The 70,201-nt window shown below is 46.8% G+C and overlaps 2 protein-coding genes and 1 long non-coding RNA gene across 4 annotated transcripts in view; 2 read left to right on the plus strand and 1 right to left on the minus strand.

The window, feature by feature from the left end:
• LOC121346518 (pre-mRNA 3'-end-processing factor FIP1-like) overlaps positions 1–10,432 on the plus strand; it is a 21,175-nt gene extending 10,743 nt beyond the window's left edge. For both annotated transcript variants that reach the window (XM_041424387.1, XM_041424388.1), the window contains 8 exons: positions 484–589; positions 1,593–1,791; positions 2,676–2,702; positions 3,239–3,296; positions 3,775–3,830; positions 4,905–5,109; positions 6,608–6,766; positions 9,142–10,432. In XM_041424387.1, the coding sequence (XP_041280321.1) occupies positions 484–589; positions 1,593–1,791; positions 2,676–2,702; positions 3,239–3,296; positions 3,775–3,830; positions 4,905–5,109; positions 6,608–6,766; positions 9,142–9,274 (943 nt within the window). In that variant the 3' untranslated portion in view covers positions 9,275–10,432. The remainder of the gene's footprint in view (positions 1–483; positions 590–1,592; positions 1,792–2,675; positions 2,703–3,238; positions 3,297–3,774; positions 3,831–4,904; positions 5,110–6,607; positions 6,767–9,141) is intronic.
• A 1,793-nt stretch (positions 10,433–12,225) lies between these two features.
• On the minus strand, positions 12,226–41,307 carry LOC121346519 (ligand of Numb protein X 2-like). The gene is made up of 10 exons (XM_041424390.1): positions 41,066–41,307; positions 28,341–28,779; positions 25,694–25,920; positions 24,191–24,387; positions 22,616–22,981; positions 20,217–20,396; positions 19,025–19,199; positions 18,646–18,856; positions 14,797–14,955; positions 12,226–13,994 (listed from the first exon to the last, which is right to left on the minus strand). The coding sequence occupies exons 2-10, from the start codon at positions 28,727–28,729 to the stop codon at positions 13,859–13,861; spliced, it is 2,040 nt and encodes a 679-aa protein (XP_041280324.1). The 5' UTR covers positions 28,730–28,779; positions 41,066–41,307; the 3' UTR covers positions 12,226–13,858.
• On the plus strand, positions 23,808–28,329 carry LOC121346520. Its single transcript, XR_005954090.1, has 3 exons — positions 23,808–23,942; positions 26,502–26,610; positions 27,037–28,329. It is a non-coding gene; the product is annotated as an uncharacterized LOC121346520 (long non-coding RNA).
• Positions 41,308–70,201: the final 28,894 nt, after the last annotated feature.

A 70,201-nucleotide genomic window follows, 5' to 3' on the forward strand; every position in this document is an offset into this window, starting at 1 on the left:
TGGGGTTTTATCAAAAGCTTCAGAAGAGCACACCAGACGAGCCAGAGCTTTGGGCTCACGGTGTTTCTGTTGCTTCATTCACAAAACAGCTTTTGCACACCTGCCTTGCAGAAAGCAGCCCTGCATCCCAACTTTATTGTCTGGGAACCAGCTGTGTGCTTCAGGGATGAGCATTAAAGCTCTGCTCAGTCTGTTGGATTTGAGCATTTTGGGAGCATTTCTGTCCCGGTGTGTAATCCCTGTTTTTACACCTGTTTGTGGTGGTTCTTTGGATAACATTTGTGTGTTCAGAGAGCCCAAACCCACCCCTGCTCAGAGGGAAATTGTTCAGGAGTGCAAACGGGCTTCTCCTTGACTTCTCACCCCCATTTGAAAGATGTTTCCCTAGTGGGAAAGAAAGCATGAAAGAAATCTGCTGACAGCAGGGAAAATTGCTCCTTGTGGTGGTTCTGAGCCTAAAAAGATGCCTGTGCTTTGTACCAGGAAGCTGGGTGGGACCATTGATGTGATCGGGGGCCAGGCAGGCACAATCCGCAGGGTGGAAGGGAGACGCCGGGATAAACACGCCTCGGAGGAAAACCCCATCCAGGTAAAGCCTCTGCAAGGGGCTGCCTTGACAGATTGCTGATTTTATTGCACCTCTGGTGAATCCTGGGCAAACGTCTATGTGTCCTGACCTCCAGTGTCCCAGTTCATACCTGCAGAGCAGCAGGTAATGCCTTGACCCTGTTGAGGTGTGTGCATGGATCATTCCCTTCTGCAGGCTCAGTTAATTTCTGGGTTAAAAGCTTGGTCTTGCTAGGAGCCAGATTTGTCCTTTAAAGGACAGTCTTCTCTTTGGAATGGTAAGGCCTGAGTTCTTTCATCATCAGCCCTCCAAAGTTTTCCTAGGAGTGTGTAGCTGGGAATCTCTTCTGTGGATTATTCCCTTCCATTCCACTGTGGGGTTGGAATCTTCAAATCTGCAGTGAAGGGTTTGTACCTGGGGCTGGTGTTTCTCTGTACTTCAACATTTAGTCTCAAATCAGTTGGTGCAGCCCACACCTCAGACTGAGCCTGGGCCTGTGTTACTGGATCTTATCCCTTCTAAGAAATGAAAGCCTGTGTTTAAAGCTGGTCTCAGTTCTGGGCTTGCCTGCCCAGTGTGTGACCATAATGTTCTGGCTGGTTCCTAGGCAGGAAGCTGCAGGGTCTGAGGACCATCTGCCAGGCAAGCCCCCTTCTCTTAACCACCTTTCTCCTGCCAGCTCTGGTAACTTGCCAGAAAAACCTAAACATGGAACCTTTCCCTTCCTAGGCCCAATTCCTTGGGTTTTCTCCATGGTTTTGTGGTCCATTTATTTTTTTAGTAGTCAGTTTTCCAGATTTTGCCAACAAGAAGAGTTTGCCTAAGAGACAGAATTTGCTGGCAAAGGGTTGTTAGTTGTTCCTCCCCCTCACAAGCACTGCCAGCTGCACTTCAGGTCACTGTGGTGTCTCTGCATTTTGGTCACTCTCAGGCACAGCCACAGTCCTGTTGTGGTGATGATGAGGGCCCTGCTGCAGGAGCAGAGGGATTACAACACTCTCTTCTCATTCCTGTGCCCCCTAAGGTCCTGGGAGACCACGGCAGTAAGCCCCAGCCCCCCCAGCAGCCCCAGCAGCCCTCCCAGCCCCAGCAGCCTCCTCAGCAGCAGCCGTTCGCTCCACCAGCAGGGCCTCCGCCTCCCCCGCTGGCCGGGCCTCCTCCTCCGCACTTCCTGCACCCTCCTCCTCCAGTGACTTCTGTTCCACCTCCCCTGCATCCTCCAGGTACGTGTTCGCTCCGTGGAACCTGAGCTGGGATGTCCCAGGCTTGGAGCAAATCAAGAGGTTTAATGGTTCAGTGCCATGGGATGGGTGAGCACTCGGGGAACAGATCTTTACCCCTGGCCAGGCTTTGTTTAGTCTCCATCAGCCTATTTAATACTTGCCCTTAATACTTAAAAATGGCAGCTGGTCCTTGAAGAAAAAACCTCTGGGCTTTGTTTTCCTGAGGGAACCTTCCAGTGCTACTGATCCATTTGCTTTATTGATAAATGTCAGGAAGCAGGTTCCTGTTTCTCTGGAGGAAGTGGAGAACTGTTGCTTCTGGCTTAAATACATCAGGCTGAAGTGAGGGGGCCACACTGTGGGCTTCTCCTGGTCCTGGAGCAGCAGCCAGGCTCTGGAGAGGGCACCAGGAGCACTTCATGCAGTGACTCCTGCCTGAGGGGGATTTGCTGCAGCACTCAAGGGTTCTTTTCCCTAGTAACTTTTCTGTGGTAGCTTTTCCTGCTGCCTTAGATTAAAGTGCTTGGCAAAATCAAGTTGGACACCCTGGAGTGGAACCTGCAGCAGGTTCTCCTGTCCAGCTCCTTCAGTTGTTCTGAAGACCAATGGAATTGTTTGTGTGTTCACTCTCAGAAAAGGAGTTCCCCAGTGTAAGAGAACAGCAACATTTTAAATTATAAAGGTAAAGAAATCATTGCTTGGGAAAATTTTATAACTTATAGGCTGATTACTGCTTAGTAGCACCAATTTTTCTCCTGCTCTGTTTGCTCCAGTGTGAGATTTATTCAGAATTGTGCTTTGAGGTTTAGCTTGAGGTACAGAGAGTCCATGCAGTACAGAGAGGCCGTGTTGTCCTCAATTGTTTTCCCTGCTTATCTCCACAGGCCTGCCACCTCCGGGTCCAATTCCAGGTAGGTGTTACCTTGTTCTTAGTAACAGCAGCAATTTTGATCACACAGGTTCAGAGCATTTGGACTAAGTAACATGAAATAGGATGTCACCAGTTTAGAGCACAGCTAATTTAAGATCAATAAACTCCAACTGAGCATTGTACCTGAGCTGCTTATCTTCTATTCTGACACAAATCTGTAGGTCAGAATAACTTGATTGTTACATTCTGATCAGAATGCAACATGTCTGCATCCCAAGGACCACTTTTTCTCCCTAGGGCTGTAAGAGTTAATTGTTCTTCCTTGATGAATCTTCCGTTCAGTATTTATAAGCCAAAATATAAGGTAGCTTTTGCTTTGTTTTTCTTTCCATATCCCTACAAAACTAACAGAGCTTTAGGGTGTGAATTTGGGGAGAAGATCCTACCCTGAAGGAAAATTACTCCATTTTAAACAGGGCCTTGTTTAGAGTAAAAAGATGCTTTAGTGGTTTTTAACTGTGAACAGCACTCATGAAGCTGCAAGATCTTGGTGCTGATTTATCCTTCTGTGTCTAGGGCTGTTCCCACCACCTCTGGCACCACCACCAGCTCTCCTCATCCCAACCTTGGATGGGTAAGACCACACCTGGGTAAGATCATGCCATGGCAGCAGCTGCCCTGGAGGGAGGAGGGAAGGAGAAGAGATCCAAAATCAGTGCTGGGGATGCACGGTCTGGTCTTGAGTTGGGGTGGGGGAGAGCAGAGTCTGTCTGAATCCTCTGTGCATTCACCTGGATTTGTCATATTCAAGGCACAGGGAGGAGCCAGTAAAATCTAGGTAAAGCCTAGAGCAGTTCACAGCATGATTTCTTACTGCAGATGCTTTCTCCAAAGGTGCTCCAGATAGTTTGTGAGCAGTGGTGCTTTCCCAGGGCAAGCAGTGGGGTTATGGCAGGTTTGGAAGCTGTGGCAAAACCCACGAGCTTTTCTGGTAGTGGGATTCCCATAAGGATGCTCCACAGACCTCCAGGAGAAACAGGGTGAAGCTGCAGCACAGCCAGAGCTGTGGGGCTCCCTGATGTCAGTAACTCACCCCCTTTTCTCTCCCAAAGGCAGCCAGCCAGCTACAACAACAGGCAGCCACCTCCCTTTGGCTACAACTCTGCAGGTGAGCATGGGGCAGGACACATCCCACTGCTGCTCTCTCTCTTCCCTGGCTCTTGGCAGCCCAGGCTTTTCTGAGGCTGACACTCACCATGTCTGCTCCAGCTCCAGGCTCCTGCTGTGTCCCAGATGATCCCAGTCAGGAGCACAGGCTGGGTGTGCTGCTCTGAGTGTTGTGCAGGTGTGGTGATGCAGTTTTGTGGCGCAGTGCTGAGGCCCAGGTCACTGTTCAGGGCAGATGCCCAGCACAGAGAAGCTTCCCTGGTGCCTCAGCAGAGTGTTCTGCCTGTTTGCACACACACGTGCTCACCCTCTCTCACACTCTCCCTTTTCCCCACGCTCAGGGATTAGCACAAGCATCCACAACTACTGAGCTTGGCATCTCCTCCCCGAGCTTTTGAATCTCTCCCCCACTTCACCCTCTCCCTTGCCACAGGCACCATCTCCTGTGGTTTTTTAATGGGAGAGGCAGTGCCAGGATTTCAGCAGATCCCTTCCCTGGTGCAGCCCCAGTTCTCTCCCAGTCCTGTAGTGACCAGGAGTGGCTCCTGGCTGTGCTGAGCAGTGGAAGCACAGGCAGCCCTGCAGTGCCTCCCTGCAGGACAGGGCTGGAGGAGTGGCAGTGCCAGCCCTTCCCAAGGAGAGGAGCCTGCAGTGCTGCCAGATGTGGCACTGCTTTGGGATGTGACCTCACCAGTCCAGCTGGCCACCTCTGCCTGCGAAATGCTGGTGGCTCTGGGCTCCCCAGGTGACATCTTTCACTGGCACGTGGTGCCCCTGGCCCTCCCCAGGTGCCACCCTAGAGCAGAAGGTACCTGGTGGGAGGTGGGACCTTGTACAGGTGACCAAGAGCCCGGGGCTGACAGAGACTGTGCAGTGCTGCCTGCTCTTGGGCCTTCCCCAGGGAGGAGCTCCCTGTTCTTAGCAAACTGCTTGGAATGAAGGGGAGGCACAGCAGGGAGCTGGGCCATTGTCTCCTTGGATCCAGCTCTGCTGCCAGAGGGGATCTTTGGAAAGGGAGGGACAGAGGGGGTGCTGGGCATGCTCTGGCTGACAGAGGGTTCTGCTCTGGCTGCAGATTCAGGTTTCATCAGCTACCCCCCGATCTCCACGTCCCACACGCCCTGGGTGACCACGGTGGACAAGGGCACGAGCAGCTCCAGCAGCAGCCACTGGGAGTACTCGGGCTCCAGGCGGGACAGGGAGCGGGAGCGCGAGCGGGATCGGGACAGGGACCGCGACCGCGACCGGGACCGCACCCCGACCACCAGTGAATACAACAAGTGAGTGCTGCCTCCTGCTGCTCCCTGGGCAGCCCTGGGCCACCTCAGGGTGTCTGGCCAGCGGCTGGGTATAGAGGACACCAGCTGAATTCTCTGGAATGTCTGGGGAAGAGCTCCTTTGGGTCAGTAACTGCAGCACAGACCAGGAGCTGTGCCACTGGCTGATTTCCTGTCTCTGGGTCTGGGATTTTTGTTTAAATCCAGCAGAACCAGTTCATCTTGCTCTCCCATGGGGCCAGTCAATGAAATAGCCCCTCTGTGTTTACTCAGTGTTTCACAGCTCAGTGTGAAGCACTGGCTGGAGGAGCTGCTGCTTCTTGTCTTCTAAATGTTTGTCAGATCAAAGCACAAGCAAGCCCTGCTCTGCTCCGCTCTCCTGTGGGGCTGGGAGTGCCATTCCCTGGCAGTCAGCCAGGAAATGGGAGCAGGACTGGAGAGACCACCTTGGTGGGAGCTGATGTGGCCTCAGCTGACAGCAGTGCTGGGAGCACTTGGGAAAGAACAGGAGGCTTGGAGCCTCCCTGTGTTCATCTAAGGTGGAGGCTGGGCTGCAGAGACTTCCCAAACCCATCCTTTGGTGTTCAGTCAGCAGCAGCGTCGGAGTTTTGCAGACTCCAGGCTCAGAAATTCCAATAATCATTCAAAACATGATCAGAATGTGCATTCCTGGCACAGGGTGCTTCCTGCTGGGGAGCTTCCCAGCCCAGGGAGGGAGCTAACAGGGCAGCGTGCTCCTAATATTTTTTTTCCTTTATAAGCTTTTGGGTACTGTGGATGGGAGCGGGGGAAAGAGAACAGAAGACAAACTTGCTAAAATTGGGAAGATCTCAGACTCCCCCACTTCCTGGTCCGTGCTGGAGCCAAGGCCTGGGATCAGCACTCCTTGAGCACATTGCTGGCATTTCTGGGTGGTGTGGAGCACCCTGGTGCAGGTCAAAGCAGGGCAAGAGGCCGTGCAGTCCTTTGAAGCACGCCCAGCTGATTGATCCTGGACATTTATTTGTTTCCAGGAGTGTCAGAACAATGTCTCCGACATCCTGTCTCCCAAGCCTTGAGTATTGTTCCCACAGGGGGACCGTTAACCCTTCTGGTTTTGGCTTTCAGAAGTTGACCAGGGGCATGTAGAGGGGAGTGTGGGATGTGTCTCAGTTTGGGGTACACCCTGCCCACTCCTGGGGATTGAATGAGGTGCTTTGAGCAGGTAGAGGGGCACAGACAGAAAGCTGTGCTCACAGTTTGACGTTTTGAGCCCGTGGGGAAGAAAAGAGCCCCTTACAGCAAAGGATGGGAGGTTACCTGGGGTGTCACGACAGAGGGAAGCCAGCAGCAGGGAGGGAGCGCTGGAGGAGCGTGTGCGCTGTGCTCCTGCTGCAGGTGTTCCAGGAGCACCCGCTCAGTAGCAGGTGCCAGATGTTGCCGGTGAGGGCGGCTCAGCTCTGCCCGGTGGCTCAGGCCCGGGGGCCGTGTCCCTGTGCCCACGTGTCCCTTGTCCCCGCAGTGACGACGAGCGGTACCGCTACTACAGCCGCGAGCGCAGCTACGACTTCGAGCGCGATTACCGGCGCAGCCGCGACCGCAGCCGCGAGCGCGAGGAGCGGCACCGCGAGCGCCGCCACCGCGACAAGGACGACGGCAGCAAACACAAATCCTCCCGCAGGTCAGTGGGGAATTCCTGTTCTCGGGGTGGAATGGCAGCCTGGCTCATCCCAGCTCCCTCTGTGGGAGCTGTGGGTGGGAGGAACCCTCTGGGACAGGGAAAGGAGACCTTGGGGTTGAGTTGCCACTCAGTGGTGAAGGAGGGATTGAGCTGGGCTCAGCCTCCCAGCAGAGCTGCCATCTTAATGAAAGCACACACAAAGGAGGTGCAAGGCCACGACAGAAGCATCAGCTTTTGGTCCTGCTGTTCCTGTGCACCAGGGCAGAGCCCACAGAATCAATTAGGTTGGAAAAGACCTGTGAGATCGAGTCCAATCTGTGACCCAGCACCACCTTGTCACCCAGACCATGGCACTGAGTGCCACATCCAGCCTTTCCTTGAACATCTTCAGGGACAGTGACTCCATCACCTCCCTGGGCAGCCCATTCCAGTGCCCAGTCACTCCTTCTGTGAAGAACTTCCTTCTGCCTGCACTCAGAAATTGCTTCTTGAGCAGGAGCAGAGCTCTTGCCCAGAGCCTGATGGTGAGGGAAGTGATGATCTGCACCATGATAAAACTTCTGGGGCAGAGCAGCACATCCTGAAATCACAGCTATTCTGCAGAAAATGGGTTTGCAACAGATGATCTTCCTGGAAGAGCAGCCCCAGCAGAGCAGCAGCCCTGCTCTCTGTGCTGAGGCAGGTTCTGTGCTCAGGTCCTGTGTCACTTCACATCCCATTAATGACTTGTTCTTGCTCTTTTTCCTTGATGTGTCAGCTCCCTTCTTTTAGGGGAAACTCCTGTCAGCTCTGTAGGTAATTACCCTTCTTTTGAAACTGGTATCAGAAAAACTACTGTGCACTGACTGGAGGAAAAATTTTTTCCTTAAGGAGATGAGTAAGTTTTCAAGGAAGGACTGATTGCTAAAGGGTTGGAAGCAAAATGATAGGAAGAAAGACTAAGACCATAATAAAAACTTAATACAGACAACTGGAAGCTGAGCTGGTATCAGACAAACAAGCCATTGGCTTTAGGGTTATTTCTCAGCTTCCTCTACTCAGAATTGAAACCTTGGAGTAGATACCTCACTGTAAGAATCCCAGCCCATGGTCCCCTCCAACCCAAACCTTCTGGTATTCCCTGCTTGAGGCACACTGAGGTTTGAGCCTGTGTGAGGCACCTGCAGATGAAAGGGTTTCATTCCCAGCTTCCTGCAAACTGAGCAGTGTGCAGGAAATCACTGACGCTGGTTTCAGTATTAAAGGATAGTCACATTGTCCCAGCTAAACCACTGACACGGCGGCCACGAGGTGGCTGAAGGTGTTTTGTGGAGAGGCAGCAGCCTTTTATTTTTCCCTATTTTTCTTGCCTTTAATGGCTGTGAAACCATTTATTAAACCAGCCAGAAAATTACATGGTGAAGCCAGGAGCTTTTCCAGGTTCAGCCAGTTCAGTGTCTGCTGCTAAACTGGAATTCCAGCTGTGCTAGGAATTGGTCTGTACACCTGATGCTGTCCCTGCTCATGGAGCTGTGCCTGCACAGTCACAGTTTATCCTGGGATAAATTTATCTGCTTGTTCCTGTACTCTGGGCTGTGCTTTAACTGTGCCACCTTCACACCACAGTCAGCTCCTTAGAGCTCCTGTGGTTTGAACCTGTGAGAGAAGCAGCAGAAAATCTCCTTCTGGGGGAGCCAAACCAGCACTCTGCCCTTTTCCTGGTGGGAGGCAGAGCTGCTCCTGGGGCTGTGCTGGCTGCATGGAGCAGCTGGCAGGGCACAGGCTCAGGGCATGCACAGCCTGCTCAGGCCTCTTCTGCCTGGGATTGCTCCCACATCACAGAAATCCTGGGTAAACATTCCCAGTTATCACCCACATCTGGAAAACTGGGGGAGATAAAGGAGTTCCAAAGCACGAAGCCAGTGAAAAGCCAGCTCAGGTGTGAGTCAGCAGAAGCAGAAACAGGATCTGCCTCCCAGATGATGGGGAACCCACATTTCTCTCACTCCACTGATCCCTTTGCTGCCTCTACTCCAGGGATTTCCCCAAAACGTTCAGAGGAGCGAAAGTTTCAAACACGTCTCGGGTTTAGGACTCCTCCTCCTCTCAGCCTTGGTGCTGTGTCAGAATTGTTGGAGCTCGCTCAGGAGTGGAAGAACAGCAAGGTGTTGCCTGTGGGCACTGCCAGGAGTGGCTGGGCAGTGTGACAGTGGCAGCGTGTGAGTGTGACAGCGGCAGCGTGGCAGTGCTGATCCATCCCAAAAATCCCTACCGTGCCCTTGGCATTGCTGAGGTGGCTCCCTCAGGTGGGGATCAAAGCCCTGTGTCCATCACCGGGTCCCTGCTGTGGCAGAGCTGTGTCTGATGTCACTTTGTCCCCTCTGTTCCCTGCTCAGGAAGCAGCACGAGAGCGAGGAGGGCGAGAGCCACCGGCGCCACAAGCACAAAAAGAACAAGCGGAGCAAGGAGGAGAAGGAGGCCAGCGAGGACGGTGCCCAGGAGGGCGAGGAGCAGGACACCAAGGAGTGAGCCAGGCCCCCGTCAGCCCTCGGCAGGAACTCTCCTCTGGAACCAGCATGGAATTGGTGATGTTTTGTTTGGGGGGTGATTTTTTTTTATTATTATTTTTTACTTTTTTCCAAGGGAAGAGGCTGACTGGGCGAGCTGTGGCACAGCTGGAAGTGCTTCAGGAGCTGAGGCTGCACGTGCCCTTAAACTTCCTTTTTTTGTTTGTTTTTGATACAAGACAATACAGCAGTACTAGTTACAAAGCACTGAGCTACTCTACTCATCCACATCCCTAGGGAGAACTTTGGTGTATCAGATCCTATGGTTTCTGATGGAAGATGGCTTCAGCTGAAAACTAATGCAATTAGGTCATAGTTCTTTTTGTCTTCATCATTCCTTTTTGAGAACTAGGACAGTAAGTGCAACTTGAAATTTATTGTCCAAAGAAGAGCGTGACTTAGATCCCGGGAGCCAGCTTAGAGTCTGGTGTCCAGTAGTGAAAAGTCTCATCCCTGAATAAATTTCTTTATAGCTACAAAAACAGCTTCTGATTTCTGCGTGGCCAGCTGGGCGTGTCAGCAGGAGCTGCAGGATCTGCTCCAGGTGGGCACAGAGGCCTGCCTGGATGTGACAGCTTCCAGAAGCTGCTGAGGGCGTTCACACAGCGTGTGCAGAGACTCCAAATCTGGGTTTTTTTATCCATTGCAAAGGCAGTTCTGTCATGTTACACCCCTGTGTGGGGAATCAATGAAGATCCATAGCAAGAGCATGAATTTCTCTTTAATTCCTTTTGACTTAACTATTTTATTTCCTTTTTTTACTAAGAGTTGACTGAATAACCTAGAGTACAGTAGAGAACACCAAGTTCCAGTTAGCAATTTGCCCTCGTTGGGACTGGTGTTTCTGTTTGGATATCACCAACACTCCTGTCCGATGCATTCCTTTCCCTTAGATCCCAAAATAAATTTAGTCAAATTCCAAAGTTTCTTTGGATTTAGTATTGGTTGGGAAGGGGCAACAGAAATGTTTCTGGGTGGGAAGAACAGGGGAAATAATTTTGAGGGGTTTTTGTCTGTCTGGTCATTAGGATCCTGCCCTTCCGTTTGTGTGAGTCCACAAATGTCTCATTTTCCTTTGACTTGTTATTTAAAACTGTCTGAAATATTTGTCCTAAAATAATATGGTTCTGAAATGTTCTGTATTTTTTTGGTATTGTAATCTTGGAAGTCTTGAGTGTGCCGGGAAGTGCCCAGCCTGTGCCAGGAGAGCCCTTTGGTCTGGGTTCAGCATTGTGCCAGTGCAGTGACGGGTTTGTAGCTGCAGAGCCCAGGGGAGGAGGAGGAGAACTGGGACTTCTGCTGGTTTTGGTTTTCATGGAGGTTTTTTAATGTGCTTGAGCTCCTGGGAGATGTGTGTGCACTGAGCCAGGGTTAGCTGGGATCGGGCTGCAGGCTCTTCCTGCCTCTGCAGCCACGGTGGAGCCCAGATTTAGGAATATCACCCACTGCCCCCTGGGCAGCTCTGCGAGCTGCAGCACTCCCAGCTCCTGGCACTGGGTGTGCGAGGAACAAGGGAATCCTCCTGGCAGCTTCTGCTCAGGGCTGGGCTTCAGCTGGGAGTGCCCAACAGCTTTTAGGAGAATGGGATGAACTTATAGGAGAAATCCAAGCCAGAGTGGTGAGGAGGATTCAGGAGTGCTTGCTCTGTGCCCCCTGGCACTGCTCACGACAGAGGGGCCCCCTCCCCTGCAGAGCCCAGGGCAGTGCCAGGGGAGAGGGCCCAGAGCCCTGGCCAGCCTCCCTCGGGAGCCTGCAGTTGCTGAGGGTGAGACCTGCTGGCTTTCCAGCACAGGAGCTCTGACCTTGCTGGGGCAGCCAGTGCCAGTGGGGGCCTGGAAGTGCCCCCAGCCCCCTCTGAGCTGGCTTTCCCTGCCTGGATCAGGAACGGTGCTCCACTGGAATGCTGCACCAGGGGAGGAGGGGTTGGCCCCAAACAAGGACATTTCTCCCACCTTTGCATGCTCAGGTGTCCCTGGTGGCTCTCCAGGGGCGGCCAGGGCTGTTCCACAGCCACTCCCTGACCTCCTGCAGAGTTAATGGTGATCACATCCAGTCTGCACCCCGGGTGGTGCTGTGGGACCGGGAACAGGGAATCCAGCATGGATTCAGTCAGGGCTGCACCTCCTCCTGTGTTACTTGAAGGAGCTGCACCCAAGTCACAGAATATGCTGAGGTGGAGGGGACCTTCACGAACAGGGGCAGGCTTTTGGGGCCAGGAGCAGCTGTGAATTTGAGGTAAGTAGTTTTAAATTGGTTTCTTTTCATTAAATAGAAGTAAAATGTTTGCCTTTACTATCAGAAATGTAAAGGTGGAGTTGTTGGAAATAATCTGTACTTGGCAGCAGAAAGCTGCTGCAGGTTTAGTGGTGTTGGGATGTGGGGCTTACTGTTGTTGAGGGATTTTTCCCAGCCACAGTGTATTTCAGGAAAGTCCAGCTCCTTTCCTGGGAGAAGCAAAGACAATTACACTGTTTCCTGCCACAGGGTCACTTTTTGGAGCAGTCTTGCTGAGGTGACCTGTTCTGGGGGCATTAGTTACTACATGGAAAGAAAGGGTAAAAACCACACTTCTAATGCATATTTTTCAGCAATATTACAATAATTTATAAAGGCATCAAAACAAACTCAACATCTATTAACAAGCTGATTTTGGAAACAAAATTTAAATTATGAGGACAGTTTGGTGAAGTTGAAGGCACCTTGAAAGGAGATGGAGTCAAAATGGTTCTGCAGCCTCCTCTGTTCACTGCCAGCCCAGCAGAGGCACAGCTCTTCCCTCCTGCCCTTTCCCCACGTTTGGGGCAGGCACTGGGAATCACCCTCTCTCTGTCCACATCAGTATTTACTGTTCCAGGCACAGATTCTGCACATTGATTGGAAAGAGATAAAAAATTGCTTCATGTTTTTGTGTCGAGTTTTCTTTGTGGATTATTTTGCTCTCAGCATTGCCCAGTAGGACAAGAGGAAAGCAGCCCTGGAGCCCAGGTAGCCCCAGCTGTGCTGCCAGAGTCCCCAGAGGTGTTGCTGAGCCCAGCCAGGGCTGCTGGGAGGATGGAGCTGAGGTTCCTGCCGTGTCCTGGGCTCTGGGACAGGCCCTGCTGTCCCTGCTGCAGCTCCCAGCGCAGGAAGTGAAGTCACTGTGTGTAAACAAGGCCCAGGGACAGCACATGACAAATTGCCAGCCCAGGAGAAGCTTCAGCCAGGCCTGGGCTCTTTCCTGCAGGGCTGCTACAAGCAATTAAACATTCATTCTAGGCAGCATTGGCACAGGGGACAGACTCCTTGGATTCTTACAAAACTGGTCCTGCAAAAGGTGCAGCAGAGGCAGCACAGGAGGAAAGATCTCTCAGTGCAACCTGCTTTGAGAAAAACCCATCATCTCCACTGCTGCTAAAAAAGGGAATTGCTTCAGGTGGAGTTTGCAAGTAGGAACTTTCACAGTGTCAGAGGTCAAAGCACCCTGCCTGGGCTTCAGTTCTTTAACTGTGAATTTTAAGTGCACAGTGGGTTTGAACTGAAGCCAGGCTGGGCACAGTCTCCTTCTGGAGGTGACTCTTCCTGCAGCCAAGGATCCTTTGAGCTTCCCCTGATCCCATAAGTTGATATTTTGCTCCAGCTGCAAGAGGGACATGAAGAGAACTGCAGGAGAAATCTCACCTGCCTGAGAGTACAGGTGCTTCTGCCCCTGCCTGAACTCTGCCCTTCATCACTGGAAACATAAAAATAAGACAGGCATTGGGCTGGGCTAGGGGTGTCTGACACCAGCCCATTCCCTTCCTCACCTTCCTTCTGGGCAAAAAGCTGCTTTTATCAATCCTAAAACCAGGGAAACTGGTGTGCAAGTGAACCTTGCCCCTGACCTTTGGTAAAGTCACATTTTGTGTCATATTTCAATGAAACCCCTCTTGCTGCTGCCTTTGAGAGTGGTTCTTTGAGCTGTTGAAATTGTCCCTTTGCAATAAATCAGTGGAAGTGAGAGGATCCTAAACTGGGATTTGTGCCAGGACCCTCATACAGGTAACACAGCTCCACCAGGCTGCCCCAGCAGCTCTGAGTTTACCGTGGGCTTTTCATGTTTTAACACATCCCTTGGGTTACTGACACCTAAAAATGCTCCTGAAAATCCTGATAGACAGAAATGCCTAAATTGGGTCCCCATCCTTACAGATCTGGTAGCTGCTTCTAAAAGCCTCTGTTTTAACCTGTTCAAATACTCAGTGGAAAGCAGAGCCCTAAAATCAAGGCAAGCCTCAGCAGCCTCCAGGGCAGGTTGTGGAGAAACACTGGGAGGAACTTTCTGTGCACCGCCAATCCTAAGGAGCTTTAATGAGCCTGGGAAGCTCCAACAACTGTTGGATTAACCCTTACTTTGAATTCAACATCCAGATTTGTTGGTAAAATGTTTTCCATAAAAAGGAAGCAAGGAGTCTTCCATGGCAATGCACGGGAGCAGGAGTGGAGCAGTCCCTGTTTTCCTGTCAGGTGTGGCTGGGTGGTGCCCAGCTGCTGTTGGATACCTGGAAGTGCTGGGGCTTTGTTGGAGCTGTCACACCAGGCTCCCTGGCCAGGACACCACGGTCAGGGTGACTTTGTTCCTCTGCTCCTTCAGCATTGGGATTAATTCCGAGTTGCTCATTCCTATTGCTGGCACTCCGTTCACTGCCACGATTTCATCTCCACACCTGCCCAAAGACAGGATCCAGTCAGGACTGGCTTCATTATTAACCCTGCACCAAACCATCAACTCCTCCTTGAAAGACTTTCTCCCTTGAGTCAGAGGGCAGGGAAGAGGAGAACACTGCTGGCCCAGGTCACTGCCACCAGCAGAGCTGTGGGAGGGACCTGCCCCTCTGGCACCCCCAGCCCCTTCTGGGGCTGCAAGGGGCTGAGCCCCCACAGCCCCATGCCAGCACTCCAACAGGAGCCCAGCTGAGCCCAGTGCTCCCACTGCAGCTCTGGGAGCAAAGCCCAGCTCCCTGCACCCAGCTGTGTCCCAGCCCTTGGTGCCCAAGAGCCAGCCCAGCCTCCCAGAGAAGCCTGTGGGGTCCTGCAGCCCCGTGCTGCTCCTCTCACTGGGATCTCTCACCAACAACCACCTCAGCCAAGCTCGAGTTAAAGTTCCTGCACAGGAGGGCTTTTGTTGCTCGTGTTGGGATACTTTTCCTAATCCAAGAGGTTTTATAGTCTGGAACCTCCAAGATTCATCTCAAACATCCCCCTTCTACTTTTACCAATGCCTCAATTAAACCCTTCACAGTTAGGTTTTAAAGGGCTGTAAATTTCTTTTCCTCGCACCTTTATGGAGAAACCAAAACACTGCTTAACGCAGGCCTTAGTTTGTTACAAGTCTGGCAACAGTATTAACTTTCAAACGAGTGCAAGACCGAGTCATTAACTCGGAGCTGAGCTCCTTCCAAAGGTCAAGGTGTGGGAAATCCCCCAGCCCTGGTGGTGGTGATGGTTCCCCGGGTACCTCACACCTACTTGAGTTTCCTGTCGCGGAATGCAGGAGTCCCGGGCACGATGGTTTTGATGAAGAAGGGTTGGTTTCCTTTGCTTTCCTCAAAGCCTCCCACGATGCTGAAGCCCCAACTTTCCAGGTTTCCTTTACTAAGGACAATATCTTGACAGAAGTGAAGGTAGCTGTGTCAAAAACAGAGAAGTTATGAGGAAAATTGAGCAGGAATTTATGTTTTCCCTCATGGAAAGCACAGCTATGAACAGCCTAATTTTCTGGTTTTTAGGATTTGAGACACTCCTTTGCAAGGCGTGTCAGAGGGTTAATTCTCCAATGGGATGATGCCAGTCCTTTAGAATTTTTTTTTTAGTATTAGTTTAAGAGGTAAGAGGAAATCACCTGGCTCTAAAGGGGTTTGGGATCTTCAAGATCCCAACTTCATGTTGGGAGTAACGTCATGAATTCTGCTAATGAACACCCCCAGCACCAGAGACAAACCCAAATTACCAGCGAGCAGCAGCTACACCCATGCAGGCGATGAGAGCAGAGGGGTTTTATCCCCTCTGTGCACTGCACTGGCACAAGGGAGGATTTCAGCATCACTGGCAGCAAATGTGAGGTGCAGCAGCTGCCAGATCAGAGCAGGGAACGGCTTTCCTGTAGGATCCAGGATGTCCAGTTCCAACACTGGGCTCCTTGGAGAGAGCTCCCTGCTTCTGGATGGCAGCCAGTGCAGTCTGTGTCCTCAGGGAGCCTGGGCACTGAGCTGGCAGTGCCAGCAGCGCTGCCCGAGCTGGTGGCACACAGCCCCTCCAGGTGACACGGAGGGTGTGGCAGGAGCTCTCCTGTGCCCTGGCTCCAGGCTGGCTCCAGCTCAGGTTGTATCCTGGCACCGGAGCTGTGAAACTGCTGCTCATCACCACCCGCTGAGCTCTTCCAGCAGCTAAACTTTTCCTAATAAACGTTTTTGCCTCAAGGGCTTTGCTTGAGCAGTTTGCCGAGCAGTTTCAGATTTCAAAAGCCTTCCCAGTTAACTTCTCACCAGGAGAAAGATCCAATTATCTACTTTCAAACTGTAATTTACTTTTGTAGGAGTTTTTCACACATTAACACCAGGAGACCCAGCTCAGCGCACTGATTCCTCCATGGTTTCCTTCCCCCGGTACCACACAAGTGCAAAAACACAGCTCTGAGCCATGGCTGTGGCAGCTTCTGCAAATGAATAGCCCCAAGAGCAACAGTGGCTACGTCAGCACAGAACATAAATAAAAACATCAGGCACCCTCTCCAGGAGCTGGAAAGGGCTGTTCGCTAGGAATCCGTTTTCCATATTAAAAAGGGGTTCTAGGAAGAGAAACTTTAATTTACCACAATCAAAAATGACTGTGGGAAAAGAATTGGGGAGTTTAGGGAAGGTCGAGGTGCAGGTTTTATGGTGCCAAGCACGCTGCTGAGCTGGCAGTTCCTGGTCCCTGCTGGAGCTGCAGGGGCCGGGACTGGGAGCTCCACATGGTTCTTGTGGGAAGAGTCAGACTGGAGTCAGATAAACCCCAGGGAAGAGGGAGGCAGGAAAACTGCTTTTCCACCCCTAAGACTTCTCCATGACCCACACGGTGCACTGTTTTCAAGAAACAAAGGTTTTGGAGAAAAAAGATAATCAATCTAAACTTTTGTTTCTAGTACCTTTGGGATCCAGGGTGTGTTGTATTAGAACACGGGCCCAGTCCAAACCAGCTTTTGAGATGGTATTTTATACTGTCAGTGGTGTGGATTTAACACAATGCTAGGAAGAAATCACAGTTTCTGTTTGACAGAAACAGAAATCACAGGCACAAGAATCAAGGCCCCAATGAAACACTGGGGGCTTAAGTGTTGCAAGGATCAAATTCACTTCCCTAGCCCTGAGCACTCGTTTCAACTCAGACCTTTCAGCATCAAATCTGAGTTCAAACTACAAATACCTTTCTCTAAAAGGATATTTCTGCTGGAGCAGAGGAATAACTGGGAAAAAAAAAAAAAAAGAGGGAAAAGAGCTGAACAAAAAAGAGGGGGGAAAAAAGATAACAAACCCAAAACTGCACACGGAATTAGCTTTGAGCTTTCATGCTGCAGGACATATCCACACAGTGCGGCCAGGGCAGCCACAAGGAGCAGATCCCAGTGGAACAGCTGGTGCTGGGTCCAGCTTGGGCCCATTTCTGGGGTTTTCTGTGCCAGTGTGGTGCACACGGGGTCTGTCAGGGCCACAGTGCAATGGACACTCCCCCGCAGCACTGGGGGTTTGGGCCTGTGCAAAGGAAACCAGTTTGGGTGGGTCAGGAGCTCCCTGCAGTGGGATCCACACCACAGCAGGTGATGGCACTGGGATGTCACTGCAGCTGCACCTCCCTGAGCCAGCCTGAACGCGGCCAGGTGACAAACACGGGTTCTGTGCGTGACCAGCCAGCGGCCACCAAATCTCACTGGGAGCAGGTGGGAAAAGCAGGGATGAAGCACAGGAATTACAGCCCCTTTCAGTGCTGGAAACAGGAGGAAGGTTCTGCCAGATCCCAAAGTGGAATAACCTTGCTGTGTGCCTCCTACCAACCCTCACAGCCAGAACTGCAGACACATTCCAAGGCCTGAATTCAGGCTGGAGTAAAAAGAATCTGGAATCACTTCTTGCTTCAGGAGTCAAAAGAAGGGGGAGCATCAATACCAGCAGCAAAGGAATTTCCAGCAATGCATTAAATGCAGGTGATGTCAGGACACTGCTGAAATGAAGGCAGGAGATCCAGGAGCAGAGAAGACTCCAGTCCCTGCAGCAGAGCTTGGGGAAGCTGCAAGTCACCTGTCAGCCAGAAAAATTGGGAAAGGAAGAAAAGAAGCTTTGCCTTGCTGTGGTTCACTGCAGCAGCACTCAGGGAACAACACCGGGCAGCATCTGAGGCTTTGTGCCCTAGTTTGGGCTCTCCAGGTGCAGCTCAGGGCCAGCTCACACCAGACCTGCCTGGAGCAGCCCGGCCAGTGCCTGGGGAGCAGAGGGAGATGGGAGGAGGTGCTGAGCACAGGCCAAGTACAGGAGACACAAAAGCTGCCTTTCCTTGTGCTGGTTTGTTGAGCATTTATTTACAGGCTGCTAAGTAACACAACAGAGGCTTTGTGAGTGGTTCTTCTTAGGTGTTTTGATGAACAAGGCTGTAAATGATCCAAGCTTCCCACAGCAGGTTTGGCTTTATGTCCCACCTGCAGATGCTCCTGCAGTCAGCTGGGATGGCAACTGACTCTGCTTTTCACAGTGTTTTGGTGTAACTCCTAAAGGGAGAGAGCCAAAGATTCACCTCTCCAGGAAGGAGAGGGAAATTCAAGCTTCTCTTGGAACTTACCAGGTTAAAACCTGTGCTGTAAAGCTTGGCAGCAGGAAAACTCAACTGTGAAGAATCATTTCTGTTTCATGCTGAAGGTGACACAGTTCCAACAGCCAAGAAGAGTTAGACTGAAAGAATGTCTGCCCCTAAGTGAGATGATCAGATTAGAAACTCCCAGACAGGCCAGGTGTCTCTTGGCTTGTGTTAGGGGATGCAGAAAGAGCCACAGAGGGATTTCAGTCAGTGTATCTAACACTGACTATTTCTCTTTGAAAAAGGGGGTTCCATGGCCTCCAAAGCATGGTTACTGTCCAACAGGAGTGTGGGAATGATGGGTCACTCCATAAAAACAGTGGAATTTCCTTATGTATTCTATGATCTCATTGGCAAATGAGGCTTTCCACTGCCTTTCAGCTAAACGGGAATACCAGGAATGCTTCCAAGTTCATCAACAAAGCAATTAATTTCTAGTGTTTGAGTGAAAGTCAACCCTGAAATTAACAGCTCTCCAGTCCCTGACAAACATACCTGGGCAATCCAAGCCACGTGATCCAGAGGGGAGACCAGCTGAATCCCTGCTCCCTGATGTCCAGGGGTGGCTCTGGGGAGTTCAGGGAGACGATTTCCAAGGCTTTCAGTGTGACTGAGTGGGAAGCTGCATTGGATTTCAGAGCTGAGACAGCTTCATAGTAGTTCAGATGAGTCAAATCGATGCCATTTATGCTCAGAAGTACATCCCCTGTTGATGAAATAAAATGGGATTATTACAGACCTTGGGCTGTGGAGCCCATTTCAGCCTCAGGGGTCATGGGAACCCTGTTCCCAGCCTCTCTCAGTGTCCAAGTCCAGCTTCCATTGAAAATACCCACAGTTCCTAAAGGATAAAGGGTCTGAGAGCCTCCCTTACCTCTCTTGATTCTGCCATCCCTGAAGAGGCATCCAATGGGCTGCACACTTGTCACATAGATAGGGAGTTTGTTTTTGTTATCCCTTCCACCTCCAATTGTGATTCCCAAAGATTCCTTTGGCTCCTTTTTTATTGCAACTGTCTTCTCATGACTTACATATCCCTGAGGCAAATCCTACAAAGCAATGGCAGCACAAAATGCAGCTTCATTAATGCATTTAACAGGAGAAGCCCAGTCCTGGAAGACAACAACATTTGTCTCCTCCATCCAGAGCATTCCAGCAATGTTGCTGGAGGGCAAAGTCAGCTTCCCATGTCCTTGCTGTGGGTGGGAATACAGAGCAGCATTTCTAAAGTGAACGTCAGTGCTGTCCTCATGATCCCAAATCCATTTGCTGCAGGGAGATGCTCCCTCCAAGGAGGGCCATTTTGCACTGAGGAACAAGCTATGAGCTCATCTCAAGGCTGCTCATGCCAAGCAGTGAAACCCTCCCTGACTGAACGTTTAGGTTGCAGTGAAGGCACACATTAGAGCACAGGCTGTACAACAGGGTGTAAATGCTCCTCAGGGATTTAAATGCAGGAACCACAGGCCAGCCAGGCAGGACAGCAACTCCCTGAGCTCCAGGGACAGTGAAACACACCACTGAGCAGCTGCAGCAGGTCTGTCACTCAGCTGGAAGTGCTGCACACAGATTATCTCTCTGGGTTCAGCACTCTGGGGTTGTCCTCTTGCCCCTGCTGTTTGTTGTGCTCCACACTGACACTGCAGTCACAGCAGCACCACGGGGCCACCTGGGGATTCTTCTCCTGGACCATAAAGGGCTCTGGCTCCACACCAGCTCAGCTGGGTGCCACTGCAACACCCTCAGTGTGCGGGGCTTGATGGGTGTCAAGAAGCAAATCCCAAAATGTCTCATGGATGGCAAATTTCTTATTGCCCTTTCCAGACACCAAATGATTAAACACCAGCTCTGCATCTACGCTGAAGAAATTTTGTCATCTTTTTCCCTTAAAATTATGTTTCCCTATAGATGACAAAGTGCTTCTTCAGTACCAAAAGCCCCAAACTTGCCCAAGCAGAAATGGAGCTGCTGATCAGCCTTCTGTGATAAAACACCAACCCAGAACAACACAATGCATTTGCTAAACGAGGAAGAAGCAGCACCTTGGCCTCATTTCCCAGCCCCACCTTCTGGTAGTTGGATTTTCTCCTGTAGTGGTTCTGGTCTGGTCGTCTCCGATGGTGCACTGGGCTGCCCCCATTGCTGCTGCTGCTGCTGCTGTTGGAGGTGCTGCCATCCTCCCCTGGCTCCCCCAGCTGTAGCCCAGACTGCCTCAGGATCACAAAGTTCACTCTGGATTCCGTGGTCTGCCCACAGAAACAAGGAGTGGAAATTAAAAAGACAAGAGAAATGGGTTAGTGTCACTCTAGGACATGAACTAGAAAGACGTGGACACTGGATTCTCCAAGGTGAAAAAGAGGGCAGTTTAATTCTGACTCCAACATTTACAGATTTCCAAAAGTGACAGTGGATTGGAGGGTGAAAGTGCCACCTCTCCAATGACACTGGACAAACCAACAGTCCATCAAATTTCTCCTCCTCCAGAAAAGAATGCAAAACAATTAACTATTTACATAAAGTCTGTGAGAAAGTTCGTTACAAGAATGTAAACATCAGAAGGCTTAGAAAAACTCAAAAGAACAGGTGACAGGTTAGAAATGAGGGACAGCCCTCATTGCCTTGGGGAGAGAGAAGGGCTGGCATCAGTTCCTACAGAGGTTCTCCAACAGGTCCTCATGTGATGCAAAGTCTTTTGTGATGAGCCAGAGAATGTGATTGGAAAAAGAAAAAGGGAATTAGCAAACATGAGTCAGAAGGAACAGGAGCAGAGGCAGGCTTCACTCGTGCCTCCCTCCCCCACAAATGCCAAACAAAAGAAGGTGGAAAGGGATGATTAATTCTTGCACTTGGGTACAAACAACCAAAATAGCATCTTGTGTTGTGCCACAGAGTGAAGAGAGCCTGAACCCTGGCTGGTCCACACACAGTGACCACGACAAGCACTGGATGCTTTTATTGCACAGGAAGTTGTTAAAGCTCTTTCCCTCCCAGCTTTGTTCATCTATTGTTCACCATCTCCCATCCATTTTTTCCCCAGGGTACCTCTGGTTAAACACTTCACCAGCTGCTTGTCTGGCCTTGGCAGGGCTGCAGGGGAAGTGCTCCCATTGTTCCTGCTGCCCTCACTGGGTTTGTTCCTTCAGATCACCTGACAGAGCCTTCTTGTGAGGGACTCACTGGGGGAAGGCCCACGTGCTCACTCGGGGTGTTTCCTGCCCTGCATGGCAGAAATGCAGTTTCTGCTCTCACTCCTTGCCACAGGACCCTGCTTCCCTGGTGCCAGAGTGAATTCCCTGGCCTTGGAAGAGGGATTTTTAAAGTTACATTTAAGCAAGGATTTCAATTAGCCCTCAGAGGAAGGGAAAACTGTCACAGTTTTACACAAATGTCACTTCCAAAGAGATTCAACCCCCAAACTTCACGGAGCCGGTTCTGAGACTTTGGTTGCTGGTTCCATTCAAAAGATCAAAAGAGTTCCTCATAGGGGAGTTGTGTGTGCACATTGCAACAGGAATGCAGCAGCACTTGTGGGATGCAAACAGATTCCAAGAGGCCACAGAACGGAAGCACAACATGAAAAAGGACCTCAGTGCTGGAACTCTGCTCTTTCTCCCATGGCACTGCACTCCTCTGATAACTGTGAAGAGAATTGGCTCTCCCTCCCGCTGACCTCACATCCTTTCTAGGATATAAACAGAATGGGATGAGGTGCATTGTGTCAGGATCTGTAGATAAAAACACAAACTGGAGGCACTCGCCTGGGGAGATAAAGAATTTCAACTGATCTGTGTGATGTCTGCTGCACATGCAGCAATCCTTAATCCTTTAACTAAAATTCCTTGCCCACTCCTTCCACCAAAACGTCTGGCATGCTGCAACAGGAGCACATTCCACAGGGAAAGACCACCCCTCTTCTACCCATTCAGTACATTGGAATGCTTTTAGCCTGCAGTGCTCCATGTTTTCCAGTCTCTACACAAATACAGGTGAAATGGGGAGAAAGGGCTTCAAATCAGCCCAAAGGGATCTGTTCCGTGCTGCCAGCCCATCCCATCTCCCAGCCAGCACCTTCAGTGTGACTGTTGGAAGCACAAGAGGCTGCCCTGATCCCTCCCTGTCTGCTGCATGAATCCACACAGTGCATCCCAACATTCCCTGTGCAAGGCTGAGAGGCTGCAAACACCAGACAGGAGCTGCAATCTCCTCAGATGAACTCCTGTGCCATGAGCCACTGCTTCCCCTCAGACCTGTCAGGGCTGACTCACCACAGACTCCCACTCCTGGTGTTTATCTTCGTTTGGAAGTGGTGCTTCCCACACATCCAGAGGGGAGTCACTTTCCATGACAGAGATTTGGGGGAATGCAGTTTGTCCTGGTGTGTTCTGTTAGCCCTGGCTCAGAACAGGGGCCCTGCCACCAGCCACTCACAGCCATTTCCACACAGCCTCTCCATGTCTGAACTCACCTGGATTATCTGGGCAGCAGCCTCAGGAGTTCCTTGCCTCAAATCCTGACCATTTATTGAAAGGACTCTGTCATTCCGGCTCAGCTTCCCATTCTTGGCTGCCAAGCCCCCCTCTAAGAGATCCAGGATGAAAATCCCTGCCTCGTCAGTCTTCCTGATCAGTTTGATTCCCAGCGGTTCCGATCGGTCTCTCTTCACCAAGGTGACGTGGATCACCTCCCGGGCTGTGGAAGGGGAATCCTGCTGTGCAGTCCTGTTGGAAAAGCCCTTCTCCTGCAGGACCATGAGGTGGAGAACAGGGCCTGGGTGGCGCAGGAAGGAGACAGCCTGGCAGTGAGTCACGCTGCTGATGTTGACGCCATTCACCTACAAAGACAAACAAAGCACTCACTAATCAGAGCCCACATTAATTAGGCACTGTCCACAGTGTGGGGCATGGCCAGGCTGGAGCAGGATGGAAAACTCCCTGTGCAATCTCTGACTCTGATGCACATCAGGGAGCAAAGTTTTTTAAAAAAGAATGAAGAAAGCTGATGGAATTAGACTGTAAATGGTGAATAACTGAGGACAGGGACAAGACAGGACAACCCACACAGCTAACAAGCTTAAAATGTTCAGTCATCCCTTCCATGCCGTGTAAATGCAGATCTGCTTTTCCTTAATTTCCAGCACTCAGTACAGCCGTGGAGAAGACCCAAACCTCCACTTTTGAGTGGTCCATAGTCTACAAGTTTCTGGAATCATCCACTTAATTATGCTTTTACCAGGGTGACTGAGAAGGCAATGTTTTGCTTTGCTTGTTGTCACATAAGATTGTGTGCAGTCTTTTAGGATGTCAGTAGAGCTCCTAAGTGTGGGACCTGCCCTGCTTGCTGAGACTGAGACATGGACAATCCAGCTGGGTAAAACAGGAGTCACTCCATTGGTCTGCCTGAGAAACCAAACTCAGAGATCTCATCAGCCACTAGTGTGGGGAATGCCAGCCCTTCCTGATGCCCAATCCCATGGGACAAGGAGGATTTATGGCTTGGCAGATGATTGGGCAGCCATGGCTGGAGGTGCTAACAGCTGCCACCATGTGTACAAGGTGTCACCTCAGTCACCCAGGGCCACACAGCCCTGCCGGTGTGGGCAGTGCCCTGGCTGTGGGTCAGGCAGGAGCTCTGCTTTTACTCACATTTTGGAGCTGATACTCACTGCCAGTCAGCAGCTCTCACCCTGGACCTGCCCATGGAGAATATGCAGCTTAAGCAACACAGTGGAGCAAGCAATTATGAGACTTCCTAACTGGAGCAGAGAAATGGGGCTGCTGTGTGAAATTTATCAGGTAGGAATCTTTTACTTTATCCAAAACAGCCTACATTTCAAAAAGCTGTCAAATATGCAAGAGAAATATGAGTCTGACTGGAAGGAATGCCAAAAGGGTTCCTGAGCCCCAGCAGACACACAATGCTGCTGACACAGAGGTCTGAGCAGTGCTCTAAAACCCTCAGCTGCAGAGATTTCCCAGTTTTTCCAGGCACTCTCCTCCCCCAGTCAAGGGAAGCAATGGGGCTACCAGGGGGGTTTCCCTACCTCAAGGATGTGGTCTCCAGGAGCAATTCTTCCATCAGCAGCAACCACAGAGTCCCGCAGCACTTCCTGAACAACGATGTTCCCTAGGGGGGTGTCCTTACCCCCAACTATCCTCATCCCCAGCTCTTCCTCTGGATCTTCCCGGTGGATTTCGATGGTGGTAGTTTCAGCCACAAGACTGGTTCTCTGAGGAAGGTCTGGTTGTGGAAATTGAAGAGAAAAAACAACACATTAACAGTATTTTCCTTTACACAGCTCCCCAAGATTCAAGCCCTGGCAGGTTGTTTTCAATATAGCATCTGGAGGGAAAACACCTATCAGGAGACCTAAGGTCACATAAAAAGTTTAAAACCCCTCTGTTTCCTCAGAGTTTCTCCAGAATTTTTCCCATTTTCTCCTAGCTTTTGGTGAATTCAGACTCTTTATTGTTGTTGCTTGGGGTTTATTAAAAGGCATTCAGAATGCTTGGGCTATATTTAGGGATTTGTTTTTCTCCTGTGATAGCTGGCCTGCTAGAAGCACGCACATAGCAAATTCCAGTTTCCATGATGCCCATGAGGGAAAGGGACTACCCAGCTATAATTACTGCTCTGCAACTTCCTTCCTCTAATTTCCTTTGCTCCCCTTTTCCCATCCCCCCTGTAAAACAGGAGGAATGTTTGGCTGTTTCACAGCATACTGGAGATGAAGCAATGCTGCACTTTGAAGATGAAAGTTGCTGTTAGCAAGTGGGCTGAGATCTCCCAGCACGGGGACACTCAGGCAGGCCCAGCAGTGCCTGGCAGGGTGAAGGGCAGGTGTCACACCAGGGATGCAAAACCTGCTCCAGGTGTGCTTTGGGAAAAAGCCAACAGGGAACTGAACTGACCTGTGAGTTACCTCTGTCCCAGGCACAGGGGCTGCCAGTTGAGCCTAACTTTGAGACAAGGCACTGAGGTTTCCATGCTGCTGCCTCCTACCAAGCTGAGACAAGTGCTGCTACACTGAAGTGGAGATGGTGATTTGATCTGCAAGGCTTCCAGAGCTGCCTGTTAATCAAAACCTAACTTATGCTAGAAAAACACCAGGAGGGAGGTACTGACCACTCCAGGAAACTGACTGTATATTTAACTTTCTTAACAAGATTAACAAGAACCTGGAACACTTCCTAGTTACTAATTATCTGGCTTCTGCAAAGGCTTTAAGTGCTCCACGTTCACATTGACAGGGACTGCCTTTGTTTCTCCACAGAATACTGCAAATGCTCACTGCAGTCTCCCAGAGTTTCTCCAAATGGTTTTGTACAATTTGGTGCCTGTGAGCAGACTCTGCCACCCCTGATGCACATGAATGCATCCCCCTTCTGAAGGAAGGGATGCCTCTGATGACTACTAATGGCTGGGTAGCATTAAGGATGTCTGACAGTGCTGGGGACACTTAAAAATTGAATTTTCTGAGATAATTGCCTCATTTGTATATCATAAAAGATAAATACATAGTTCCACTTCTGTGCCAAACTCTCACCTTCTTCAGTCTCCTCAAAAGCTGGATTAACCAGTCCAGGCTCTGCAGTCCCCAGTGACACCACAGCAGCTCCAGAGCTTTCTGCCACAAGTGAGGAGCCTCCACTTGAGAGCTCTGGATCCTTGGGCGTGTTCGTGTCCCCCTTGGCAGGAGGCTCTTCCTTCCCTTTGGAAATGGGATTCCTCTTCCGCTGAAGTTCAGATTTGTATTTCTTAAACCCAGGACACCTGGAGAGAGATTGGCAGGGACTGTCAGTGACTGTCTCTGCCTGGGCAGGTGACCCAGCACAGGAAAGCTCTGACAAACCTGTGGGAAGAAGCTGGTTCCAGATCTCACCAGTGCAGTCCTGGTTTCTCAGATGATAAACCTGATTCTCATTTGACCTTCAGCTTCTACTTATACAAGTATCAGCTTAAGTGCAGGCTTGTTATTTCACCACTTTTGAAATTATTAAGCAAATTATTTGAAAAATAAGAATGTAATAGAAACAGGAGTCTCCTTTGCTAAATATTCACCTGGCAAACAATCCATAAAGAAAACAATCCTTAAATATAAGCAAATACTGAGCTCTGACGTTGTAGAGATCACTATGAACTGTACCTTGATACAAAGAAAGTGGCTCAAGTTTCAAGCTCAGCTTTGAATTAGGCTTTGTTTTAACACACAAGAGCAGCAAGGGAGGATTGGGCATTTTCTGTTGTGGAATGAGAGCTGTCCCTGGACCTGGTGCACTCCCAGGCCATGCAGGTGATGGCTCTACCTGAATGGGAGTAGTTGAATTCCTAATCCTAGTGACTGCTCCCCACAGGTCCCAGAACTGGGATATAACTGTACACACAAAATGTGCCCTGGATGCAGATACATCCCCAGCCTGTCTCAGCACTAATGGGTGAGGAAGAACAGCTCTTTTATCACAGGTATTTATTAAAAAAGGTGAGGAGGTGATATATGCAAAAACACCACTTTCAGAGACATGAGTAGTATTGGGTGTTTATCAGAGTCACTTTTCAAATTAAACTGAACTATTTACACTCTGGCTAAAGAAGCCCCATCCCAGTATTACTTCCTCTGGTTTAACCCTATTCATTTATTCTCCAAGCAGTAAAATAACCCTGAACTTAATGACAGAAGCTGAATGATGCACTTGTGCACATGTCCCTCTTAAGATATCAAAACACAAATTCAATTTGCAAAAGGCAGGGAAATCCCCCAAGAAAATAAGTTACTATGTGCTTCTTATTTCCTTAAATCTTCTCCTATCAGTTAATCTCACTTAAAACAAAAAGCACCCAAATCCCAGTACTATTTTCTTATCTGTTTTTTTTTTCCTTCCTATTTTTCAGTCTGATGATCCACTTGCACCCACAGCCCAGGCGAAAGAGCCTCGAATCTTAGAATAGTCTGTCCCCAAGAAAGATACAAACAACTGTGGAATATAGAAGAGAATGATACAGTTTCCAGGCAGGTCTCTAATGTAAACATTTGAGGTGGCTCCCTCCCTCCCTCCCCTATGTGTAACTCCTGTGCTAGAGCGATTACAGAGTGACAGGAGTTTACTGATAGCCAGGCAGATTTGCAGAGCAGAGGAAGGCCCAGCCCTGGTGTGAGCTGTGGCCCCAGCCCGAGCAGCCAGGACAAAGGGCTGCTTCAAGAAAAAGGAGATTATAAACTTTCACTGAATGGAAAAGGGGCACCCAAGCACCTTCCATCCTTTCCCCTGGCTCTAACACGAGCTCTCAGCTCATGGGGACTGAAGACAATGAAAATCACAAGGGTACATAGTTGGCTGGAGCTGCAAAGATATCCAAAGTGTACCTGTTCCCTGGTTGGCTTATTTTTAAAATATGTCATTGCCACAACAAACTACAACACAGCTGAATGAAACAAGCCTGTGGCATTTCCCATTGCTGACAAATACACCCTACCAAGCAAGGTCTGTTCCACCTGCAGCAGGGCTTGCACTTAGCTCCCCTCCCTGCAAATCATTAACCAGGTAGGAACAAGGGTTCTCCAAGCACCATGGCAAGATCTCTGTCACCTGCGCTCCTTTTAAAGTGACAATGTCCTGCCTGCCAACAGCTCAACCAGCAGGGAAGCACCAAAAAGTCTCCCTTCCTCTACACAAGTGGGACAGAAAAAACACAGCAATTTTAATTTGCTTCTCCTTCTCAGCAAAAGAATGAGAGAAGATAATGGAATTATAAGTGGGTGTTTCAGCAAGTGCATAATGTGCAGCTTGGAGGGACTTGTACTATTTGAATCAAAGACAGACGTATTGCATATCTTAATTGGACCAATTAAACAGCACTGCACAATCCCTTGCTTTCAGAGCCTTGACTTTGTGCCTTTCTTCTCTGCACAAGGGAAACAAGAATAAGCTTGTTTGCAACAACTCCAGAGCTGGTGGCCCAGTTCAGGACCCACAGATGTCTGGGTGTTTGACAGGTTTAGCATCTGCAGACAGGCTGAAGGTGAGCAGCTCAGAGCACACACACAATTACACTGTCCTCACCCACCCACCTCTGCAGCCTCACCCTGGCTTCTCTAGTGTCCCACCTTGCCCCAGTTTAGGAAGCTGCTCTGAGAACGGATGGCTCTGATAAGAGCACAGCAGCCCTGGAATAACAGGATGGAAAGGGGAATGCACCTGTTCTGCAGGTGAGCCTCCAGCTCACAGCGCTGCATGGTCTGCTGGCACTCAGCCTTGAAAGGACACAGCACAACCAGCTTATCCAGCAGGTTCCTCACCAGCAGGCTGGACTTGTGGCACTGCTGGAAGGAGAGCTTCTTGCGATCCATGGGACAGAAGTTATACTCCTGCATGAAGTTCTCAAGGCACTTGAAACAGTACGTGTGCCCACAGGGCGTGTCCATGGGCTGCAGCAGGGGCTGCAGGCAGATGTGGCAGATGAGCTCATCGTCCACCTCGTCCTGGAAGTTGTACAGGTGATTGTCCAGCAAGGGGTGGGCCTGGCCACACTCACAGCACAGCTCGGGGACTTGGGACACACTTTCCTCAGCGACGGGGTCAGCCATGGCAGCCAGCACCAGGGAGGAGATTGTCCCACAGCAGCTCTTGCACAGACCTTCAGGGAAAGGCAGAGAGAGAGATTTCCAGCCAACTGCCGGCTTTAAATGCAGCCCATTAAAAATTAAGCTGTGTTCCTGCCTTGAGCTTCCTCCCCCTGAATCTGCACCCCCACCCGACCCCCACAGGGCTCTTCCTCCCAGAGCCACCCTGGGAATGAACAGCCCAGGGACCAGAGGACGCAAGGACCTCATTCAGCACAGGGCTTAAGCACGTGGATAAACTGAGGCTTAAACTTTACACACACACACCAGAGGCAGACTAAATAAACCCTGCCCAACACAGGGACTAGAAAAGCTGAGACAAAAACTGCATGTTCTTGAGGGAGAACAACCCAGAGAGGGAAGGGAAGGGAAAGGAAGGATACACAAGACAGTGATTTTTAAACTTCTTCTAGCTTTCCAGATTATACCAAATCTTTTAAAGATGTGCGTGGTGAAAAGCCAATTTGGAGACTTCTGGTTGTTAGAATTTTTGTTTTGCATTTTGGGGGGTGGGGAGGATGAGGCAAAAGAAGAGGAATAAATTTCAAAAGAAACTTAAATCTAAACCACATTTCCTTCCTTTCAAGCCCACTCCCTTCAAAAAAATTTGTTTTAACAAACAATGCATTGTTCCCCACTCATCCATGCCTAAGTTCCCCCATGGAAACAAATTTCCTATAAAAAGACTAAAGCTTCCTAAGTGGAAAAAATGTAAAGAATAGTCCACATCATTTGTTGCAAGGTTAGAGAGAGGATTGAGCCTCAGCTCCTTTCAGCCAGGGAGAGCAGGATAAGGGACAAACTGAGTCCTTGTAGCTGCTGCTCTGATTTTAACAGAAATGTCTTCAGTCACATCCATTTTGAATCTTGCCTGTTGTAATTAAATATAAAAATCACTTGAGTTTCCTAGCAGATTACAGGCACAGAGATGACTGCAGGGAGGATTTTTTAAACCTGGCAGTTATTTTAATGAAGTAGGAAATGTGGTATTAAAGGAAGCAAACTACATTACACAGTGGGGGGGGTTGTGGTGATGTTTTGATGAGTTTGTGATTGGTGGGGTTTTTTTAAGTAAAGAATCCCAGACTCTGAAAACAAAAAAATTGCAAAACTGTGATGAAATGGAAAATTTCTGAAAGATGATGTGGAAAATGCCTGAAAACAATGACTTTATCTGGAACAGGTAAGCAAGAGGGAACACTGGTCTGCACCAGTGCCTGGAGGACACAGCTGGCACGCAGCAGAACTTGGGAGGAGGGGAGACAAGAACAATAAGATAGCAGGAACGGCAAGAAAAAATTAGTCATGGGTTTCTAATAAAAATCATACATCACTCCAATTAATTGTCAAGGTAAGTCAGCTATTTAATTAAAGGAAGAACGTATCACCAACAGAATCAGCCATTTCACAGGCGAATTCTTACCCAGCCATAGGAACTTGTTCACTTCAGAAGATTAAAACATCACTGTCACGGTTCCAGGTGGGTACAACAGGAGTTATTTGCTCCTCTCTCCCTCGCTGCAGAGCCAAGAAAGCATCTTCCCCTTGAGGGAAGCACTCAGGCTGGGTGAACATCCCTGACTCTTCTGTTTGCATTCCCCCCTTAACCCCTGCATGGCTGACTCGGTGCTCCCAAAACAAAGCACAGCTCTCAGACAGCTCCCATGGAAATGAAAGCTGATGTGCCCACGGCTCCTCTCAGAAATCCTCCTGCTGTTTGGTGCTTGCCCCCACCTGAAACAGGCAGCCCTTCTGTTTGCCTTATTGGCCTTCAGCTGATCTTGAATGATCTTACAGGTGCAAAAGGAACATTTCAACATCAGACCATCATTTAACATCTCCTCAACTCTAATCAATCAGCTCAGCACCACCAGCTAATGAAACAAGGAGCTTCCAAGGCAAACACCACCAATCAGAAATACTTGTGCTTCGGGTTGGACTATTTGCATAAAACTTTGGCAGGTGATGAAACAAGTCCACTTTCTTAGCAAAAACAAACCTCACAGTAATTTTGCTGATAAATTACTTTTATTGGGGTTTTTTTTTCAGATTATTTATCAAATTCATTCTCTGCTCTGTGTTTAAAGGTTATATAAGATGAATCCCATTAATGAGTAATTTCTGAGTAATAACTTGTGGAAGATAAAAGTCACCAAAATTTTGCTGCTCCAAGCTGATCTGTTGTCTCATTTCCAGATCCTTGAAAACAAGGGGGTAAGATTTCATTTAAAGGTGCCCAGGTGAATTTTACTTTTACACCATTGTCCCTTCAGCACGGAGGATACTCCAGGGAACACCAGGGAACCCAAGGCTGACACCTCTGTGATGAAACCCAGCTCAGAGCCTTGGGCAAGGCAGGGCTGAGTGAGCAGCACGGGGAGGGCAGCAGGCTCAAACAAGCCTCCCTTGCTCAGGGACTCAGGCACTAAGCAGGGCTTCTGCAAGGGAAGAATTGCTAAAACCTCATCCAGCACAGACGGTGCTGCAGCCCAACAAGGCACAGTTGAAGTCTGTAGAAAATCACTGTTTCATCATAACAGGCCTGGCTCCCCTCAGCTTCAATGAGCCACTCTCAGAAGTCAGTCCAGAGAGCCCACAGGATTCCAGCTTTGGAGGGGAGTTTGATACAAATTCAATCCTTTGCAATCCAATCTCAGCTCCTTGTTCTAACCTCCAAAGGCCAGACCAACCCAACTGACCCCTCCATCCTTGTGCTGCTTTTTTTGTTCCATCATTCCCCACTCTCCAGCTTCCTTCCAGCAAAGGTTCCTTCCTTTGCTGGAAGGAGGGTAGAGAGTGGGGAATGATGGAACATGTTTCCTGCTGCTGCCTTTCCCCACAGTACTGGAATCTCCCCGTGCCTTTTCACCCGCATCACAAGGGAATCACAACATCAGGATGCAGCTTGGTCCCCAGTTGCCACACACTGACTGCATGGAATTGTTAAAGCCTGACACGTACACGTGTTCTCTAATGGACTCTGCTGCTCTAAAAGGGTAAGACAAGAAATGCCTCTGGAGCCAGAATTATTTGGAGAGATGCACACTCCACCCTTATGCCTAACAAAAAAGACCAGCAGAAATCTCTTCATATTTCCTAATTTCTTATCCCATAAGGATTTCTTTGGGATCACCTTTATATTTACTGTATTAAAAAAAAAAAAAAAAAAAATCAGTGTTGGCTTTTTTATTTTTTTTAAGTAGGATTCCTGGTACTGTAACACTGACTCAAAGACTAGACATTTTTTTTTTTAAGATGACTTATCAGGTAGTCTAATCTGTATTCCTGCCAAAGCAAGACTATTCCTGACAATATTAGCACATTGCCTATTCTTGTTTTAGCTCTGCCAGGGCGCAGAGCCTCAGACCTGCCCCCCCTGCACAACTACAACACTGTTAACAGCTCTGGGAGGGGTCTGCCAAGAACCACACCAGCACTGACAACCTCGGCACCGTTCCTGGTGGGCAAACTGCTCATTCCCTGCTCAGCAGCCCAGACTTGGAAATAGAACTGATGATTCACAGCTTGGGAAAAAAAAAAAAAAAAAAAAAAAAGTCTTTTGAAAAAAGTGTGATTATCTAAGAAATCTTCCCAACCCGTGCCTCCACTTGTGCTGTGACTGAGCAGGAGCTGTGCCTGTGGTACCTGGCTACACAAGAGCAGCATTCCCAGCTTATCACCAGCATTCCCAAGACAGCTCTGGCTCCTGCTTTCAAGACATTTCACCGTGCCACTGTTTGTGTGGAGCACAAATTAAAGTTCTGTTCCACCCAGGTCTGTCTGCTCACATAACTCCAGCCTTTGGTACAAGTGAATTTTGGCCATAACGTATCTACCTGAATTTCATTTCTCTGAGGGGTAACACTGCTGCTATTCCCATTTAAAAACCGAGAAATTACATCACCAGAAGCTAAGGCAGACCCACAGAGGCAGCAGCCCCTGGGAATTGAACATAACTTTGTTATGGCTCTGAAGAGGATCTCGAGGGACCTACCTAAGGCCACAGAGGAAACTCCCAGGGAAGAACAACCCAAACAAAAAAGAATAAAGTCAAGCCTGTTTGTATTAACTAACTGATTTCTAAAACCACAAATATGGTGAGTAAGCAGATCACATTCCACATTGCAAAACACAGAACCATGCAGCCAGTCTGCAGCAAGGACACAAAACAGAAGTGTAAAATTCTTCCTGAAGGATATGGGTGACTAGAGAATGTCTCAAACAGCTGAAGTTAAGAAATAATTTTTTTAAAAATCATCAAATGATTGGTTCTCAATATGAAAAAGAGAGTTGTGTCGTGGGAAATATTTTAGAAATGCCATGGCTTGTGCTTTGGGGCAGCTGTAGGTTAGCACTGACATAGTGATAAAGAAATATTGGGCTGAAAAACCAAATAAAAGGTGGTTTGGGGACTGTGGGGCATGTGCCCCACATCTCCTGCTTTGTAACAATTCACTGCAATAATTACGTCAGTTATTATATTTATAACAACATTTCCCTGGGAGACTGGAATTGCAACATTCCAACTAAAGGCTAAACAATTAATTAATTTTTTTGGGGGTGGACAAAACAAGCCAGCACAATCTGGATGAAGAAGGCTGAGGGCACACACCAGCAGGGCACTGACCAAACCTAAAGGCAAGTTCCAGATGGATTCTGATGGAGCAAACCCAATCCTCTAGAAATAAAACATCAGAAAAAGGGGCAGAGCTTTTCCTCAACTTTCTTCAAACAGTTTTCACTCAGACAAGAAGTTCTGTGTTTCACAGAATGGCATTTTTTTTTCATTCCAGAGACTAAACATGTGTTCTGTAACAGGGGGGCTTTTGCTGAATTTCCTCACTGCTGTGAAGAAGGGTTCATGGAATGGGACAGGTTTTATAGGACAGGCACTCCAGTGTTCCTGACTGAACACTTCCATGTGTCACCACAGCATTTCACAACCATCACCGAGCTGCCCTTAGTTTACAACAGTGGCACAGAAAAGTGTTGAAATAGCAGAGGATTTTTATAAACAATGTTGAAGGAGGTCAATTTTACAAAAAAACACAACACCAAACCCACAAATGGTTTCAGGTGTTGATGCAATTTCCTACTATCTTTATTATTTTCTGATGTGGCTGAAGATCAGGCCGCTGAATGTAAAAATCTTCTGGGAATGCTGCACTTACACAGCTAAATAAGAAGCAACCCTTTCAGTGACTGAGCTTGCCTTGATGCCACAGGATTTTTAATGAGCCACCTCCAAGAGTCACTGCCCAGCACTTGTGTGAACATTTTGACTCAGAAACTCTAAATCAAAGCTGCTTTACCGTAATCAATACAATGAAAAATGGAAATTTCAATTTCCATTGTCCCTACCATTTTTTATACCCATTCTTTAATCACAAATGTGAAAATAAGTTGTATTTAAACTCCCTGGTGTTTCTGTGCTCATTAAACAATTTGGTATTTTATCTGCCTCAGCTTCTGGGCAAGTATCTGTTTTCTCCACCAGAAAACAGAAAGCCAATTGTATTTCCATTAAATATAATCAGAATCATTATCCTGTTAGACCAGGATAACAACCTACCCCAGGAAACCCTATCCTGAGAGATGAGCTGAAAGGCTTGAGCAGAGCAGGACAATCCCAAGGAGTTTTCTGCTGAGCAACTTGTGCAGGATCAGCCCTGCAGCATTGATGGGTTTCCATTTTTAACATAACTCACTTCCAGACAGATTTTTTTTAAAAATCTAAATTTTATAAAAATCTTCCAGACTTTTATAAAAAACCTGTCTGGTTAGTATATCTGAAAGTTCAACACAAGGAAAGGTTTGTAATACTCAGTTTTAAAATCTTGCTAGCAATCAACAGTTTAAATAGTGAGCATTTTTAATTTGAGCAGAATGAGAAGCTGCCATGAAAACTTAAGAAGTTGGTACTTACACTTTCTTTCTCTCACTACCAAATGCTCAGAACGTTAGCTTCTCTCTGTTACTGATTGCACAGAACAGTAACTGTCTCACAGGACCCAGAGTGTTAAAGTAGCAGGGCTAAACAAGTGTAATCTCAAAAATTAATCCCAGTTCTTTCTGCAGAGCAGGAGGTTCTGGTGTTACCATTCTGTTAATATCATCAGGGTAACAAGAGCCAATAAATTTCCTCTTTCCCCCCTTCTTTAGGAATTAAGCTTTCCACCTACACTCTTCTTCCAAAGGGGATCCAACAGTGACTATTTTAACATAGTGCTCAGAAAAAAAAATGGATACATTAAATGCCATCAGATTGAAGACAAGTGCTGCAGAAAAAGCTGTTTTATTGATGTATTTCTCCCTGCTTTCTCACCCTTGCAAGATGCTTCCACTATATCCCCCCCTCCTTTCTACAGCACATTCCACACAAACATGCATGTTGCTCATTTCGTGCTCACAGGAATTCTTCAATCACTTAAATCAATGTGCTTCTTTGCAGAATTTGATCCAAATATTCCTATGGAAGTTTTACCACTACAGCAGTGGATTGTCTTTTTTTTCCCCCCTATTGTATCTATCATCACCTCTCTCCAGGAAATTAAATACTCCCACCTCCACCCTCACCTACATTTTCAATTTGGCAGCTATCTTCAACTCTATCCCTAAAAATCAGTTTGATGTTTGTGGGAGAAGCCTTCTGCAAAGAAAGAAGAAACCCAGTGCTATTATTTAAGGATTTAATCAGTAATTAATAACCAAAGCTTCTCCAGCAACTCAAACAAGCAGCCCAAAACCAAACAAAGAGGGATTAGGAGATGTGATGTTAAGATTTGGGTTCATCTGAATATCTGGGAGCACGCTCACTTTCCTAAGAGCTGTGTTTGCTCCTGGGAACATGAGGTAAAAATCGAGTGTCTAATGGCTACAAATGAGTATCAGATGCTGTTAGCTCATCCCTGTCTGTGTCTACCTCCAAATTCCCTCTTTTAGAGAGAGAGATGAAAGCAGACCTGCACACCACTGTCCACCTGTGATCTCTATTTGTCACACAGGTCAGGAACAGGCAATGCTTTCTCAGCACAGCACTTCCAAAGGACACAGGGGAAGAAGCAGACTGTGCACGGTATTTAATTTAACTGAATGTTGTTAAAGCCCCTGTGTGAATAATCTCACCAGGGTGGTCACATCAGAGATATTTAAATGTAATGTGAGAAGGGAGGAGGCGGGAAGAGAGAGAGACTTGCTTTTGGGAGACAAAAGGTATTTCTGTAGCTCTAAGCTTTGCTGTCTTGTGAGAAACTCCTACAGAGCTTTAATCTTTATCACATTTTATCAAAGTGCTACTTTAAAATTAATTTCAGTTAAAAGAAATTAATCTTGGCTACTCTCAGCCTTAAGCACAAAATAACTCATTTTCTAAGTTTGTTAAAACACAAACAAGGAACTCTTGTTTTCTACAAAACTTTACCACAAGCAATCCAGCAGCATGAAAGCAGTTTTGCACCTGGAGATGAAGTATTTCCTATCAACAGTCACAGTTTTTAACATCAGAAGCACCAGATTAGGGCTTTGCTGCAGGATAAAGTAGCACAGAACTCCTCATTACCTGGTCCAAGTCCCAGTTTCAGTAGCATTATTTTTTTTAAAGATGTTCTGTTTAAAGCGTTGGGCACTTGAAATCTCAGCTCCACAAAATAAACCCAAGGCAGGATGGCTGAGAGCCATTGCAGAGGGTCCAGCACATTTCCCCTGCTGGCTCTTCTTTCCCAACAGCTCCTGTGCCCGATGCCATGGGTGACAGCAGGACACCTTACCCTGCTCAGACTTCCTTTCGTGGGGTAAGAGGGCTTTTTATGCAAAGTACTTTCCAGCCCAAGCTTGTTCACACTAACTAAAAAAGCTGAATTAAGAGCTAATTAAGTCTGTAATTCCCCTTTACATTCCATCTCACCCTCAGATCGTGGTAAAGGGAAAAGAAAGAGAGAAAACAAGTTACCTTCATTTAAACAAAACGAAACCTTCTCAAACTCTGGCTCCCCAGGGCAGCTGCAGCTGAGTTTGAAGTGAACTTAAACTCTGCCAGTGCCTCTGGGTAGGCAGAGCTGCTGCAACCAGTAGTGTTATGCCCTTCACCACAGGTGACAGCTCCTAAGTAAACAATGAACTAGCAGAAGTCAAAAATATAAAAAATAAAGGTCTCTGGATTAAGAATACCTTACCCTAGAGACAGACAGAACAGTATTATATCTCATTTTTAGAAGACTGGAGACATGTTCTGCTGTTTAAGACCTCTGTGTTAATGGTTCATGAGCTTACACAGTTGCACATGGAATTGAAGGTGCCTTTTCCTCCAATTTCATACAGTTTCTCCGGGTGTATCTTACTGACTTCAAACCCTCACAGCTGCGGGAAGCAAAACTGCAAGAGGCATTTTGGGATGTATTTCTTTCTTTTCAAATCTTATCCTAATTTAAGGCCGTGTCCAAGCTGGTAGCAGCAGCAGGACTTTAAAACCCATTGTTATCTTGCCGTATGGGCACATATTTGCAATATGCGTGAATCGACAATTATATTTTCTCTTGTTCTAAAAATAAATTTAAAATGGGAGTGGCTGCCCCATCAGCTAAGAGAGCTGAAGCAACAGAGCAAAGTCCTTGAGCTGCTCCCAAATCAGCGCAGCAGCCACATTCCTCGTGAGCCAGCCGTGAAGGAGCTGCGCTGCGGCTGTGGCAGGGAAGGGGGAGGAATCGCCTTTCTCCGCTCGGTTTTCACCCCCCGGAGATTCGGGCTAAAGTAGCCCCAGGTGTTGCTCTCACTGGGAATTGGGTTTTAGCCTAAGGACTAAAAGGCCCAAGAGAGCCATTATGTTTATTTTTATGTATCCTCCTCGAAATAATCACGCGGCAATTTTTGTTCCAGTTCAGTTGTGACCGTGTTCAAGAGGAAATCCTCAGCTCTCAGTTCCCAGGGCAGGGACTGCTGCCGTTATTTATTTGCTGTGCAGGGATCTGCAATAGCATTTATTAGGTGAGAAGAATTTCTCTGTTATCAACCCCCCATCCCCAGATAAGTCTGGGAACTTTACAAATAGGGCTGCTTATGATTTACTGGGCTTTCAGCAACGGCCACACGGATGCCACAGGTAAATCCCTTGAACCCTCAGGGGAACAGGGCAAGTTTTATCTCAACTCCTTTTTAACTGTCAGAAAATCAGCTTTTAAAGAGGCTCTGCTGCAGCTGTTTACAAAACTTGCATGATTTAAGGTACAGGCAAAAAGTAGTATTTAAGGTACAGGCAAAGTTAGACAACATATTTAAAAAACACATAATCCCTTCTAGTGCTTCCCTTGGAGAATATTCAGAAAAGGAACACTGCAGTCTCCAAACAAAATTTGCACAGGGACCCTCTAAACTTAGGGGATCACTACATATATGAAAAAATTTTTAAAGCCTTTGGCTGTAAGCTGCTGATTGTCTCTCCAAATTAATCCAGCTTTATTCCATTTCCCTCCTTCCAGCCTTAAGTGCTTTTTCCTGGACCAGCACAGTGATTCTTACTGCTCATTCATCTAAATCCCCTCTAACCCTTTAGATGGCTTGTGAGATACTGACTCATGGGCAATTTCTTATCTGAAATATCAGAAAAACTGCCAGATATTTTCCTGTTTTCAAACTCCATTGGTGTCAAGAAATTTCTGAGCCAAGAGCAACGTTTTATGTGCTATAAATCAGGGACCATAAACCGATGAGGGACTGTCAAATGCAATTCCTAACAACTGTACCAGCAGCACCACTAAAGTAAACTGAGAAGGAAAAGCCAAACAAGAGGGTTTTGTATCAAACCAGCAAAACACATTCAGGCCTGTGAGTAAGGCAACAGCTGCAACTCCTCTGGGGAGATCCACACGAGCAGAATGAAATGATGCAGCTTCATTTTCAAAGTGAAATCAATAGAGCTGTTGCAGCAGGAAGTTTTTATTTTAATGCAGAAAATAAGATATATATGGCAGTGCAAGGAGAAGAGAAAATACAGCAGGGATGTTTCATGAGCTACAGGGACTTTATTATGCAGTGACATTTATTCTTTTAGGTATGGAAGTCTAAGACTCTACAATCCATAAATGAGTAAATTCTTTTATTAACCGCATTTGGGGAAGTACCGCACTACCATAGTTTACAAACCCTTTAATTAAAATTTCTAGGAGTTACTGGAATTGCCATTCAGGGAGCACTAAGTTTATCCAGAACCAATCTCAACCTATTTAATCAGCTATCTTCAAACCTCAGGGGGTTTTTTAGAGGTCACGTAGCTGCCAGGTCCCTTCTGGAGCTGCTTCTTCCACTTTTAGAGCCCTCATTCCCCAGGCCATATGGCTGGGTTGGTTTCTTAACTCTTGCTCACCTCCCTCAGTAATGATTTGGTTAAAAACCTGACATTTGTCATTCAACAGATGGTCCCTTTTGCTGCACACCACAGGTCCTCCTCTCCCGTTCATCCCCTGGGGTTTATGGCAGTGAATCCCCGTTATTTAAATGAATCCCATCTGCACCCAGCTTGCATGATAACACTTAGACAGGGAGAGTGAAGGTGTGGATTTCCAGCACGGCTGAGTTTTCCAGCTGGGGAGTCCCCAGAGAAGGCTGGCCTCCTGTTTATCATTTCCCTGCTCCATCCCCAGCCGTATGACCCCTTTGTTTTGCCCCGCACAAGCACTGGTGCTGTTCTGACTTCATAAGCTGGTCCAGGGAGCAAATCCCTTTGGGGGAGGGAATAAATATTCCCACTGCCTTAGGCCCTTTCAGCAGCAGACACACTACATCTGCTCAGGGAAATTGTGAAAGACGACTTGGAGTGTGCAACTTCAGAGAAAGAAGTTTTGTTTTGAAGGAGCCATGTGTGCAATCTGCTCTCCCTTGGCTGGAGAGCTGCCAAAAGAGCTCCGGCATCAAGGACAAACGTCAGCGCTGTCCCTCAAAGGCACAGCACACAACCGGCGCGGCTGCAGGAGAGCTCCAGCTCTCTACACCACCCAAACCTTGGGCTGCTGGAGCCCCCAGGGGCTTAAGGATTACACAGGACAACTCTGGGGTTCTGTGACAGGGACAGAAACTTCTCTGGGCTGCCAATTATCTCCACTGTGCCCCTGCTGCGACACACTCTGCAACAGCAGAGACCTCCCCTACCACTCACATCTGCACCTGAGCTGTAATAGTTTTTCCTATAGAAACTTTATGTTCTGGTCCTTTCACCTTGGCTAAAAAATTGGAGCAGAAGTTTAAACATGACACTTTTTCAGCTTGGTAAGCAGCAGGGAAGCACTTAATTTGTGTTTCTTACTTTCCGGAGGTAAAGCAGGTACCAAAAGTCGCTCAAGGAGTTGAAAGTGCCGTTTCAAGCGGGGCTTAAAGCAAACTAAGCCTGCAGTGCCACCGAAAGGGGCAGTCCCGCTGTCCCTGCCACCTCCCGCGCTGGCATCAGCTGGGTGCTGCCTGGTCTGCTCCTTCTCCATCAGATCTCTCTCGTTCTGACATTATCCTCGAGATAACAAGTGCACCCAGCCGAGCAGAGCAGAACCAGCCCTTCAGCAGCACACAGTCCCACCCCGCTTTACACCCCTAATAAAAAACCCTTCTTAAATAAAAATCCTTACAGATAGATGGTTAGCCTTTGGGTTAAACTAAGCCTTATCATCAGCTGTACTTCTTACCTTTAAGGTATTTCCAAAAGGTCCACAATTGCTGTGTTTTGCTTATCTCAATTTCTATTTACAGGCATTTTTCTCCCTGCATTAATTACCAGCAAACTCGCCGACTTTGCCGCTCTCCGTCTCCTAGCAAAGACATTTTTGCCCCGCTGCCTCCCTGCGAGCCCCACAAGCAGAAAACCGCCGGGTTTGGTGGGTCCTGCCCAGGCACCAGCTGCGAAGAGTTAAACCCTGGCGCCGGCAGCCTTCACCTGCGCTGCCCGTGTCACTGATAAGGGACATTGGCCGCGGTCACGGCCGAGCCCTCCGCTGGGAGAACGGGAGCTTCGGGGACCCGCCATCCCCGACCTCAGCCCGGCGGGACCCTCAGGGAACCTCGCATCCCCTCAGCCCCGGTGGGACCCCCTCCGAGGGAACCCCGCATCCCCTCAGCCCCGGTGGGACCCCCCGAGCCCCTCAAGGGACTCCGCATCCCCTCAGCCCCGGTGGGAGCCTCCGAACCCCTCCAGGGACTCCCGCGCTCAGCCGGCCGGGACCCCCCGAGTCCCTCAGGGAAGCTCAGCCCGGTGGGAGCCTCGTGCCTCCTCAGGGACTCCCACGTTCCTCAGTCCCGGCGGGACCTCCTCACACCGTCCCCGCTCACCTGGTGCCGGCGGAGCGGGAAAGGGCTCGCTCACCCCCGGGATGGGGAGGGAAGAGGCGCTGCAAACCCAGCGCCAAGCCGGCCTGCGACGGCGGCGAGCGCGGCTCCTCCACCAAGTTTCCGGGCGGGGAAGAAAGTCGAAACCTACGTGAGAGGAGGAGGAGGCAGCGCAGCCGCCCAGGTGTCACTCGCCCGCCCGCCCGGCACGGCTCAACCCAGCCCGGCCCTCCCCTCACCGCCTCCGCCTCCTCCGCCGCCGCCACCGCCTCCCCGGGCCGCGCACACCCGGCGGCCTGGGCCCGCCCCGCCACAGGAGCCGCGGCGCGTCCCGGGCCTCGACCGCCCGCCGCCCTCAGGGCATCCCCGCTGCCCTCGGGGCACGTCCCGGGCCTCGGCTTCCAGCTCCCCTCAGGGCATCCTCGGGGCACGTCCCGGGCCTCGGCTTCCAGCTCCCCTCAGGGCATCCCCGCTGCCCTCGGGGCACGTCCCGGGCCTCGGCTTCCAGCTCCCCTCAGGGCATCCCCGCTGCCCTCGGGGCACGTCCCGGGCCTTGACCGCCCGCTCCCTTCAGGGCATCCCTCCTGCCCTCAGCGCAGTTCCCCCTCGAGGTAGTCCCACTCCCCTCAGAGCATTCCTCCTTCCCTCAGGGCATCCCGGCTCCCTTTGGGGCATCCCTGCTGCCCTCAAGGCAATCCCCAACCCCTGGGGTATCCCTGCTTCCCTCAGGTCAATTTCCCTTCACTTCCAGCAATTTCCACGGCCCTCAGCACAATCCCTGCTCCCCTCGGGGCATCCCTGCTCCCCTCAAAGCATCCTGCTCCCCTCAGGGACAATTCGTGCTCCCGTCAGAGGAAAAGATGGCACTGGATACCAGGGAGTGCTGATTTATCTGTCATTATCTGTCATTTCTATAAACTCCAAGTAGTTCCAGGTTCCAGTGTTCCTATTGAGGCAACTCCCTGGAACTTTCCTGCTTCAAACCAGCAAAATGACAAACCACGCACATGGGGTTTAAAAGTTTCCAAGCTGTTTTAGCCCTATGTCCAAGCTTGGAATTCCTCCCAGAAGAAGAGACCAACCCCACAAGACACAGCCCATCATAGTCTCTGGGTTATAATTTCTTTCTCTTGTTCACCACACAGCCTTGGAATTGCTCTTTCTGCAGACAAGAGGGTCATGAAGTAATAAACAAGATGACTTTGTGACAATAAAGAAAAGAAAATAGAACTTTGAACCAGCGGTTTAGAGGAGTATTTATCAGAAAGGGAACTTTTGTACACCGAGAGGTAATGTAATGTAGATGGAACTAGCACACGCCTGTCTGCATTTGATCATTTAGGATGTGAGAGTTGCTGATACAGACCTAAATGGAGGCAGGAGAAAGTCCTTTCCATGTCCTGAAAACACCTTCCCTGCTTTAATAGGGCTGGGGATCTGTGTTATTCATTCATATTCAATAAATGAGAGAAGAGACCATCTTTTATTTGGAGACTGGAACTAAATGATATTTAAGGACCTTTCCAAGCCGAGACATTCTATGATTTTATATCAGTTTTTAAATTCAGTTTGTCCCTTTTGTGTCAGATTTTCTATGGAGTTTTTCTGGTTCATCGCTACCTCATTAATTCGTTCTGTTCTCTGTTTTTGTCTGTTGAAGTCTTACAATGAGGGACTGTGAGCTGTGCTTGGGAGTGAGTGAGGGCTCTTTGTGTTGCACAGGTGAGGCTGTAGGAGGTACACCATGTACTGAAAAAGCAGCAAGGTGCTTTCATTATTTTATTTACATAATTCTTGGAAATCTAATGGAATTGAGGCACACCAACAATCCATCTTTGCCCACATGAGATCCATGTTTCCACAGGACATGAAGTGTAAGGTGATTTTGTAGGGCTCAGCTGAGAATTATGATCCAGCTTTGCAAACCCATCGATTTTGGTTAGGATAAATTAAATGTCAGATAGGATTTCCTCTGAAGCACCAAGGCTTAGGAGGCTGGGTAGCATCCATCCGATCATTGTGAACAAAAAATATTTTAGGAATAAACCTGGAAGTGCATTGCCACCTCAGACATGAGCACCAGAACCTGGTGCAGAGACATCAGGCTGGGTGTGCACCCCAACCTCACACCTGAGCCTGAACTCATTAATCCAGAGCTCATGTCTACTGAACAGCCTGGCCTGTAAATAGGCAAAGCTTAAACTGAGCTCTGTAGGGCTGGAGAACTCCCAAGGGCAGAGGTTTAAACCTTAGCACAGAACCATTCCCTCTTCCGTGCAGCTCCAGGGTGAGGACAGGAAATGTGTGGGTGAACTTGGGGTACTGGGGAGACAAACCCCAGGGAAATCTCAAGTGGATGCAAATCTTCAGAATGAGGAATTGTGTCAAGTTAGCACTCGCTGGAGATTTTTATCAGGTCTTTCTGAGTGGACAGTGTGACCATACATAATTAAGATCTGGTGAAAGTTTATTGTATAAGCGTGCTGGAATTCTGGTTTGGTTTTGTAATAAAGGAATCCCACTGAGTCATAGCTGCTGAATGGACTCATAGAGGACACAGGTCTCTTCTGCAGAGCTAACACAAATGTAAGGAACTGAAATTAATTTATTTTTTAGCCCAGGCAAAAGCAGCCACATCTTAAATAAGGCTTGCCTTAATGACACAAAGAATTTGCTGTATTACTGGTTCCTACCTGCTCCTGTTCCTGCCCTGGCAACAAGGCACACCAATACTCAGCTCTGCACTGTGAGCCAGAGCAGGACACTGACCCAGCTGAAAAACAAACCAGGTGAAAATCTCTATAAATATATTTTACGTTAAATATATACACACATTTAAAATAGATGGATATATTTCTAAAGCCAAATGGAGTTCCCCAATCTAGTTTATAATTCAGAGGTAGAATGGATAGATGGGATTCTTCCCTAGAAATGCTAAAGAAGTAGCCAGAAGGGTGAAATGGTGAAATATGAAACTGATCCTGGTGAAAAAGGATCCCAAACCACAGCTGAATATTCAGTTTGCAAAGTGTAAATTAATTGCTCCACTGGATTGTTGTGCTGGCAGTTAATGTGTTGTGTAAACCTGAAGAGGAGGCTCAGATGTAAGTGTTTTGCATGGAAAGCATCTCAATATTTGGGAGAGAAATAGTTTCTGGGATAACACTCAAATGTTGGCTTTGGTTAAATTGGTGTTGGTGAGAATCTCAGTCAGCTGTGCCTTCTCTGGCACCTCTCACAAACCCCACACTCTGGTCTATTGATTTTGAAATGCCAAAGTTCTGCACAACTCAAGGAGTTTTTATTTACTAGCATTTCTGCTGAATTACTCGTGTAGCTTTTGAGAGCTGCAAAGACTCTCTATCACAAAACCCAGCAATCTCAGGTTGAGTTTTATCTCCTTGCACTGCTGATAATTTCCTGTGTGTGATTTGTACGGTAACCACTGTGTGGGAAAGATTAATGTCCACAATCCTGTGCAGTGCATGTGTCAGGATTAAAATGCAGCTTTCTGGCAAACAGAATTTAAATATCAACTGAATAAATTTGTGTGTTTACAGATTATGAATTCTTTTATTTCAGAAGATTCAGGCAGCTTTTTTTTTTTTTTTAATCAGAAAAATGGTGTTCAATAAGCAAAATAATTGGAAAAAAACAGCAAGAAAATTGGCATTTCAGAAGTTTCAGGCAGCTTTTTTTTAATCGGAAAAATGGTGTTCAATAAGCAAAATAATTGGGAAAATAACAGCAAGAAAATTGGAGGAGAAAGCAAAAACACATCACGCAAAGATTTACAGATTAGTTTAATTCCATTAAATTTGCATAAAACTTGTTAGCTCTGTGTGTGTGGCTGTCCTCTTGTGGGAAGGCGCAAGGAATATACAACTGCACAGCATTAATTTGGGATTCAACTTTGATGTTTCATCACAAACAAAACAAAATTCCCAACCCACACACAAGAATGTAAACACAATTAAAAAACAAATCCCACAAGCATGGAGAGAGAGTCATCCCAGGAATTTATGATCAAATGCCCTGGAATCTCCCTTTTGTGGAAAGCAGTGATGGAAGCACGTGTGCATGAGGACCTAGGGCATTCTGGTGAACCAAAGGCCCCAAACATTTTGCTTGGATTCATTCTGCCAGATTGTATCACTTTCTTTGTTGCTTTCACAGTATTTTGTTTTGTTTGCTGTAAATTAGTGCTACCTGTGCATTGCACACTGTGTTTTATAGGGAGTAGTGGAAGTCCCAGTGTTGGAATTTTAAAATGGGAGCAAACAGACTATTAAAAAATAAAACACAAGAATCTTGGATGTATTAGTAATGATTTAGGACTATTTTACATTATTTATCCTTGTGGTGTTTTATTAACAGTGGGCAGTTACTAACAATGTTGGAGTACTTTATTTGATGGATCTGTAGGATGTTTTCATTAGATGTAAACAGACTGATTCCCTGCTTCCAGAAAAGTGCCTGTTGGCAGATATAAAGAGGGCATCTGGCTTTTCTTAGGAGGGGAAAAACCCATCTGGCTTTTTGCAGCAGAGCAGATATGATAATATGAGGATAAAAAAAAAATACATGAAGAAAATCACTTCCTGGGTTTGCTGTTGTGAGTAATATTGATGCCTGTCCCTTCATTTTTAAATTATACTGTTGAAATGCTGCAGCTTCTTTGTAACCAACTCACATTTCTTTTTGTCATAATGCTCTGTTGCAGTATTTTCAACGAGAGTTCAGAAATACTTCATCCACCACAAAATGATTCTGTAGCAGTAAATAAAATAATATTTCATTAGGCCAATTTTAGGTCCCACTGAATTCTCCTTTATTATTTTACAGGAATGAACTTATCTTTGTGGTGCTTAGCCCAAAAGCTTGACTCCCCTTCCTTATTAATTTCTTGAAGAAAAGAGATAAGGTACCGTGTTTCCAGCAATTATTTCTATATAGCAAGAATGGTGCTCAATTTACTTTATAGCCTGTAATTACAACACTATTCTCTTAGTTAAAACTGATAACAGATACTGAGGAGACTTGATCCAATTCAGGAGTATTATCTATAGAGTTTTGTGCCTGGGAGGTACTGCTGCTCTCTGATACAGAGTCTGTAGTAAATAATGTGCTCCTGCAGGGTTTAGAATTTGACCTCCAGCCACTTTTGTTCTGCTAACTGGTTAAAAACAAACTTGATTTTCTGTGTTTATGAGCTTCTTGGGCAGCTGTGCCACAGGAAAGGGCTGTGTGTGTCCAGGGGTGTTATCCTGTCCCTGACAGGAAACACTTCCCCTTGGGGTCCCAAGTGGGGCTGTGCAGCTCTGATCTTCCTGGAGAGGCAGGAGCCACGGGAAGTCTGCAGCCCTGCTCCTGGGGGAGCAAACTCCCTGCCACGAGTGTGGGAGCAGCAGCAGTGACTGTGGAGCACAGAGCACAGTGGGGCATCCCTGCAGCGTGTGCAGGGCTTGCTCTGTCACTGCTGCAAGGTAATAGAGCACCTTTATTTCTCCAGCATAAATGCAAAATCCTTGGTAGGTGTGAGTTTGGGGATTTGATCACCTTTCATCTGGACTTGTCTGCCAGAGGATAATGCTTGGCCCAGGCTTCTTCCACTTTTCTGCTTCAGCAAGGGCTGCTTGGCCATACAGTGTGTTGAAGACACCTCTATTTGGAAAATTAAACCAGAGATCCTCTTGGTTCATGCCACCACAACACTTTTGAAATCATTTTCAAAAGCAGAATCTCTCAAGGTGTCTCTTTTTTGTGATATTTCACCCAGCAATACATTTACAGCCCACACCTGGGCTCAAGAAATGACTGCAAGTGCTGAGTGTCAAAGCAGCCATCAGCAGTGGGACCAGGAACTGTGACAGCTATGCAAAGAATGGTAAAGGACAATGATCCCAAAACTCATAAAGGACAGGTTCCTCTCATCACTTCTTCATCCACAGCTTGCTGCAATCCCTTCAGCACAGCAGGTGCCAGAGGAATTTAAATGGGCATATAGAAAATATCTTCATAGGGATTACTCCTTTGGTGCCTGATTTTCATTTACTTCTGGAACAGAAGAGAGGCTCAGTGTCCATTTATTTCACTGTGTTTAGCACCATCCTCCAACAGAGTGAAGAAGCATCTCAAAATCAGGAAATGTCAAGATGTTTGTTAGAGAGGCAAAATGTACTGAAATAATTTGACATTTCTTTTCTCCCTGGAGTTTCCAGTTACTAGCGTTGCCCTGGAATACCTTAGGTATTTACAAATCAATTTTTAATAACAGTAATATACATCCCAAAGGAATGTGGGATGGCTGCAAGTCTCATCAAGCTGTAACACAGATCTGGAGCCATACTAGTTAAACACACTTTTCTTCAAAACTCTGTTCAGGCAAAGTGACATATTTCCAGCAAGACTGCTCAGTCTACACCAAAAAAAAATAGACATATCCTGAGGAAAAACAAGATCCATCCAAATAATTGCTATGTGCTGCAGCTGGAGCTCAGTTTCCAGAAAATAGCTAAATATAAACATTCCAGACTGGATGGGTGGGAAGCCAAGGCTGCCTTGCAGCACAGATACCCACGAAATAGGATTGTCTATTAACAAGCTAATCCACAAGAATTCATTCTGCACTGAGAGAAGATCAGAGAAAGAAGCAATACAGCTGCTTCAAGTACAGTTATATAATTAATAGAACTTCTCTGAAAATGCTACTGTGGCCTCTGCTAGGAGTTATTTCTCACATTCCTGGACCAAGCTGCTTCATTTCCAAATCCAGAGGTTACATTCTGTTAGCTGTCAGTCAGGAGCTCTGCACCATCCCATCCCTGCAGCTCTGGTTTTCCTCTGCTTGCTGCAGTGCCACTGGAGATGATGTGAGAAGGAGCCACCACTTGGGTGCTGCTGTCCCAGATTCCTTGGAAAAGACACTGCAACCCCAGCTGTAGGACTTTACGTAATCTTTGTACTTGTACATCACTTCTGCTTCTCTAGGTGACCTCTAAAATAGAAATCTGAAGAGTCATAAAAGTAATACAGCTGTAAAAATAGAATAAACCTTTCACAGGAATACTTCAACATAGTTCTGTCACAGCTTGGAGCTGGGTTTTGGCAGACCCAGTCATTAAACCCTGTATACTTCTGTACTTTAGGCTCTTTTCTGGAGAAATGGGATTCTGCAGAGCTGCCACCTGAAATCCTGGACCAGATGCCACAGATTTTCTGAGGGTTTTCATGGATGACATCCAGTTTGCTGGCCATAATTATGGATCGTTGCAGTAATGAAAGTCTTCTGTGCCTCCCCATTAAGCTGAATTCAGATGCAAAGGATGGTGGTAAGTCCAGTCACAAACAAAGGTGCTGCATGTGACACAGGACATTCCAACAGTGATTCTCTTCCTTCCACTTCTCCCCATGAACCTCAAGTCACCATCTGCTGAAACCAAGGGTTTTGTGCTTTTGTCCACAAGTTTGAGGGTATTTTATAGGCCCATCTTGTCAAACGATGAGAGCAGCCTTCAGAGACTGTTCTGACCAGTTTTAGCGGCCTGCCCTGAATTTAAGCTATGCATGACTTAGGAAGAATGAGCTCGTTAAATACATTCCAGAGGTGACTTAGCATAAGAAAAAAAACACACCTCTTCCGTGCAGTGCTAGCAAATGTGCTGTGAAGTCAGGTGGGGTTTGCCTGTGAATAATTTGCTGGCTCAAATTAAGATTCTGCTGTCTGAACATAATAAAAGAGGTTGGGATGAGGCACATCTGCCTCCAGCCCAGTCATCGACACTTGTAATGTCTTCAAAATACTGAAGAAGTAAAAATAGTTTTACAGGAAAAAATGAAGGGATCTGGTATGAAAGAGTTACTTTCAGAAAAGGAACATGTCTGTGACTGCAGGTATTTTAAATAGTTCTTCACCAGAAGGGCCTTCATTTGTGTTTTGACCAAGGTGTTCCTATGATGGACCTGGAAAGAGCCTGCTCCACACCAATTCTCTCCTCCTTATTGTACATTAAAACAAGAAATTTACTCAAGAAATGAATAATAATTTTAATAACAACTCAATTGATGTCGGCTGAAATGGAACACATCTGCCATATAATATTCACTGAAGTACATAAATTAAACCTGCTATTTTGGTCATAACCCCCTTTAACTTTCCCTTTTGGTTGAAATGTGGAGCCCAGCTCTGAATTCAGAAGAAATGCAACAGCTACAGCGTGTATCCTCCTCAGAGGGGTGTTTAGGAACCAGCTGCTCTGGGAATATCACCTGCTACATCCCAGTGTGTTTGCTGACAGGAAGTGATTTGACATTAAATTTACTCAAGAACAGAAATCACTGCTCACTTCTAGTGTTATCCTTTCTACATTTTTTAGACGATTCAATGGTCAAAGTAATGATCATTATATATTAAAAACTGGGAAAAAAGACCCAAACAAATAAACAAACAATGAAGCAAAAAGGCCAAACCCACAAATTCTACATCCCAGCTTAAGTGAGGGAAATCCAAACTATTAATCTGCATACCAAGGTTTAGCTGGTTAAGAATTTCTTCAGCTGTGGGACTGAAATATATCCCCAAAAAATGAATCACCCAAACAATATTATCAACTGCCTACTCCTTCTCATGGATCCAGCAATTCCCTCCTGTGGCTGAAGGTGCTGTTTTTTGGTTGTGCAGCTCACAGGACATCTTTTGTCACACGACATCTTTTGATTTCTGGCCCAGCTGCATTCCTCACCAGCCATGGCAGCTCCCCTCTGCTGAAGAGGCCACTGGCAAGTTTGTCTTCTTTACTCATAACCCTTGGTCTTTCTTAATCTCTTTTCCCCCAATCATCAAAAAGCACTTTGCAGATATTAATGTGCAGATTTGCCTGCTGGCAGACTCCCAGTTTCCAGTTCAGGTTACTGATTTAGAAAGTGTAGTTTAGTCGCTACAGGACAACAAAGGACGTGTTTAATAGAACTTAAGAAGAGTTCTCAAGAACTCAATTTTATTCTTATTTACATCCGCTTCTATTTGTCTTTATTCTTTTGCTAATTGTGGAAATTAGCTCAGTACTCCTCTTGCTTTCTGGAAGAAGGAAGCTTCCTGAGTGGCTTAATTTGCTGCGGGGGAGAGGAAAGCTCATGTGTGGAATTTTGGGAAGAATTTGCCAGATAAGGCCCCATGTCCAAGCCAGGCATGCTATTTTTATCCCTGATATGGCTGAGCTGCAGTAGTGATGTTACAGTAGCAGTTAATTTAGGGTTCAAAGCAAGGTAAAAGGCAACTTGATACTCTGTAATTTTGTGTTATTAAACATTGGTTATGAAATGTTACTTCTGAAAAGGCTATTTTGTAAGTACATCACAAGAAAATTCCTTTTTCTTGGCACGGAGATGTTGCTTCCATGGACCTTGGCACAGAGTGGTGTGAATCTATCACATTATTGCAATTCAAAGCAAAGTTTGGTTCAAATAAGATAATAATAAAATGAAACAGGGGGAATAATCAGTGTTAATTAGGGTTAGTTGTCCACGCACAAACAAAAATGCTGACACCAACACAGATTTTCAGTTCAGCAAAACCTCTGCAAACAGGGGTGTTCTCTGCCTGACTACAACAACACTGCAGGTGAGGGTGTGAGTAAAGGAGCAGGTCAAAAACCTGTCCCTGGATGACACCGAGCTCAGTTCCTCGAGCCCTTGTCCTGTGTGGTCACAGGGCAGCGATTCAGATGAGGTTACTCTGAGCACTGCAGCTAAACTTTAAGCTGCTCTTAAAGGAGTAGATCATGTGGTAGCTGAGGCATGAACTTTTTGCTGCTTTCAGGCTGCCTTTATTATCAAAAAATCTCACTGCCTACTTTCCCTTTTCCCTGAGGAATGGTTGGGGTTTGGGCTTTTCTGCTAGATATCCTGGCTACTCCAAGCTCAGCCCTGTGATGGAAGCAGGATCTGATGGAGAATGAGCCCTGCTCAAACCCCAGGTTTTATAGTGGTTTCAATGCTTCAGCAAAGAGATTTGTGGATTTATTTTTCAAATCAATGCATGCCTACATTATTTTCATATTTATTTCATATCAATTAATGCCTGCAAGCATAGGTAAAGTGCTTATATTCAGTTTTTTCCAATCTGCCTTGCTATGAGCACACACACTGATAATATTACTTACACTTGGACTTTTATTCCTTTGCCTGTAACAATTTGGCTACAAAGCATTAAAAAATCCATTAAGATAATTCCATCAATCCAGCTGTTTTGTAACAGTTGTGACCTTCTGCTTGTCCTGGAAGCCTAAGGGTTAAAGAGCAGCTTTTTGGAAACAACCTCTAGATCATTGTGTTTGGCAACAAAGTTTGATTTGTGTTCTTTCCCTTGCTCCATTACTAACGAAGCTCCTTAGCGACAGGAGAGCCGTGAGCATCCCTTCAGCCGCTTCCCTTGTCCCTGAAGGTCCCCCGCTGTCCCCGGGGCTGTCCCTCCCTTGGGAGCACTGCAGAGGTAAAGTAGGAGTACCCTCTGCTGGCACGTTTTGTGCTGGGCTCTGTCCCACAGCTCTCCAGCCTGTTTCTGTTAGTCCATAGCACATTTCCCAGTTATCCTTACCTCCATGTGTTCATTGCCAGATTTCCCTTCAGAGGCATTTTTATACTTTAGTAACTTTTACTATTCTACCCAAATTGACTTGTTTTTTCATCATAGTGTGATGTTGTTGTAAATAATTTCTTTCCCTGCTTGGCTTTCAGGTTCTTGAGTTAAATATTTTTTCCAACAATCAGCACCTGGACAAAACATATTATAATCTGTTTTTAAATGCCGATACACCTGTACCATACATTAAACATGGGATGCAGATGGGAATCCAGATCACATTCCAGAGATCACAGATAAACAGTAAGAGTCTTGAGGAAGTTTCTACAACAGAAATCCAAGGGGGAGAAGAGTTTTGGTTTCTTTTCAACCACAAAAGTAAATAGCAGAGAAGAATCGCTCTTCTGGGACTGGGAAATAAAAATTGTTTTGGGCTAGAGGTGAATCCAGGCCCTGTTTAGCCACTCTTAGCTGGAATTCAGAGAGGAAATCCTGGGATATGAGCCCTTTGGTGGGTCTGAATACAATGGACATGGAGCATAGCTGGGAGAGAGGAGTAGCTGCAAACCAAGATTAGAAATCCCCTCGGGGCAAGAAAGAAGGAACAGATTGTGCTGCCTGTGGCTTGCCCCAGGGCTGGTTCTGAGCATTCCCTCTCCCAAACGCCTCAGCAGATTTTTAGGAAATCAAAGCCCCAGTTCCCTCATTGTCCTGCCGTGTTCAACCCTGCTCTCTGCCCATCTCTGGCGCAGAGGAACACCTGCCTGCTCTGGGGCCCCTCACAGATGTTTGTAGGCTGCTTTATGACGGGGCAGCTGCCGTACATTCATGGAAACCAACAGAAAACCACAGCAGTTGTTCTTCAGCTTCTTCAGGGACAAGTGTCTAAAGCAAAACCTGGTGCTTCTGGCTCGGCAACAGCATCAGACCCATCCAGAACATCAAAGCTGTCACCGAGCAAGCAACACAAAGACATGACAAAATCACACAATAGGCCGCACATAAAATAGTAAATTACTGTATTTATTTTCTGTGTTTACCTCAAATAATCCTTTGGAGGTCTGAAACAAAATCAAGGCAGTGCTGGATAGGTGTCAGTCCTTTGAGACCGATTCCACAGCACCAGCACCGCACCCATCACTTGGGGAGGAAAACAGCACAGCTGGGTTTCCTTTCCTGCCCGTGACACCTGGGGATCTCTGGTGACTGGCACGGCCCTGCTTGGATGTGTCACCTTGTGAGACAGCACTTCTTGGGACAGCACCTTCCAGAGGTGTTGCATCAAAGAGGAATTCACTTTGGAATGTCTGTGTTTCTACTGGTTGGTATTGGCTATGAATTATTAATCACAGCTTTGCAGTTTACACTGCAGCCCAAAATCCCATTGTATTCCCAGTTCTGATGGAAAAAAAAGAATCTCAAAATGCTTTGACATCTGCTTTTCTGGAGAAATGGGATCTGCTTTCTTTCCCTGATAGCTCTGTCACACTGTGAAAGGTACCTGGGAAATACCTGGTGATTTACAAATCCAACACAACTGCAAGAATTTGCAGTTCTGAAGCTGTGTGATTACCACAGATTGAGAAAAGTCTGTTAAATTAATAGATTTGGATTTTCTCTTTCCGGGAGGGAAGTTGTGCAGTTGGTTTTGCTTGCTGCTCTGATTCATATTTAGAGTCAGACATAAGTAGAGTTCACCTCTACCCCTTCTCTCTTGGATTCAAAGTCTTAGCAAGGTTGCAGATTTTTGACTTGAGATCACTTGACTTCTTTTCTAGGGTCTTCTGATTTGAACGATTTGTTTTCGGGAGGCTTATCTGTCTTTAACGGTGCTTTGTAAACTGAGGGCCCAGATCCAGCTGAGATCAAAAGGTTCCCAGCAGATGAAGGGAAGGAGGTAAATGAGACCCCTTTCAGAATTCGGAGACACAGACAGAGCTGTCATTAGCAAAGCAGACAGTGGGATTTCTCTTCTCCAGCCATAACTATTGGCCCTCTCATGCTCCTATGAGGTTATCAAACCTTGTACCATATCAGGATATTGATATCTCATCCAGTATCCCACTCTGGTTATGCAGTTATGCTGGATAACTGTTCATCTGAAGGACAGAAAACAGAAATGGGAAATACCTGTTAAGGTATTGGTCCAATAATGCATTCATTTGGGGCTTGTCAGATGAGGGTGGAAAAAGGTTTAGTGTTTCTTGGCTTGACACTTTCTAAATCTTCTTTAATCTCCCTCTTCCTCCTCATCCTCTTAAAAACAATGCTCACATCAATGTGCTTTGGCTTCAAAACTTCAATCTTGAAATACAGTTCCATGATTTTCACATCTCCATGCCCAAAAGTCTCACCCAGATCACCTAAGCTATTTCCTGAGTATATGTGTTGAAAATGATACAATTTTTAAAATTTTTTTGAACTAACTTTAGCCATGGGTTTGTTTGCAGTTTCTGTGACATCTGCAGACGCCCTTAAAGTAAATGAATACGGCAAACTTCCAGCAAATTTAGAGATTTGGGTCCTGTCCTTGCCCACAATATAGTGTCAACAGCACACTCAATATTTATCATTTTCAGCTATCAAAAAGCAGTGAAAATATTTGCCAAACTTCTTGAAATGACCAGAAATCCTTCAACGAATTAAGTCTAGGTATGAAATACCTCCTGTAGCTGTGTAAGTGGTAATTGAAATAGGTGCAAGTGAACGGCACGGTGTCCAAGAGCCTGCCACGAGCGCCCTGCCATTCCCGAGGACCCAGCCGAGAGACAGCGAGCGTGTGCGCGTCTGCGAGAGGGTGGGGTGGAATATTCATGCCATGGAAAAGACTCACGTCGTTACTTAACAACTACATTAACCTCCTGTCACAAGTCATGACCTTGTGCTGACCCTGGCCAGCAGAGCAGCCCAGCTCTGAAGTACAAAACATGAAAGTGGGAGAAGGAAGGAGCAGAGGAGGAGGAAAGCGCAGCCCTTCATGGAAGAGGCTTCCAAAGGCGTTCAGACAAACGCGGAACAAAAGCCGCTGTGCGCGGGCCATCCCCACCCAGGAGCTCGCTCGCAGGGAAGGGCTTTCCTGGGGAGCCTTTCAGAGCCAGCTGCAGCCTCGCACGACCTTTCACAGAGCACAGACAGCAGCCTTTCCATCTCCTTTCTGTCCTGCTTTGCTCTGCAGCACAGCCCGGTTTGCACAAGCGCTGCTGGAAGCTCATCCCACCTGAATTTCAAAAATTCGGGGAAGGGAAAAGCTTCACTTATCCAAAGATGTTTCTTCTGTAGCTTTTTGGTGCCTGGAGTAGTTTTGATAGCAGTGGTGGGAATTAAAAGCCCAACCCTGCAATGTCAGTATCAGGAAATGGCCAAAGTGACCCCAGTTTTAAGCGAGAAGGAAGACGGTGGGATCTGATTGGCACAGGTGGAAGGGCAGCAGGAATTTGTTTTGCAAAGAACAGCTGGAAAAGTTCTGTGGAGCTGTAAAATGGTACTTTGAAGGCAGGCTGGGAATCTCAGTGAGGGCTGTGGAGAGAGATGATGAGAAATTCCTCTTGGTGAAGAGCTCTGGGTGGAAATAATAATTCACAGAAGCTCAGGCAAAGTGGGTTTTTTCCCTCTTATTCTCTAACACAGTAGCAACAAAAGTGGTGACACTTGAGGAATTATTCATATGTTTTGCTGAGCACAGATTTTGGTCAGCAGGCACCTCATTGCTTGGGGAAGTGCTGACCCATCTGACCAGTGGGTCATTTATTCATTGGCCCTCTCCAGCAGACATCAGGACAGGATGTTTTAGAGGAATTTCCATAAAGAGCCTTTCTAAAATAACCTGCTTCAAAAAGAGGCTCTTGGTGCAAGCAGAGATTGGCTTCTGTTCTGAAGCTTGAGGTTTATGAAAATTGCTGTTTCTCTTTGATTTTCCAGTAGTAAATAATTATAGGTTTGACATCCTCAAGCTTTTAAGTATCATGAGTCAGACATCCAGCTATGAGATGGTTCATAAAATTCTCACTAACCTAAAAATAATAAACACTGGGTTATTTTTGCTTTCTTCCTGGATTTGCATCCTTTAGGGTTACAGGTTTTTGGTTTTCTCCTGTGGCTGTTTAAAGTGTCCTCCTTATTCCAAAGGCTGAGGACTACATGTGCACAGCAAATTCCAGGAGTGAGGTCATCCAGAGAAGCTGGACAGCTCTCAGGAATTGCAACAAAACCCGGACAGCAAGCAGAGGAGACCTGGCACAAAATGCTCCAGGGTAACCATGTGCCAGGCCAGGAAGTTGCCAGATGTATAAAGCCATATATTCTCCAGGCTGTATCTGCTGTTTGATCTCCAGGAGCCAGCAGCAGAGAGCCCTTCCCGTCTGACAACAGCCAGGACAGGCCAGCTGGGCCCTGCTCCCCTCCCACTTCCCTCTGCAGCTCCTGCCTTCAGCTCAAAGCTGCTGGCCCAGCTCTCCCTGTTTACATGTTTCCAAATTCAAGGAGGGAAAGGGAATATCAAACAGACCTGGGCTCTTTTGAAGTGGCTGGAGGATGCTATCAGGTCCAGGGGGTGTGTTGTGCCTTTGAGGCTTGTTTGTCTTTCCCTGCCCCTTGTGTGCAGGCCTTTAACCATTCCAGCCTCCAAACCATCCCCATCCCAAAGGAGCTTTAACCATTCCAACTTCCAAAGCCATCCCAATCCCAGTGGAGCAGCCCTGGCTCTATTACAAGGCTGGGGTGGGCTGTGTTGAAACACTTCTCTGTGTGGTTTTCAGGCTTGGAAGTTTCTTTATTCTTTTGAATTAAATGATTGCGCTGAAACAAGTTACTGTCTGCCAGGAAGAAGATCAGGGATTAGATTTGTTTTTTGAGGAGGAGGTTTTGTCCTTTGGCAGGAAACTTCCTCCTTTAATGTCAGCTGAAACGTTTGCCATTTGGAGACCTTCAATCATACACACACACCATTAAATAATGGCCTTCAAATCATCCTACTCCTTTTCTCAGCTTTAGCACTTAAACCAGGAGCTCGCCGCGACTTTGGGCTGCATCCTCAAACCCTTGTCTGTGCCTGCTCTCTCCTGGTCGGTGGCTGGAATTGCTGCTTGAGCACTCAAGGTCGTTTTGAAAGGTGAAACTCAAAGCACCTGGGATTTGTTGAGGCTTATTTCAGGACGGCCCCACTTTGCCAAATCTCCTTTCATGTGAGAAACCTTTTATAGGTGAAAAAGGGTGCTTTTATCAATTAGAAAGTAGCGAGGCAGATAAAATTTTGAAATTCCAAATTCTTGAAGTGAGTTACTGTTTTGACAATACTAGGAAAAAAAAAAACCCAACAAAAATATTTTCAATTCATTACTAAGAGCTTTTTAAAATGCAGGCTCTGATTCATCGAGTCTTTTTATAGATTTTCCAGGAACTAGACTAAAAGCAGTTCAGATGTAGAATCTCTGAATAATTGAGGTTGGAAAAGACCTTTAAGATCATCAAGTCTAGCAGTGCCAAGACCACCACTAACCCATGTCCCCAAGTGTCACATTTACACATCTTTTAAATCACTCCAGGGATGGGGACTTCTCTATCTAGCCTGTTCCCTCCTTCTGGTACAAATTTGTGCTCTGGTCATATGCAGCCAGCAACAGGTTGAAATATCCTTACTTTGATTCCATGTACTCCTGTATTGTGCTACTTGCATTAAAAAAAAAAAAAAAAGTTTAAATTAATTTTAGAAATTGTTGGAAAGCCAAAATGATCAATGTCTCTTAAAAAAAAAAAAAAAAAAAAAAAAAAAGACCAAAAATATGAAAACATTTCTTGACTTTTTTCAGGTTTAATTTTTCCCTTTGTTTTCACTTTAAAAATATGAGAAATATCAGTTCTGTTTATATGAAAAATTTTAGGTATTTTGGGTTTTAGGCAGCTGCTTAACTGCTATTTCTGTTCATAGATAATTAGTTACGCCCTGAATGGAAAGCAGCAGGAATTTTTCATTCTTTAATGTCCTAGCCAGTGAGTCCAGGTAACAGGAAAGGGAGCAGGGTTGCTGTTTTAGCACAAGCTGGATTCTTTGTTATCTGGGCTATAATCTTTCTGTGATCAGCCTTTTTTTCTCACCTCCCTAGGCCTCGTGAAGGCAAAGTTGGGTTCTACAGGATCCTCCTTCTTTGCTTCCCAGATTCCTGGGACACCTTTGCAGAGCTTAGAGTGCAGCAACAAGAGGAAAATATCTTTTCTCTTCAGCTAAAATTGTTTTTCACATCCCTTTCCTTACCTGGGAAGAGTTTCTTCTGCTGTTGAAAATCACTGTTGGGTGATTTTTATGTAGGAGCAATTTTCAAAGGTTTGGAGACCTGGTGATTGCACAGGGTGTCTATACCTGAAAAAGTCTGCAAAATTCAGATTAAAATGATCAGAAATCTTCCTGAGAACCTTATGTTCTGGTGTGGTTTGTTCTTAGGTTTTGGGATGTGATGCTTAGGAAAAAAGGTTGGAAGCAGCCTGAGGTGTCCTGGCCAATCTTCCCTGGATGATATAGAGGGATTGCATTGAATCCTGCAAAAAATACCTCCTGCAGATTGGTAGACTTTGTACTTGACTGGTTATAAAGCATGGGCAGAGATTAAAGAGTCATCTTTAATTGGTTGCCTTTTTAGGGTCCAAAAGCATGTGATTTCTTTTCCTTCTAAGTATTGTCTTATGCCAAACTATTCTCCCCCATCTCCTGCAATTTGTCAAAAAATGCTATCCTAGTCTTAGGGACGTGGTGATAATTTCCATGACAACACAGAAAGCTTCCAGAAACAGAGATTTCTGACTAAATATATGAAGGCTGTTGAAAAGCACAACTGTGAGAGTTCTGCCTACCCACTGTAAATAACAGACAGAAAAGTTAAGGTTACATGATCTCATCTTTTGAAACTGAAATGTTCTTCACATCATGTTGATTTACTGAATGTCAGATTTTTTTTTTTTAATTGGGTGAACAAGCATCTCTCCAAACAATAGCAATAAGCCCTTAATATGCTGATCCACAAAGGTTTGCTCTGTGTCATGGTCTTAAATAAAAATACACAGAACAAATACCCAGAACTGAGGCTGTCTGACAAGATGGATGGAAACCATTGAAACACTTCTAATCCAGCATTTGATCTGAATGTAAAACTCTGTGAAAGTGCAAATGTAATTGAAAAATATGCTCATATCTCAGCCTGCAGTTTAAACCCATGATAAATTAAATCCTAAAGCCTTATGTTTGGAAATGTTCAAAAACAGACTCCATCCCTGAGCTGTAGTTTTCCTTGTTGGCTGGTCTACCTTTGATGGAGTATCCAGTTGTCTGGGCATCAAATGGGTTTTTATAGCAGTTTTCAAGGATTTTAGCCACCATTTCTTGTTACATGAACAGCACCCCTGTGTTTGATGCTTTCTGAGGCAGGATCAAGCCACTCCTTCAGCAATTTAAAAAGAGAAGAAGCCACTGGGCCTTGCCCAGGGGTGCAGCAGGATCAATTCCATGGAGTTCCATGTTGGGGAAGGAGTCAACCTTTTAATAAATGTATTTATGGGTTTAGAAAAGCTCTCCCTGAAAGCCATGTTGATCATTGCCTGTGCTGCACCCGCACTCTGCAGTGACTAAAGGTTCCTAATTCATGGAAAATGGGAATGCTTGGCCTTTCACCCTGCCTTGCTCTTTTATTGTGGTTCCTCTTTACACATTTCAAGCCATGCAATTTAACCTGGTGAGAGAACTGGCCATTCCCACCTTTCTTGATAAATGCTCCATTTGCATGGAAAATCATGCAAATCAGCTGTTGAATTTTTGTCTTATTTAATTGCAAAGCTCTGTGTAAACAAGCTGATGGTGTTTTGTTTGCTGACAGGAAAAAAAAAAACCAGAATTGGGACAGTTTATATTTGGCAATGCTTGGTTTTTGTGGGTGGCTTATGGCCTAATCCTGATGGAGACATTTGGTTTCTATTGTATGCTAGAAAATAACAAGATTTTAGAAAAGAAATCCTGACTCTTCTTGGTGTGAAGTGTTTGATTCAGCCCATATCCATTCTTTTCCCTTCTGTTATATTAATAAAATCTGAAGTAGCAAATGAAAAGGGATTAATTGCATACTGGCATCCAGCAGCTTTGGTTCTGTTTTTCAAATTTTCTGTTGCTGCTTTCATTGCTAGAAGGCTGTAAATGTTATGATGCTCTGTGGGTGAAATTTAATTTGTTTCCCCTTTCTTTGCAAAGGTAGAAATAATTCCAAAGGGGGAGGAAAAGAGACTTTTACATGTTAGCTTTTCTGTGTCAAGCCTTGTACCCTGGGAAAGTGCAGGAACTATATCCCTGTGTGTGGCAGCATGCAGGGACACCACCCCTCTGCATACAGCATGATGATAATGCTCAGGATTGGGGCTTGAGGGAGAAAAAAAATCCCTCACCCTGTGAGACACTGGCGTTTGCCAAGCACTCTGAGGTTCTCCAGAATCAATTCCCACCTTTCCTGGCTTGCTGTCACGGTGTGGCTCAGGATGCTCTGAGTGTTGCCTCTGAGCAGACTTTTCAGAGAGCTCCTTTGGAGGTGTCTGCCACATTCCAGGGAATCATGCAATGAAAACCACCCTCATTTCCCCTGCAGACTGTGTGAGACTCATGAGATAAATCCAGGAGATTCCCATTGTCTGGTTCTCCTAGACATCCACAGAAATGGGAGCTGGGCACCTCCACTGGGGTGCTTCAGGAGCTGATCCACAGAGAAACACCTGGCTGGACAAGTATTCATGATGATGTGGTTTGGGGGAAAAAGGAAATCCATCTTTTCGTAAAACAGAATCTTAAATTGGATCAGCCTATGGGTTTCCAACGATCCAAAGGACATTGGCTTAGCCCCATGACTCCTTTTCATTCCACAACAGCCTGTGGTATTTTAGTGATAGGAACTGTGGGGAGCTACATAAGCCTTGTTGTTCTGGGCCAAAAATAGTTTCACAAGAAGTGACTCCTGCCAAAGAATTGGTTCTCTTAAGTCGCAGACTTTGGCCTCAAAGTGTTGTGGAATGCCATGAGCTCTAAATGCAGGAGGAAAAACATATTTGCAGGCAGAGTTTTTATTTGATTCTATCAGTGGGGACGCCGAGTAGTATAAATAAATTAATTTCAGGAACAGACTGTATCTAGCTCTAATTAAAGGAAGATTTCAAAAATTGCCAGATTAAGTAAATACTGTATTAGTTCTGTCTGTTACAGCCATGGCAAACCAGCCCATTTGGAAGCTGAATTGTTTCCTGGAGGCACATAAGAAAGAGAGTGTGTTCTACATGTTATTTTAGCACAGAAAGCCTGGGATGAGCAAAACACTCCTTATGCCCAAATTAAGAGCCCAAATACTGCTCTGCAGGCTATAGTGGTTTTCTGTGCTGGGCAGGAATTGGCCCTCAGTTACTGTAGTAACAGCTCCCAGAAACATTTAATGTGAGGGAAAACTCCTGGAAACTGCTGTAGGAAATTTCACCTCCAGCTCATTTTGCTTCTGGTGTCTCAAACATAAGAGACTCTGAACCATGGGGAGATTTGATAGAAAAACAAGAGAAATATGATGCAGTAGTACCCCTCACCCCTCATCTGTGACGGGTACTCCTTGGTACAGCCTTGGCTCAGAGGTTTTGTGCCACAGGAAGAGCCACTGGAGCTCTGTGTGCCCAGTCCTTGTGGGTGTCATTTGTCCCACTTGAATTTTTCAAAGAGCTAATGGAAAGCATTAAAATATGTGAGCTAATGAGACCATATCAAACCTATTTCAGCTGAAAATTGAGTTTAAAAAATTGTGATCTCTTCATAAAAGGAACTAGCAGAGCCTCTCTTTAGGTCTTTGCAGTAGAAGTTCATGCAATGCACAGCAAAGGCTGAGGCAAGAAAATCTCTCTTGCAACATGAAGGCAGTGCTCATGTCTCCACACTAAATATTTGCCACACCAGAGAATTGTCCAGACTCTCCTTACACGATCTTTTAGACCAGGTTTTATATCTGTTGTGTAAGGTTGATATATATGATGTGTCCAAATAAGGGAAAAATAGGTTCCTCTCTGAGGCAAGATTCATCTCATCCTGGCAGAGATATTTCCAGATGTCCAGGATAAGACAAAGTGTGCCCTTCAAGTGCTTACTTCTCCCAGTTGTAGAGAGAAGTTGGAAAACTGGCCCTCAGACATATTTATGTGTGCTCTGGAGAGATCCAGAGGTACTGACATTAATCTGGGCTGCGTGCTCTTCAGGGGTGCCAGCAGATAATCCCTCTGTCCAGCTCTTTACCTATTAACAAACACAGAACATTCTCACCCTGGATTTTCTTTAATGTAAATTAATAACTTCAAGTGTTACAGTCTTAGAAATAATTTAGGGAACCTTCATTATTTGTTCATGGTCGTAGTGTCACCCAGAAATATGTTAGAAAAAGACAAAGGAGATAATTTAAAATGTGGGACAAATCTGAGGAATTCAGTAAGAAACACTCCACTGGGACTCCTGAGTCTAATTTCTCTGCTTGGATTTCTCCTGTAATTTATGGCAGCCTGTCCAAGCAGAAATCATTCTGGCAGTGTTCCAGCAGACTGACAGGATACAGGTTAAAACCCATGGTTCCTCCCTCCCCACTCCCTTTCTTTCCACATTATGTCTTCAAAATGAGCAAGCCCAGTGCCAAATCTGAGCTGAGGACTGAGATTTTGTATAGTCTGGCCACATCTCCTTCTTTCCCCTGCCTGCTGAAGTGCTCGGTGCACCACCAGTCCTCCACAGATTTGGTCAAAGTCTTCTTAAGGTGGGAAAAAAAGAGAGTTTTGAGGGAAATTTTATCACTGCCTCTGGGACTTTCCAGTGTAAGATCAGCACCCTTGTTTTCCACTGCTCTCTGTGTTAGGATGTTTTACTGGAAGTGCTGCTTGCTCCACGTCACCAGTTCAGGGGTGATCTGGGTGTTATCTGTGGCAGCTGCAGATACAGAGGGTCGCCTTCCAAGGCTTTCAGGGAGCAGGTGTGCTAAGAAGGAAGTTTATGGGTAACTCCTGTTCTGTAGGATAACAGAACCGTTGGTGTGGAGACACAGGGTAGTCCAGGAGATGTCCATGCCATCCACATCTGGCTGGGCTGATGGAGAGGAGCACTGGGTTCCCAGTGCCCACACTGGGCACACACTGACGACTCCAATATGGATTTTTCAGCTCAGACCAGGAGACAGAAGTTGAAAATGAGTGGTGTGGAAATGTGGCTAAGCAGAGCACAGCTTCCTGTGCTAGGATGCACAACAGCACTGTGGGAAACCTCGGTGCTGGAAAGCCGGGGTATGAAATGAATCCCTTCGGTTTGGAAGGAAGCAGGCTCGGTTTGCACGCAGGAACATCTCTGGTTACCAGTAGGTGTCATTGCAGGTTTGCAGTCACTGGGGCCCCAGCACTTGTGACAAGCACCCAAACCATGGCCCTGCTACTTGGAGCTTCACCTGCTGCCACGGATGGAGCCAGCTTCTAATTCCCACACCGCTGGGAATCCATGGCCACTTTCCTCAGGAATTCCTGCTCAGTGTTTTTCCTTAGCTAACAAATTTGTCCCCAGCACTCCAAGGGGTGTGGAGCAAGCAGCTTTGTTTCTTCTGGGTATACATTCCACACACCCAAAGAGGGCACCTTTGGGACCCTCTCTCTACAATGGAAATAAGACTTGGCCAGGATTCCCAAATCACCATCCACTGAGCCATCTCAGATCTCAAAGAAGCCCAGGCTGCTTGACTGTCTGGAGACTGGATCTAGAAAAACAACCTCTGTGTTGCTGCTGTATTGTTCTTTGGATGGATCAGTGTTCTGCCTCCCTTGCCAGGTGGCTGCAGCATGTTTGTGTCAGCAGGAGGGAGATGAGCAGCCTGTGAGGCAGAACAAGCAGGTGGAGGTTGCAGTGGGGCCCTAAATCCCACCTGAGCTCCTATTTCCATGTGCTATCTCATATGGGCATGAACCCACACTTGTACCCTCTCCAGGCTCTTTGGATGTCACAGATAAAAAATTATAATCACAGCTTCAGCCTCTTGTGGTGGGACAGGTTTCCTGCCCCCAGTTATTCCTGTCCTGCACTGAGTATGGGTGGCCTGGGCTGGGGCAGGGGCAGGGAAGGTCTCTGGCACTCTGTGAGTGCCACTCCCAGCCCCAGCTCTGCTGTAATTATTCTACCCTCAGATTCCATTTCCTTTTTCAGAGCTGTAGCACAATGACATCCATACATGTGTGTAATATACTCTGGCCTTTCTCTTCCTGTGTTGCTCCTGACTGATTAGAGGAGAAATTCTTGTTCTCAGTCCCAAGGCATTTGTTCTTGCTTCCCATTACCACGATCCAGCTCTCCAGAGGAATGCCATTCTTCCTGTAAGGTGCTGTATATTAATGGTGCCTCTCAGCTGTACAGCATCAGCAAGTTTCACTCACCTCTTCTGACAGTCCTGGCAGGATCCTGCAGAAAAATATCTTACAAGTCTGACCCTTCAGCAATTTGAGTAACTGGCCAGCACCAGTCCAGTCCTTTTTGGTCCATTCTGTTACCATTTATTTTTTTAATAGTTTTCTATCTACAGCAAAATTCTTACAGCAAGCCTTGTTTTCTGTGGTTTAACTATGATGTCCAGCTGATATTTTGCCAAATTCTGCTCTGATGTCCACATGGATCAGTTACACACTGTGGACATCTAGTGAGCTGCCATTCCCTTCCATTCCATCCCCAGATGCTTGTGTGGATGCCGGAGTGGGAGCAGCCAAAGCACATCGTTTGGGATTTTGGCAGTGGAAAAAGTTGGCCCTACACTCTGGTGTAAAGAACCCCCCTTCACACAGCCCTTCTGTCCCTCACAAGTGGCACAACAAAAACCTGAGTGTTCAGTGACACTGAAAAGCCTCCATGGTAAATGTAAGGAGGAGGTTACAGAAATGAGGGACAAATGAAGAACCAAGAATAATAACTTATAGACTTAATAGAATGCAAAACTTACTTGCTGTTATCCTTTCTTTAAAGCCTAATCTAGCCTAGACTCCCAATTCTCAGATTTGTTGGTGTTATAAAGTGCTTTTAGCCAGAAAGAAAGGACTGTCATGCACCTGTCCAGCATTTTCAGCTGAAAGATTGAAAGAGAGAGTATAGTTCTGCAGGGCAGCTGCAGGTCTTTTCTCGTGGCCTTGTAAAAAATCAGTGATCTGGGAATCACAACTGTAGCACCCTCTACATGTTCAAGCTCCTTTTTTCTACTTAGAATTCAGGTTAAATGATTTTTCTTAAAAGAGGGTGGACTTTCAAGGCAAAAAATTATTCAAGAAGCTAATCTACTGAAATCAAGTGGAAGATCTCATGCACACAGAAGTACAACTAGAAAAACAGGTTGACAGTGGCAAGGGGTTTTTTATGGGTTTGGGTGTTTTGTTTGTTTGGGGTTTGTTTTGTTTTGTTTTGGTTTTGTTTTGGTTTTTGCCCTTGCTCCACAATTGCTTGAAATAAGATGGTACTAAATTTATGTTTTTAAAATTTTTGGCTGCCGTGGAACTCACATAATGAACTGGGCCAAGTGGCTCCTTATAGTTCATTTTATTTCCTGCTCTTTTCTTCACAGGTAGTGCTGATCTCTTTTTGGAGTATCTGGACTCACTGCAACACCGAGAGGTAAATTTGGTGTGAAGAGTCAGAAGAGCACTCAAAGATCTTGGTGCTTATGTAGCTGCCTTCAGCATCTGAAACAGCAGAGGGAGGGAGACACACCAAAGAAGGAACATAACCAGAAAACTGAATTTAAATAGTATGACCCAAATTTTCCATGACCATTTTAATCAGTATCTCCTCAGCTGCTTTTATGCCCTGCTAAGTAACAGCCCAAGAGAGTCCTGTTTATTTTTATGTGAGCTCTTTCTGAGACCTGGATTTCTGGACAGGCACAGCTCCTGCCATCACTGATGTTGTAATAAATGAAGATGTTTGGTGAGCTGGGATGTTCCCAGGACACTGCCACATGTCCAGCTCATGGCACAGCAAGTGTGCAGCACTTGGAAAGCTGCTCATAGCAGAGAGCATCTTTTAAACACTGCTTGAGCTTTAAAGACAGGGAGATGCTGCTGCTGCTGCTGGGTTCAGGCTTTGTTTGGCTCCCTGAATTCTTGTGGTCAGATTATTTACTTTATTGTGCCATTCAAAAGCAGTGGGGAGGTAATTCTTTGTCTGTGTGTTTTTCCATTGATGTTGAGCAGGGCTGGATGATTACACGGGTTGTGCTTTGTTAATTATGAGCACTTAGGGACAAACCCCATCGCATTGTTGCTGCGGCGGGCAGGTGAGCGTGCAGCCTTTCCAGAACAAATTCCCAGCTGTGCAGCTCCAAGGGCAGACCACATCACACAATGGAGTGTGGGGCAGTGAGACACCCGGGAATTCTGACCAAACCAGCTCCCAAAGTGGGAGCAGCAGGGCTGTGTTAGCACAGCCAGAATTGTTAATTAGAATGCAGCTCTCTGCTAAGGGAGCTCTGCAGCTTGCAGGGCTGGGCCTGGCGTGGCTGCGCTCCCTGGATGCACCAGCAGGACCCCATGACCTTCTGTACCATATGGAACCTATATGCACCTATAAATAATCCATTTGGCTGTTGCTGCAGTATCAGATTTGTTATGTGATAGTCCTGTGGCCCACAGGTGGATCAGGGCTCCCACATCCCTTGTAGCCATCTGGTGCTGCACAAAAGGGAATTGGATATCCCAAAGATATCTACCCCAGTGGCCAGGAATTCTTGGGCCAGGGTGAATCTCACTGTGCTATTCCTGGAAAGTGAATGCAAAATATGCACAAGGAGTTTAGAGCAAATCAGCGAGGCCACTGAACAGGCAGAGTTTTGTTTACACAGCTCTGAAACTTTTTCCGTGTGATTTCATGGAGATGCCCAGAAGATTCCAAGGCTACACTGCACAGCTCTTCCTGAAATTGCAGCTGTACCCTGGGCTTTGGGAGATGGGTGCCCTGCTTCACCTGCAGGGTGGAACTGCCTCCCCAGCCTCAGAGATGGCTTTTGCTAGGGATGATTTTCAGTCTGGGTTAAACCCTCAGCTATCAAAAGCCAGGATTTCTCTTGATCCCCAAAACTCACCTGGTGCTATGGCAATTTACACCACTCAAAAATGTGGCTTAGGCACATATTAACAAAAATCCCAGGCCGCAGAGAGCATTTGCAACAGGAAACCCTGCATCAGAGCAGTTATATTCCAGATCCCTCCCTTGGAGAATATTCACAAGGTGAAGAGGAGGCAGCCTGCCAACCCGACCTTGTTTTAATTCAGCTCCCTGTGAGACATCAATCTGGGTTTCTACTTCTGGGATTCACTTGCCTTAGAAACAGTTGCTCATTCCTAGGTTTATCCAGAAGCTACAGAGCTCTTCTAGCTTTTGTTTGTAATTAGAGAGCAAAGTTTAATCCCCACTTCCTACCCTATTAATAACAAACCACCAACTCTTCTCCTGCACGAGGGAGCAGCAATTGAATATTAAAAACACTCTGACACCTGGCTTGCACACAGGGGTTTTGATCAATAGATCTCAAAACACTTTGCAAAGGAAGGAAAAAATCATTTTAATTTCACTGGAACTGAAGCATGGCAGGGGGGGGACAACCAGCTGTGCTCCTGGCCCCTTGGATTACACTGTACCAGCAGGAAAACATGCCCAGCACAAAGGGAATGTGAAGACATGGGATCAGAGAAACTGCTAGTGTCCCATAAAGGACATTCCAAAATACACAGAGAAGCACTAAAAAAGAGATTTAAATTAGGATCTTCCAGTTCTGTTTGAAGGCTGAAGCTGGATGCTGAAAACTGGCAGGTCTGGCCTAGGGAATTTTTATGTGGCCCATTTTAGAAATAGAATGTTTGGAGCTGTGGGCAGGAGTTTGACCTTTTCCTAAATCACTCCTAAAAGGAGTTCTAGAATCCTACTGCATCTTTAGCCTGCATCTTTATCCTGAAAGCATTAGAACCCACGTCTATCTTAAAAATAGGATTTGTACCTCTCAGGCCACAGAAATGCTTGCTGTCCAGCTTTTCTGGCTGTATCATTCACCACTCAAAATCCACTGTTAGCAGGTCTGTTATTTAATCTGTCTGAATCCTGGTGACAAACTGGCCTGAGGATTTCCTGCCATGAAAGGAGTTTGTTTTTTTCATGCAGCTTAGGGAGGAGTGGTGTTGAGCAAGAGGATTTGTCAGCTGATTCCCTTCAGACGTTTGTTATCATTTGGTGGGAAGATGCAGAATTTACTATTCTCAGCAGCAGGCCGATCTACTGAGCGTCCCTGTGCTCCTGCCATGGGCTGGGGAGGGGATGTCCTTACCTTTGCTCCTTGGGGGGAGTGAATTGGGCAGAAATTGTGGGGTCACTGCACTGATGTGCAAGCAGCCAGTCAGTGCAGCTGGGGGCTGCAGAGGTGACCTCTGGGGGAGACCGTGATCCTGTCACACCCCATCACATGCCAAAACATCAGCCCCACAAAGGAGCACGTGGTGCCCTTGCTCAGATGTGTTTAAGGAAGAACAAGGATTTGGGGTGGGCTGAGTAACCCAGGGTGAAAACAGGGAGGTCGAGACTGTTGTGCTTGGCTTAACACAGAGGGCATGTAATGCATTTAATTAAGTGTTTGTGTAATTGTTTATGTTTTCCTTTACTCTCAATCCTTGTATCAGTGATTAAAAGCTTATGTTGATGGGCACAATGGTCAATAATTCTCCAAATGAAAAGTTCTTCCCCTGGCAAAGTAGGTGAGAACTACAAGGAAAAAGATGATTGTGGTGCAGTGATCTGTAGAAATGTATTTTGACATGGAGACAGCCATGACTGAGTGTTTTGTCCTTGTAGGAGGGCCTGCAAAGGAAATCAAACCAGGCCACTCTTGGTGTAAGAAGTGATGGTTGGCTCAAAAAATCAAATGAATTTGAAATCTGCTTTAAATTGAAGTTTTCTGCACTGGGCAGAGAGCTTTGGCGCACGGAACAGACCTGGCTGCATAGGAAAGGTCCACACAGGAAGGGAAAATAAATACAGCCAGTAGTATCCCCAGAGGAATCCCATCTCCTGCATGTGCAGGGTGCAGGAAGGACTGGAGCTGCACTTTGTGTCCGGGCAGAGCCACTGTGAGAAACTCGAGGCACGTTTTGCAACGTGGCGTGGGAACGGTGCCCGGAGCCGAGCAGGAGCACAAGGGACAAGCAGAGGGAGCCCAGAGCAGGAAGTCCTTAAAGTCCCACACATTTACCCATGGCTCCATCACAGCCATCCCAGATGGGTTGAGGCTGCTGGAGAATCCATCTTTTTTATTTCTCTGGATGTGTCTCTCTGGACTTAGCAGCTCACCACTCCATGCTCCCCCTCTCCTCTCCCCATCTCTCCCACACTTTGACCTCACACCATGAAACTGTCAGAGTGAGGAAACAGTTTGAGCTGAAACATTCATTCCACATTACGTGATTCTAGATTAAAGGCAGGAAGCATTTAACCCTTTGAGAGCCTTTCCCCTCATCCTGGGATGCCTTGGCTTTCAAACTCCTTGCAAACCACGTGTAAGTGGGTGCTGAGCATTGATGGTTTTTAGATGTCTGTTCTTGTCTTACCAGCAGCTCTTCCCAGAAGCCACAGCACTGGAATTCAGGAGTGTCTGGACTTTGCAAACTGAACGTATTCTCCCAGCCCTACTCAAGATTTTTGATTCTTCCAGTGCTGAGATGTATTTGCAGTGTGGTGAAAATGTCATTTCCAAATGTATGAACCTCTGGCTCCATGTGTTTCACTTCATTCCATGGTTTGAGGTTCAGAAGTGCAAATGGCTAAAATTAAAGCTACAAAAACAGATAAAATGAGGACTTTCAATGATTAGCACTCAGGATTTAGAAACAAAACTTCTTGCTCTCTTTAAAGCTGCCTAATAAATAACTCTCACAGAACAGCACTTACATATAAAATGTCTCATTTCACAGGCCTGACACAAGTATGTATTCTGGGCTTTAAAAGCTGCTCTTTTGGCAGATTAGGACTCTCCTGAGATCCAGCTCCTGCTCTCCAGCACAGACTGATGAACACTTGTCAGATATATTTGGTATCTGGTGCTAACTCTTGGGTTCTGCGCTTCATAGGTGGTCTTGGCAGATGAAAGGGTGGAGGAGAAGGGCAACTCCAACCCTCCATTCCCAGTGTTTGCACTGGGAACAGCAGCACCATGGCAGTCCTTCAGGAGCAGAAGTGACTTTGACATTGGCCTGATGGGACCATGTGTGCTGGAAGGTGATGAAGATGTGGGGTTTTCACCGCTGCTCCCAAAGGATGTGGATGGGAAACACTCATGGCTCTCCAGGCCTGGATTCTGGGTTTCCTTTTCAGCAGAGCATCTCCAGATGTACAGTTCACAGAAAGAACCTTTTGGTTCAGCCTCAGAGAGCTGACAGTTCCCAGTAACCTTTCCTGGGAGGTTCCTACAGATGTTGACCTCTGCCATCATTCCCAGATGGAGGGATTGGAGCACAGACTGCCAAGGCAGAATTGC

The sequence above is a fragment of the Onychostruthus taczanowskii genome, unplaced genomic scaffold (genome assembly GCF_017590055.1).
Source record: "Onychostruthus taczanowskii isolate IOZ18803 unplaced genomic scaffold, ASM1759005v1 scaffold81, whole genome shotgun sequence".
Classification (NCBI taxonomy): Eukaryota; Metazoa; Chordata; class Aves; order Passeriformes; family Passeridae; genus Onychostruthus; species Onychostruthus taczanowskii.

What these genes read in the sequence shown, in the direction of transcription:
- LOC121346519 (XM_041424390.1), bottom strand. Translation starts at nt 28,729, where the DNA reads ATGGCTGACCCCGTCGCTGAGGAAAGTGTGTCCCAAGTCCCCGAGCTG. An exon ending in CTGGAGACCACATCCTTGAG is followed by an intron (nt 22,982 to 24,190) that starts GTAGGGAAACCC and finishes TTGTCTTTGTAG; the next exon opens with GTGAATGGCGTCAACATCAG. An exon ending in GGATGGCAGAATCAAGAGAG is followed by an intron (nt 18,857 to 19,024) that starts GTAAGGGAGGCT and finishes TTTCATCAACAG; the next exon opens with GGGATGTACTTCTGAGCATA.